Raw genomic sequence first — 64,174 nt, 5'->3', positions numbered from 1 at the left:
TATCACAGTGCAGATGTGTTCAGGAAGGAACTCTAATCAAGTGTGCAAAGTTTGGAGCAGATCAGAGAAGAAACACTGAAGTTATAATGTTTATGGCAGAGTTCAACTGACAGCTGTGTGAGGTGCATGTGGAGATGTGTGCCATCTCTCCTCCTCTCTGTGTCCAGGCTGAAATGAGAGGAATTTAAAAAAAGGAATTAAAAGTGGCATGGCTGTTGATCTGGTGTGAGGCAGATTGAGCTGCATGTGAGATTCACAGATCTCCATGTGTCACTGATAGATCTCTGACTCCATCTGGTGGTCGCTGTGCGCCTGTGTCTCTCCCCTCTATGCTCCCCGAGTGAAGATTGAGTGAAAACCTGGCTGATTTACACACTTGGCTAAAAACATTTTTTTTACCTACTTTATCATGACTTTAGGCGGTGGGTCCAAGAGGCTTTTTTGTACAGCTGCACTGGGGCTATCTAGGAAAAAATATTTCATGCGTGTACGCCTTACCTAGAGGGGGGGCTGTTGCTGAGAAGATGGGCATAAAATCGGTCACATTTCATTTTGCCATTAGGTGGCGCTCTACCTGTCAGTTAAAATTGCAGTGCAGTTGTGTTCAGGACGTGATTGTTAACAAGCATGAATATTTTGGAGCAGATCGGAGAAGAAACGGTGAAGTTATAACAGCTTTAATGCCAATGGCGAGGGATGAAAATAGTAGCGCAGTCATGGCGTCGCCGTGGCCACGCCCCTAAATATTCTGGACATCTTTGGCATACTTTTTGTCCGTAAGGCCTTTCCAACAACATATCCAATTTTGGTATCGATCGGATCAACGGTATAATCAGTTTTTGATTTAGCGTGACCCCTGTGAAAGGCCAAAAACAGCCAAAAACAGCCAAAAACTGCAATATTTGGGATTTTCTGGAAGTGGCAAATATGACTCGATTTAGATGAAACTTGACATGCAGGTTCTTTCAAGCGATGGCAACATAGGTTTCGAGTTTCGTAATTTTGGGGGCAAAGGTTATAGAGTTATGCTAATTGCATTTTGGTAGCCCCACCCTCTAATGTTCATTGGCCGATATCTTCTGATAAAATGCATATTTTCGAAACCTTTTGGGACCATCCCCCCAGCTAGGTCTAAAGAGTATGCGTAGCGAATTTCGTCCAAATCGGACCAACGGTTTCCGAGAACTGCGCAACTTCCTTTTTTTCATAAAATCCAAGATGGCGGAAAATTTCGGTAGGCGGACTTTGGTACTCCAAGAGGATTTTTTGTAGGGGACATTTGTTTGCACATGTGTGCAAAGTTTCATGTCAATTGGAGTTACGGTGCGGCGGGGCTGGCGATTCTCCACTCTAGGTGGCGCTAGCGAGCAACTTTTTCGTGGTTGAATGCGAAAACGCCAAATTCTGTTATTTTCGCCAGGCCCTATAGACACTCCAATTTTGGTTAGTTTTTTTTCATGTTCAGGCCCCCAAAATGTAGGGCGAAGGCGTGAAAGAATAATAAGAAGAAGAAAAAACATTCGAATAACAATAGGGCTTCGCAGCCCGACGTTGTCGGCGCTCGGGCCCTAATAAGAACCTCTTAAATATCTTCAAACGCGCCACACCAGAGAGCTGAGAACTCCTGCTGATGAACTCCTTCTAGGAGGAAAACAGTCAAATGAATCAATTCCCAAGCAATGGGGGGGAAAAGTGAAGCGCCCAACGTGGGGCTCGAACCCACGACCCTGAGATTAAGAGTCTCATGCTCTACCGACTGAGCTAGCCGGGCTTGTTCTGTCGCCATGGAATAGAGACAAAAAATACATGGTATGAAATATCGGCACCCTGCAAGGTCTGTCTACAGATCAGATTTCAGCCATATCGAGCCCCTATGCTAATTCACATTATGTGTAATATACTTAAACGTTAAGATGCTAACATTCGCAAGTTGCCTGACAGTGATCCCACAAGAACAATATAGCTTACTTGGATATATCGCTGGCAGCAAGAAGAGGAAAAAGTGTGTGCGCCCAACGTGGGGCTCGAACCCACGACCCTGAGATTAAGAGTCTCATGCTCTACCGACTGAGCTAGCCGGGCTTGTGATGTCACGAGCGAGGGTGGGGTTTAAAAACAACTACACAGGGTAAGTATGCTCTCCACACAAACTTCATGCTAATTAACGTTTTAAACTAGCGTCTATGGCAAGGCGTTTTAACATTTAATCGAACCACACCCCTATCTGTAATTACATTTTAGATATCCATAATCCATCCATCCATTGTCTACCGCTTATCCTGTATTCAGGGTCACGGGGGAGCTGGAGCCGATCCCAGCTGTCTATATATCCATAATAGCATTTGGAAATGGTAATTAAAGATATCCACAATACATTCTTACTAGTAAAAATGATATTTTAAGATATCTGAAACTTTGATTGTACTAGTCAAAACTAAATTTAAGATGTCTAAAAATCCTTAAAAAGTATAAGTGGCCGTTTTATCATTTAATAGCTAGACTGGATATGTATTGCAGATATCTGTAATTCAATTCTTCCTAGTCAAAAAGAACATTTCAGATATCCACAATGACATTCTTCCTATCCACAATTGTCATTTCAGATATCCACAATGGCATTCTTCCTATCCACAATTGTCATTTCAGATATCCACAATGACATTCTTCCTATCCACAATTGTCATTTCAGATATCCACAATGGCATTCTTCCTAGGACAAATGACGTCACTTTTGCCATTCATGTGTATTGGGCTTTCAGTTTCAGATATCCACAATTACATTCTAGATATCTAGAATGAACATTCTGGATATCTGCAATTGAATTCTTACTAGGAAAAACTCCCATTTCAGATATCTTCAATCCAATTGTTACTAGTCATAATTTAAAATGTTTTAAAATGGCGTCCTGTCTACCTGTCAACAGATATCAACAATACATTTGTGGATATCTGCAATTGTATTGTTCCTAGTCACAATTCTAATTGTAGATATCTGAAATTACATTTCTACTAGTCATAATACGAATTGTGGATATCCATAACGACATTTCTACAAGTCACAATGTATTTTTGGATATCCAAAATTACATTCTGGATATCTGGAATAGTTTTTCATTTTGGATATCTGAAATGAAAATTATGACTAGTAACAATTGGATTGAAGATATCTGAAATGGGAGTTTCTCCTAGTAAGAATTCAATTGCAGATATCCAGAATGTTCATTCTAGATATCCAGAATGTAATTGTGGATATCTGAAATTGAAAGCCCAATACACATGAATGGCAAAAGTGACGTCATTTGTCCTAGGAAGAATGTCATTGTGGATATCTGAAATGTTCTTTTTGACTAGGAAGAATTGAATTACAGATATCTGCAATACATATTCAGTCTAGCTATTAAATGTTAAAACGGCTTGCCATAGGTAGACAGAATAGTTTTTCATTGTGGATATCTGAAATGTTTTTTCGACTAGGAAGAATTGAATTACAGATATCTGCAATAAATATCTAGTCTAGCTATTAAATGTTAAAACGGCTTGCCATACTACACAGTGTAAATATGCTATCCGCACATACTTCATGCTAATTAACGTTTTCAACTAGCGTCCGCACACATTCCCGTTAGCATATGCTACTGAACGTCAATTGGCCGAGAAGGTTATTACTTCTACAACACCGGGAAAGTTTTTATACGCAACAAATACGTATTCTTAGTTTGCGGTTAAAGTTTAATTGTTAACACAGACACTGATATTGGATGTGAGTCACTTTCTTACCGTGAAGACGAGCTTGACGTTAGCTAACTAACAGCGAGCTGAAAAAAAAAAATCAAGTGAAACGGTCCTCAATTAACAAGTTTTTTCTTGAAGTTTTTTTTTTCTCAAAACTTTATTTAATAATTTCACATAGACAGCAGATCTAAAATTTACTCCACATACAATTGACAATACAGTTAGAAAAAATAAAATAAATACATCTTTGGATTAAAAAAAGTCCCAGTATAACATACCATAAAAATAAATCTATAAATAAAAATAAAGATAAGAGTTCGAGCTTTTTAATAATTATTTCAGTTCGTTTTTTGATTTGAAAGATTTCTGATAATTCTGGAATTCAAAAATCGATATAGTTGTTTGTTACCTTATATCTGTGCAAATACAATTTACAATATCAAATTATCAAGTTAAAAACGTAATATATTACTCGAGTAAAGACAGATACGTCACTTGTATGCACACAAAGCACCAGTAGATGGCGCCATTCGACTACATTAGCTGACTGGTGAACGGCGACAGAGAGCGGGAGGGAGAGAGAGAGAGCTGCATTACAACCAGATCCTCCCTTCCTCGGCGGAAACGCAGCACGGACAGCGGAGAGGATCGGGTCAGGTGTCCGTGATATTCAAACATCTGTAGAGGGGAAAACAAACGGCTGAGTGTACGGCTAGCAGCGCGCGAGGACCCGCGGCCAAAACCACGTGATCAAACGCGGAAATTGACGACGGAGAAAGTGTAAGCAGAGAAGAAGAAGGAGGAGGAGGAGGAGAGAGGAGGTTTCTACTAGTGTTTGTTTTGGTCTCGCTGCTGGTAACGTTACTACCCGGACTCAGGACCGGACGGACGGAGAATATCTGCTCGGTTAGCCTTACGAGAGGCAAATATAATAAGGTAAGCTCAACAAAACAAAAGAAATGTGACAGCTAACGCGACAACTTTTTTTGTTTTTTGTTTTTAAGGGGAACCAACAAACCCAGACAGCTAACTGGCTAATGTGTTTGTGCTCTAGTGCACATTATTTAACTCTGTCTGGCTGTGTCAAACACTCTTCCTGCTATGTGTAGGAAACGTTATTGTCAATGTTACCAAAGCTTTATTTAAACTACGTTTTGTTTTTTTACATGGGTGATTATTTCAACCTTTTTTCATTTTTTTATATGTGCATAATTAATATAATGATACTACGGGAGCTTAATTACCATAAAACTGAGCATATATATCAAGGATATTGTTTTAAAGGGTTAATTATTTGGATTAGCAGTAATTGCATTGCTATATACGCTCAATAAACTGACAAGAGATATGTGAACTGCCCACTGATGTAAAGAAAAATGTAGTAATGCTGTCATGTATTACATGGTTGGGTGTTTGTTAGGAATACATATATGTGAAAGATGTGTAAGAGGAGGGTAAGACATTGTAAATAGACTAATATGTAAACTACTTAATTAGTTTACATTGTAAACAACATCAAAGTCTCATATAGAATAAATAAATAAGTATGAGTTGGTGTGCACAGCTCATATAGAATAAGGGCTACATATACTGTGTAGGGGTTAACAGTGTTACATTCATTTAATCTGTTTTCTCTACAAAATGCCAGAAAATAACACTCTGGACTCAAATATATTCAGTTTTTCATGATAAAATGATGCATTTATGGAGGATTTCTTTCTGCGTTTTTGCTTAAAAATGACTTAAACCATCATACATTTGCTAAAGCATCGTTAATATATGACATCAACTGTCATGGTGACTGTTATGTTTCCAAGTCTCACACGGAGGTGATTAATTCACTTTCCCCTCAAAAAATAACAAGCATAAATTCACAGCGAGGGACGAGAACCTGTTGCTGCGTCTCCGCGTGGCATCTGTGATTTTAATTTGTCAGCTGTGTGGCACAGAGCTGAGCGAGAGCCGTCAGCAGCAGCAGCAGCAGCAGCAGCAGCAGCAGCGCGTGGTCGGGCCACGGGATTTAGATAAGGTGGCCGTGCATGTAAATTAAATCCGGTGCTCTCGCCCCCTTTTAAAAGATTGCTGTTGAAGGAAGCATCCTGCAGTGCATTCATTATCGCCGTCTACGTAACAGCTGACTCCAGAAGCACAAGCGGATGATTTGACAGGTTGTAAACAAGCCAGTGGTTTAACCAGGTTATCTAAAACTCTGTATTTGTCAGCCTCGCGGCTCTCAAAGGTGGTTTTCTAAACATAGCGACCCATTTAGCCGCCCTAAAACGGCACCGATATTGTTAGAAGTGGACCATTCCCTGATTCCGACCCTATACTTAGTGGATGTGACATTTATTCTGTTGCCCGTCCCTCCCGTGCTGCAGCGAGAAAAGCGTTAAAAAGATCCTCGCTGGCTTCGTTCCCAGGCTTGCTACATTAAAAGAAGGAAGTGCAAAACCTCTGTTCTCACAGATGGAAGTGATTCCTGTCAGAAAGTGTGTAAAAGGGACATTTATGAAACGCTTATACCAGAAGGAATGACAGATTTCTCAGAACAAGGTCAGACGTGACAAAGTTGGTCTTTTGGAACTACATTTCCAAGGCTCTTTGGAATAACATACATTCTATGTAACTATCTGTGCTGAGACCAGAGAGGAAACATATTCCTGCTTCACACATACTCTGTATTCACCAAGCCAAGCATAGTTGGTGGTGACGCCAGTGTGTCAGTTGTTATTTGTAGTCATAAAACGCTTTTATCTGTTTTATTTTATGAAGCAGAGTTACAGCTCTGGGCGGTCAGACTGCACACGAGTCGGTTGTCATTTAATTCCTTTATTTTCGTATAAATGTATCTTCAGCGACTGCCAGAGATTTGATGAACATCTGTGTGAAGCCCACGAGCAGCAGCAGCAGCTCCGTCCCCGTAGGTAATCCTCTTAGACTGTTTTTGTTGTTCCCCCCCCTCTAATTGAAGTCTCTGCTGGGAGTCTGCGGTACTGCCGGTGCTGCACAGCTGTGCTCTCGGCCGAAGTACAGGCTAACCTGGGGTCACGCATTCAGACAGAACGACACATCGGGAGGCTTAATATGGCGAGCCATGTTTATTCCCCCCCCTGCTTTCGTTCGACCTTTACCTTCCTCCTTATCTCGCTCTTCGGCTGATCTAATCATCGCCTGTCTTTTACGTTTGTTAAACGCCCCCCTCCTCCTCCTCCTCCTCCTCCTCCTCCTCATCGTCTGTCTATCCTAACTTGTTTTTACAGGGTTGTTCTGAGGTCAGACGGCTGAGATGACAACGCTGTGACAGTGTGTGTCCAAGTGTGTCGGTACCGGACCAATTCCTGTGACATGGCTGCTGCGAAGAAGAGTGAGTTTTCTTTTACATTTGTATTATCGCCTGTTGCAATTACTGCGATGCACGCCGACTTTTCATATTTAAAGGTCGTTCTCTGGAACGATTATAAAAAATAAACATAAAGATTAAGGTGCATATGGGGAATAAGATGTAGCTCAAAGCAACAATGTAGTGATGCAAGTTTCCTGCACATGTAAGTGTTTATAGCTGCATCCTATAATCTGCCGCTGCATGTGAATTAAACTTCCTGTAATCTTTCCCCTGGATTGAAAGTTTATTAGAAGGGCTTTGCTGTTGCAATACAAAGAAAAAAAACCCAGGATGACAGATTAATTTATTGTGTTTTAGAAGCCCACATTAATCTTTCTACCTCTGAGACATCCTGGGAAGGATAATCAATATTCACAATCGATTTGTCCTGTGGGCTGGGTTTTCTGAGGGTGAAGGGTGTGTTGAAACTGAGTGTACGTCAGCAGCTCTGATAGATTTTTTTTGCGACGGCAAGCAAATTAATTTCCTCAAAATCAGGGAAGGGCTGAATGAAATCACTGGAAGAGACGGAACCTGCCAGAGAGCTGTCGATGACATTTTCATTACGACCGTGAATGTGCTCCATCTCCTCCCCAGGGGGGTTATGGGTATTTGTTGCCTTCAAGGAGAAGGTCACTGAATGAACCGCCTTCCAAGCCTCTCTATTGACTTCCTGTTTGTATTTCTTTCGTGCGTCTGGGGTCGACTGAAATTTCACAATAAGAGCGTTTGTTTGCGAGATGAGGCGGGAATGTGTTGCCACCTTTTGGGAGAATAAAGGTATTTTAGGAATTTATTTAGTAATTTTCTTAGCTTTTTGAAAACCATCGACCAAGTAGATAAAAAACGTGTCATTACTTTGAGCGAGAACAGGAAACGCTGAGGACAGCCGTGGTTGAACTGAAGGCCGTGGGCCGTCGGTGAGTGTCGGTCGCCCTAGTTTGTGTCCTGCACCGCTGGCGCTCTGCCCTCGTCAGAGGCCTTTTGGTCGATCGGGCATGTTGAATCAGCAGCGGAGCTGAGAGACACTGAGAGAAACGCTTTAGAGGAGAAACACAAGCGAGGAACGCAAGCAAACGAGTTAAAGGCGAGAGGGGACACGTTTGTCATGACTTAGTTAATATAACCGACCATATTGCATGGGAGTTGTCACTGATATATCTATCTAACCTTGAGGGTGGCAAGAAGTGTACTAGATTTAACATAATTTAATTTGTGTTATACTTGAGTCCCAGGTGTGTTTGTTGTGAGAGTTTGTCTCAAACAGGAAGTTAAATGCAGCCATGGTTGGCGGTTCAGGGAGGAGCGAACGTGTTCCGATGTCCAACACGATGCATCGATCCAAAACCCAACGAGATGATGTGACGGAGCACAGTGACATCCAGCAGAGCAGAGGCAGATATACTGACGGGCAGATTAGTGGAACGGCCAGAAGTAGATGGGGATTAATGTGAAATCAGCCGGTTCATCGGGGTTGTGCGTGTGTGTGTTTGTTTGTGTGAGCACATGCGTGCGTGTGATCATGTGGTCTGCTACTACGGAGAGGTTAAGTGGGTGTGTTTGTCTGCTTCTGGCGCTGCCTCGGGATTATCCGACCCACGTAAAAAGGTCTCAGTATCGTGGTAATGAGCCTGACACAGAGGTTTGGCCGAGAGCTCTGCTGCTTCGTTTAGCTGCAATTACACCAAATATAAACTCTTTAAACTTTAAATGGCTGCAGTCGAAGGTGACCGTGACGGATATGTGTGGCCAGCTCACTAATTAATAACCGTAATGGTGATAATAGAGAGGAGATGTTTTGAATTTTACTTCCAAGACACAAAAAGATGAGCGATATGTAGCAGATGTTAATAAATCCACAATCAGCTCTGCACCAATAATAATAACTGAAAACAAAGACACAGCAAGTCATTATAAAAGGAACGGCCATTAAATGAGGTCATTACATTGTGCTGCAGGGGTAACATGGAAGTTAACAACTAAAAAGCAAATTGGAAGTGGGCGATGAGAGTATAACTGCAAAGCAACCCCGAGCAAACCGTGTAATTATTTAATACTATTACATTAAGATAATATAACGACCAAGCAAAGAACATTTCAGCACAGATACTTAAGCTTTATTGTGTTACGGGGTTAGAATTAGAGAATTATTATTATTAGAGAAGCAGCAGCCATGATGTAGCTGCACAGTTAGACTGACTGAGGCATCATAGCATCACACGTTAGAAACTTCTAGAGTTCATACGAGCAAAAAAAAAAAAAAAAAAAAAGCCTCTTATAGCAGCACTGGTGACTTTAAATAACAGGTCATGTGATGTGATGACGGAGATTAAGTCTCGTACTCTGGATCCAGTCATCAGGAGAGTCTTTTCTTCTCTCGGAGGAAAAATAGTATTTTAACGTAATTATTAGTAATGTGTGATGCCGAAAGAGCCATAAATAATAATTGACTTTAATACGTGAAAAGAAAGGCACATTGTGAGGAAAAGAAAACTGATTTTCCGATATTAACCCACTGTGACTCTTGTTATCTGTGATCAGGATTTGGGAGAGGCTGGGTATATTGCGTTTTATATATCTTTAATCGGAACATCCACCACGGGATATTGTTAATATTGCAAAGTGTTTTTCAGGCTGCACTATCTTTTGTATGCAGCCTACAGCTTTACATATTAAACAGCATTGTAATATAACCCCATATATATATATTTATATATATATTTATATAACATTATGTAACTCCTGAACTCATTATTGTGACCTGGATTGCTTGCGAGGATTTCTAATCTCTAATATGAGTGTGTGTAAAAGTTTAATGGAACTGGGCCCATGTGAGGCAGTAATGGCTCCATGCATTCAGCTTTTTAATTAAATTAAATGCATTGGTGCGGTTACACACAGTAGACCTGGCTCTTCAGTCAGAGGAAGGCAGGGTTGGTTAGAGACGTACAGTTGAGTTTAAGCTTCAGCTGCTGGTTTGTTGGTTTTTTTTAATAAGATATTCATTATGTTTCTATTGGTTTGATCTCTAAGATGAATGCATTGCATTGTTATTAATACAGATGGTCCCGGTTTCACCTTGGCAGAGAAAGTCAAATCGTCCTCTTTTGACCAAAAAAACCTCACGTTTGATTTAAAGGAGTATTTCTGGTTCAGGCATGGAGGGGAAGGAATGCCTCTGCCAATAAATGTGAAGAGAAGAAGAGAGGCATATACCAACTCCAAGCTTTTTTCTTCTTTTTTTGGAAAAACTAAAGAGAGAATAAAATCTCCCCAACTGTCAGGTTGGCAAGAATACCTGATTCAAGTTTAAACCGGAGTTATAGTTCCTGAAAACTTTGTTTCAAAACTATGTACTGAAGATTAAAGTTAAAACATGCAGGTATTTATTAAGCGGTCTTTATTCTGGGCCTTTAAAGTGTTTAGAGCATATAAAAGGTGCATCATAATAACTCACTAAACCATACTTGTATCCGGTCATCACTCTTTAAATGAGAAAATGTAAATTTTAAATCTTCTGCCCCAGCCTTGTTCGGTGTTCCAGTGTTATATCTCGCCTCCTGAATTAAAAATGTACCTGTTAAATGTATTTTTAGGGACTTGAAATCAGAGCCGGATACAAGCGCTCCGTTGATGTGGTTGGCAGGCGGCGATATTGGCTCCAAACCAAAGCTTGAGCACGCCGGCCATATCGCTGATTGGAGCATCTTTTAAAGGCTTTTGAATGCACTGAGAATAAGTGGCGATAAGGAACATGATTGCTTTTGTAGTTCATGTTGAATTTAGTTCATGTATTAAAGGTTTAAGGCATTTAACAACCGTTTGAAAGGTTACGTAAATGAAGCGTTTATCCGTGTCTTTTTGTTGTGCTTCCCGTTCATGTTTGAGGTTTGAGAAGGTGATGCTCTATAATCGCAGCCGAAAAGCCCCTTTTTGAGCCCAAATTCAAACAGATTGTTTGTTGTCGAAGAGAGTTATTGTTTTTTGGGGGGGGAGGAGTGTTGAAAGTTTCCATTCGCTCACACCGAGAGTGATCGCCGAGCGGGAGAAGAATAAATATCGGCGAGCCTCCGTAGTCGCAGGAGTGCAAACCTGAAGGGAAATAATATGTTGAGCTTGTAAGCCTAAACCTGCTTTTATTTTTGAGAGTGGGAGCCTGTGGAGACTTTGTAATGTAATCTCATTGTTTGTTATTCCTGCAGACGGCCAAGTTTCTGCAACATTTCTACTATTTATCTCCGTTAAAACCCATTTCTCCTTATTTGTTTCCCCTCCTCTTTCCTGTACTTTGCCTTTTTGAGCTCTTTTCCTCCACCTTTGTCCTTCATGGACTGGATGTGTTCGTAGATGCGTGTACTTCCAGGCCTTCACAGGTCTGAGTGATGGCCTTGGTAAAGTGCTCCATTATGTCACAGAAAGGAAGGTTTTAACACGGCTTTTTACGAGAATCCCGGTGAGTGTTTCTGTCCGTGTCTTGACCTCGAGCGGCTCTTCCTCGTCTCTCGCTCAGGTTGTGCGAAGACAGGAGGCGTCCGTTTCTCAGAGGAACCCCCCGCCGCCGCCGGAGCCCCGTCACATGTCCACTTCGACGAGAAGCTGCACGACTCCGTCGTCATGGTGACTCCGGAGGACGACGGCAACTTCATGGTCAAGGTGAGTTTCATTTTTCTTGGATTCCTGAAGGTTAAATGTTTGAGAACATTTTGTGATCGTGTGTCCTGTATTTATGTAAATGCAGCAAAAAATACTGTAAATGTCTGTAATAGATAACCATCATCTGTTCCGCCAAGCTGGCGTCTTCACATGCTCCCTTGGATCAGAACGTGTTCTGAAGTAGTTTCTGCCCAGCCTGCAGACATTATTCAGTCCCCATCTGCTTCCTGGACACCATGTACCGCGGTCGAAGTCCAAGTCCAAGTCGATGTTCCTGCCAGGGTTATAATGTCTGGGTGGAACAGATTCACCATCAAAACGTGCAATTAAAACCCCCGAAATGCTGATTAACATGGAAGCAAAGGGACCATATTTATAACATTTCTCCTTCAAATTGATTGGCTAAATACTAGAGATGTAAACAGATTTATCACCAAGCAGATATTAAAGTCGTTTCCAGCCCACTGCACCTGAACGTCTTGTACTTGGTCATAATTAGGCGCTCCACTACTTCCCTCGGTGCCGTGTTTCCATGCGCTGGATAAAAATATTCGAAGGTAACTCTTTGATCTAGCGGGACAGTGTTCTCGGTTTCAACGAGCATTGACGGGCTTTTATCTGCGAAACATCCAGGAGAAGATTAAAGTCTTTTCTCATCACCCTTAATCTCCTCCGTCGGCTCTAAAGGCACAGAACAATGATATCAGACTTCCCATCCGCTCTCTGCTGGTAAACCCCGGAGGAGCTCAACTTAGGAGCCAAGCGACGGCAACAGAAGGGCCCATCTGCTCCGAGAAAACCCGAACTTCTGTGTCACAAATGGACGATCAGTGACTATTGATTAGTTTTTAGCTGATGCTAATGAAGAGTTGCATGTCGTGGTGGCGTCAACCACTGGTTTGTGGACTTCAGTTCGGCATTTTGGTCTTTGCCATCTGGGAATTTTTGCAACCAGTGAAGGGGAAGTGACCATATTTGGACTGCGGAGGAGCGACGGGTGGATCAGCCCTAAAGGATACCCTGTTTTTTATCGTCTATTTGACTCTAAATGGACCATAATTGACTAAATGGACATCATGCGATCATCATGAGATAATAAATCAAGACTTTTATACATTACGACTTCTTTTGGCAACCAGAGGAGTCGCCCCCCGATGGCCAGAAGAGAGAATGCAACATAAAGGCGCTTCAGTGTGGGCTTCACTTTTAAGCACCGGAAGTTGCCGCCTGCCAAATACATGCAAAATGAATGAGCTTCCCATCAGCCTCTGGGCTAATGTTAGCATTATAGTACACTAAACAATGATGGATGCCATGATAAACATTATAGCTATTAAACAGTAAGAAGTACGTTAGAGTGCTGACGTTGGCTCAGAGCTGCTCTTAGACTCTGAGTCTGGTTTTTAGTTGTTGGAGGAGGACACTAAAAACAACATTGAGGTGAATAATTGCTCCTAATGTGAAAACAATTCCAAAGCCAAGCTTGGATTTGTTTTTATTCCAGTGGCTGGAACACAACATCAAATGCATCTCGAGCAAGTTTGTTGTATTAATATTACAGAATGACTTCTCTTTTTACTTTCACTGAAATAAACCTAACAATCTCACTTTAGTTGTTAAATTCAACCACTCTTTTTCTTTTGTTTGGATTTATAATGGATTTAAATGTAAATGTGACTTTCCCAGGTTGAATCGCACTAAACTCGAATGCCATATCTGCCTCAATAGACACCAATTTCAGGTTCTTCTACTATTTCTATATATATATATATACCAAAATCTCAAAGGAATGTTCTGTACACGCTCGCTGTAACTAAGCCTTTTCCAGGCTTTGAACCGAATTCACAGCCAAATCAATTTGCTCCAAAAGCTGCGTGTGTGCGCCGCGTAGATGGACTACAAACTTGGCGGTGACCTTCACAGTTACAGTGTTTTTCTCCAAGCTCCTTTAAGTGCGCTTGAGATTGGGCACAGAGTGCTGTCAGCCCGGGCATCGTGGAGCTGAGAGGGGGGTGGGTGGTGGTGGTGGTGGTGGGGGGGGTGTTGCTATGGAAATGGCCACAGGAGTTTCTACAGACCAGCGATGAGGTGGGAGTGTATGGGTTGGAGTGCGGTATGCACGCAGCAGCTGTATGAATACCAGTTTTGATTAAGGTCACTCGTATTTTCACAGAGTCTGTATGTCAGTGCAGGCGGGGGTCACATGGCAACAACACAATCCCTCTCTATGTTTCTGTGTGTGTGTGTGTGTGTGTTTCTGTGTGTGTGTGTGTGTGTGTGTGTGTGTGTGTGTGTGTGTGTGTGTGTGTGTGTGTGTGTGTGTGTGTCTGATTTAAAGCGGCGGGATGGAAATGAGCAGCCGTCGGTGCTGCAGGGATCGGCTGAAGAAGTGTCGCTGCACAGGCCAATTCTAATTATTTGTGTGACTCGGGACAATAACGCACCACAACTCACGTTTATTGCTTTGTCAGAGCTCCAGGTGGAATATTTCAGCATCACGTCACTAAAGCCAGACAGAGGCTTTTTAAGGTGGTTTAGCAGATTGCAGTTGTACCTTTTGTGTCAGATATATGTCATTGTTAAAGGGCTATTTTTATAGGTTTACATGCACATTAGCAGTAATCAGATTACTGTGTAACCGGATCACGGTGAGGGTTAATGATGTGGCGAGGCTGTGTGTTTGCCTCCAGGAAACACTGCAGAGAAGGGACATTGACGTGGCTACACTGGTGTTTAGAGCTGCTTTAAAGGACGGATTAATATCATTATACTGACCATGGATCTAATCACTGTGTGTAATGTGAAAGGTGGAGCTTGTTCTCTTCAGCTATACTGATTTATGGTCCCCATCTTTACTGTTTTTGTTCATTTTCTTTGCACCAAACGCAACACAGACACAGTTAGCGACTAGCTGGTGAACGTAGAGGAACATTTAGCAGCTATAGAGCCCGATATTCCTCCCAGGAGTTGGTGGTGGTGACCAAAACGGAGCTAAAAGGACAGCGAATATTGGTCTTAAAGTCATCAGGTGGACAAAAACATTATTACAATAAATGCTAATGTTGCTTCGTGTCTTCTGGGATGTGTTATTAGACAACAATTTACTAAAAAGATGGCACATTTGCATAATAAGAGCGCTGACAGGAACCAGAATGAAACACTTGCATACCGTAGTAATGATGAAAGTTGTGCAACAACTAGCGTGTTACGACGTGTTATGACTTTAATTTAGACATGATAATAATAATCACACCAACCTTCATTTGATATGCTGGGAACAGCTGTAAGGATCTCTAGTGTTGCACATTCATTAATACACTGAAAACGTGCACTTCCCCTCAAGTTGAGCAAAGAATTGCACCATTGTTCCGGGTGAATGATTCCTCTCTGGGTTGTTCTATCACATCTTTTGGATGAGCTCAGCAGTGTGCGCTCGTAAACCAGACGTCCAATTGGCGACTAACTTCAATATCGGTTATCACTTCTTGGTCTCCATCGCTGATGCAGATCTCAGGTCTGCAGCATGAAATTCATATGAAATCAGTTATTCTTTTCAGTCGGAGGCAGTTCACAGTGCGTGGGACTCTCACAGAGTGATTATTGTTGTTCTCTGCAGCGTTGCCTCTCTCACTGTCTCCCTGCATGCTGTTTGCAGGCTCTGCTTTAACCAGGGGGGGTCGTGTGGGGCCGAGGCTGCCGTTCGCTGCCTCTAGCTGGAGGCGCTTTCGGCTTATCGGCCCTTGCAAGCGCTTCCCCTCCGTCTCTTTTTCTCATCCTGACTCCTCTGTGAGGCTTCACTTCTTTCTGTGATAATTCTGTCTTTGCTCCACTCTCACTTCCTTTTGTTCTCACGTCCTTTTTTTAAATGTTTTACATGAACTGTGCAGAGTTTGGAACCTGGTTTCTATTTCTTTCTTTTTCAGTTTATTTGCTCCGCCTGATTGGACGACCTGATGGATGATCCTGCACAGGGCTGTAACTGATTGCTTTCGTTGTAAATTCATGAAACCGTGAACAAGTTTTCATTATTAACAAATCTTTTCACGTGGGATTAGCGTTATTGGAAGATTTTGGAGCTGATTGAAAGCCAGGAGGTCGGGCTAAAATTGCCAATTTGGCAGAGGTGAGGGAGATTAAGATCACCAGAGCAATAACTAATGATTTAAATTAGAGGGCTCCCTTAAAGGGGTGCTTATGAGAATTACTTATCCACGTTTCTCCTAGGAACTAAGCCTTTATTTATTTAGCTGTAATAGACTTCTCTATGCCAAACAAAGCCTGTTCCCCTCCTCTATAAATCCCTCTCCCTATGTTACGGACGGATTAGTCCAACGTTTGTTGGCGAGAGAAAGACGGCCATTGTTTTTCCTCCCACTCTCTGAACCTCTCTCCCTCGATGCAGGTGGGCTTCCTGAAGACGCAGCACCGCTACGAGGTGGTGTTCACCTTGCCCGATGTGCCGGCTCTGGGGAAGGACGTGTGTCCGGCACCCGTGCCCAGCCCACACCTCCGGATCACAGACATCACGCCGGCACCCGAGGGTGAGAGGATGAGGACGCTATCTGAGAGAAGCTCTCGAAAATATGAAGAGCGCTGCAGAAAATTCTCCTCTTGATCTTTTTCCCCTAAATTAGCGCCGGTTAGGTTTATAAATATCGCGGTTAGCGCTCCCCTGAAGGACGACCGCTAAGAGTTTAATATGCAACCTTCACACCACAAGCTTGCCTGGATTGCAGCGGATTATTGCCAAACAAACACTTTTTTGGAGGATTCACCGTGAAGGTAGAGGTGGAGCATCATTTACCGGATATGTCTAAATACATAAATGACCCAGGTGCTTAAATGATAAATAAAAGAAGTCTCAACCACTTAAAGCAGCTAAATTAGCATAATAATCTGCAGGAGTCAAAGCCATACTTAAGGATTCCTAAGTAACATTAATAGGAATTAACCAATATATCTGCAATAAGCTAAACCTGACCGTTACCTCTACCATACCCTGTACTACCTGCTCATCACAAGTTATCCCTCTTGAGCAGAACGTTCAGTGCAATATGCAAAGGGGAATCATGTTTAGTATTTTTTTTTTTTTTTAAGGCAGACCTGATGTGAAAGACTTTGCCAGTAATTCTGGTTTAGGATTACAGGAACAGACGGTTTTAGCTCAGCAGTCCATCTCTGAGGAATCATAAAGATCAAAAACCACTTTCAAGCACTTTCCTGCTTCCCTATAAAAACTGTGTGTGTGTGTGTGTGTGTGTGTGTGTGTGTGTGTGTGTGTGTGTGTGTGTGTGTGTGTGTGTGTGTGTGTGTGTGTGTGTGTGTGTGTGTGTGTGTGTGTGTGTGTGTGTGTGTGTGTGTGTGTGTGTGTCTTTGCCGGATTTCCCCCCCTCACCACCTAAACCTGCTAATTTGGGCCAAAGGTGATCCGGTTATGTTTCTGGGAGTCGTTCCCACTAAATTCCTGTAACTGAAGAAGGTCACTGACCTTTACTTTCAGCTTACTGTCACACCCTTTTATATTACACCATGTGTCAGCTGATGATAACAAAGTGTGTGTTTATAATGACTGTTTGATCTTTTATTTTAATGTGTTTTTCCATCATTTTATTCTCCTGTCGATGCATCGTGATCATCTGTCGAGTGTCATTCTGATCCACGTCCAAACATCACGCAGCGAGACAGAGAAAAGGTGGAATCCAACCCTTCTTCTTCTTTGTCTCTCTGTTTCCCAGGAGGTCTGAAGGTGACGTGCGAGTACATGGCCCAGCAGGAGGGCGTCCTGTGTGAGGAGGTGCTGCTGCTGAGCGAGGTCAACGAGGACGTCTGCATCAAGGTCAAAGTTCACGCCAGAGTCATGGGTGAGGCCACTTTAACAGACTCTGGATTTCTTTAGTGAGAAAAAGAAAGTAGAACTTCCACTGTTTTCACTGGTGCGCTACTGCCTCCTGGTGGTGACTCTGAGTCACTTTCACAGCACTTGTGTCTAAATCACAAATTAATCACCTTCAAAACAGGGAACTAAATTTGATTTACATCATTTTTTTGGGGATAAAATCATGAAATTACAATTTTATTAATGTTTTTAAAGAAAATCTCCTGAAAAAAAAACACAGAGTGCAACAATGGGGAAATATAATCCTTGTTTTTTGTATAAAATGCAAAGTTTGTTTTGGTGACTGCTGTCGGAAAGCTCAGACGAGAACAAATTTGCATTTTCTCCTCTTAAATTCAGTGAGACTGAATTAGAAGCTGGCATTTGTGTCAGCAGATGGAGAATTAGGTAAAGAGGGCACATGTGTGTGTCCATTAGTGCCGGTGTAAATATAGTAGCCCGTGTGTGTGTGTGTGTGTTTTATATCCGTGGACATGTGTGTTTGGGGATGAATGATGTGTGTTTTTTTATTTATTTCTACTCCCAGAGCATGACCTGAACAACTCTCCAGATGTCTGTATGTAATTGAGGCCTGGCTGACGACCAGATCAAAGGATTAAACTCTGCTCCTGCTGTTACTCCTCGCTGCACTACTGCGTTCAGATCAGTGTGTAATATGACAGGCAGCGGAGACTAAATCAAGACATTTTAATTAATACATTTTTTTTTTTTAGAAAATAAAAATAATGCAAATTTCCTGTTAATGCTAGTCTTAAAAGAAATTCAAAAATATATTAATTTTCTTGAAATTTGCCATTAAACAAATATTGCCTATTTTAAAAAATATGTCAATAAATATAAATATATGCATGACTTTACACATGCATGTTTAAAACAAACAGTAAAGCAGTTAGTCAACAATTAAACGCTTTACTTTTTCGAAAAACTGTTTTTTTTTCATGTTGAAGTCGAAATGAATGACGTCATTTTCGTCTCTGGGAAATTTTAAAGGGTAATTTTCCACTTTTATTGACAATTCAAAGATCAAACAATGAACCGCGAAGATTATGATACTGAAAGTAGCAGTTTGTTGTAACTGTTGTCTTTCACGTGATGGAAACGAGGGCGAAAAAAAAAAAAAGGATGTTGCATTGGCCGGGAATCGAACCCGGGCCTCCCGCGTGGCAGGCGAGAATTCTACCACTGAACCACCAATGCTTCCATATATGGGAGGGCAGCACGTGGCGCTTATGTATGAAACTGAAAGTGTTGAATTGTTTTTTTTTTTAATAGAATCTTTATTAAATCAAGCAAACAGAGTCATTAATACAGAAAATACACTTTCGTGAAGAAGCAGTGAAAGTGTTTAACGTCTTCCTGTCTCTGATCCAGACCGCCACCACGGGACCCCCATGCTGCTGGAGGGAGTCCGCTGCATCGGGGTGGAGCTGGAGTACGACTCCGAACAGAGCGACTGGCAGGGATTCGACTAACGCCCTCCCCTCCACCTAAAGTACACACACACACGCATACAAACACCATGTTAAACAAAGTAGGAACACGTGTCCACGCGAGTGATTTAGTGCCACGTCATGTTCGGTGTCGGACATGTTTGTCATTTTGCATACAAAAAATACAAATAAACATTCTCTGCTGCAGCTTTCACACCATCGAAAACATCCCAGCAAACCGTTTGTCAACGTCCTCCCGCTCCTCCTCCTCTTCCTCCTCAACATGTGTGTTGTGTGTTACCTTACCGAGCCGCTAGGGGGCAGCAGCTCTCTTTAAATCAGTCGGATCCCCTTCTTCACCGCCGCCTGTTTCCCTGACGTGCGAGCTGAATCCCACATGATTCATAGGCGAAGGCGTAAACAAGGGCTCTTTATTGATTAAGCAGCTTAAATCTATAGGAAGGAATATAAATCTGCACCGTACAGGGGAAAGAGCTCCAATCTGAAGGCTGCAGGTTTACATTTTTACATCCAAAAAAGAAAAACTCCCCTGTTGTATTATATTCTGCCCCCTGACTGGTACTGAGTGTTTGATTTTATGCAGGATAACGTGAACTTATTTCAGTTGTTGTTTGTGAGGAAAACATTTGCAGAAATAATAAAGAGTGACAGTTTTGTTTGGTTTTCTCTGAGGAAAAACTAGCTAAATGGCATTAATCTACTGTGTTTTTTTATTTCTGTGAAACATATAATAGTGCGTCTAGAAATAACTACTTTTCTTGCTTGTGTTTTAGTTCTTTGTCGTTGAGCTGCAAATGTTTTTTGACATATTGTCATGCTTTGCCACTTTTTCTGCATGAAATGTACAAATAGATTTGCAAACAGTCGATTAATTGCAACACAGAAATGAATCTGCAGCTCAATCAATTTACTGATTTATTCGTCAGGGGTCAAGATGATGTTAATTGTTCTCTGGCTCCCATTTGCAAATTTAAATTTGATTTTCTCTGGGTTTTGGACCGCCGGTCCGACAAAATGAGACATTTGAAGACGTCTGTCTGTGTTCTCAGATCAAAACTCTTTTGGTTTGAGTTCACGAAGCCTTCAGAACACACACACACACACGCACACACACACACATGAACACACACACGTGGGACGCCAAGTGCCTTTCATTGTCCTGTTTCTCGTTTCACCTGTCAAATCCTGCTTCTTCCACCGGCTTGCCTCCAACAGGTGCGTCCGACTCCCATCGTTCCTTCCTACTGAATCAACGTGTTTTTATTTTGTTACACCTACTGAATGCATCGGCCTTAAAGGAAACGATTCTGTTTGTAGCTTCTCTGCATAGTCGACCACGAGTAGTTATGAATTAAATACATTCATGTGATGTTGGCTCACGAGGTCAAAGTGTAAAACGATTTCAAGAATGTATCGGTCTGTCTTCTGTGTGTGTGACGTGTCTTCTTCTTTTTTTTTTAAATGTTGAAAATGAATAAAAGTTTGTGTGTTTAAGTTTTCTTCTGTCTTCTGTCAGTTCGTAGCAGGACCACTAGGTGGCAGTCTACGCCGCTGCGCTGATGTCAGAGCAGTTTCTCATGTGAGTCCAGTGGAGATTAAAATTAAACATCAATATATTCAGAATCATGTGGATTATTAGAATGATGGTTTATTGTGAGATTGACTGAACCTGAGCGTGACGTCGGTTCTGTTTATGGAGAAAATCCAGTTTTTAATATTCAACGAGTCTTTATGAGTCTAAAACACGTTTGTTGCTTTTTTTACTGAACCTTATGTAAATACTTTTTATTGTTTCTTTTTTAAATATTTGTAAGTTATACATTTTACCTAAAGTATTATTTCAAATCACACCCATTAAGATTATTTTGTGAGTTTATCAAAAAAGAAAATATGAGCGCTTTTATCTGTGTTATCTTTTAATTTCTAGATTCATCCAATCCTTTTAGAAACAGAAAAAAATAACTCCACAAAATGCTTCAAATATCGCCCAGTTTATTTTTATTTATTTTATGGATAACAAGGGTCGTTGGGAAATTGAGAAATATTTGATGTGAATAATCAAGATGCATAAAGGGATATACGTTGATGTGGCGTTTAGGCCCATCTGGGAAATTTCAGTTCCACGTTCATTTTTCAATTTGAATCCAAAAGGTGGTGAAACAACTTTTTAAAATACTCTAAAATACTGAACCAGTTGAACAAGACATGATAAAACACTGTAGAAAAGGAACACTTTTAATCCATATTATGAAGACACATTCACTGTGAGTTTCAGCTCATAAAAACTACTTAAAAGCTTCAATTTAACACTTTATTTTCAGATTGTCCCTCTGACGTCATACTAGATAAATAATCTAAAGTCTGAGTGGACTTTCCTCTCTTTTTGTCTCTTTTTCCACACGAATAAATAACTCTGAATGCGTCACTAACCCTCCAAACACCTTAAATCCGAGACATTTAACGGTCAAAACAGTTAATTACGGGCAGCTTGATTGATGTTTGGGAAGAAACGCTGCATGTGTTTGGGCTCCGAAGGGAACACAGAAGCTCGACGGGGCTGCAGAGTCCGGCAGAGACCAGATCCTCCTGCGGGACGCTTTGAGTCCCGAGAAAAAACCCGGACCCAACGAAGGAACCGAACTAAACGGTGTGACGTCTCTCTCTTTATGGATTTTATTAGAACTTTGTTAATTTTTCTTTTTTTTGCAGTTTATTAATTTGTCTTTAAAACACGTGTTTAGTTCTAAAACACACACTAGTGTTCATGGAGTAAACATGCATTAACTATGAGCTCGTGCAGCGTGTAAATAATTCACACGGTGGTTTGTATTAATGTAAAATAAATATTTCTAAACTCTGCAGGTGGTTCAGAGAGAGAAACGCGGATATTAAGACTTCGTTTTGCGATTATTCATCATAAACCTTCATTTTAAATCACCACAAAGATAGTTTCTGTCACGTAGACTGTGTGAAACGAGTTAGCCTCCATTACACATCTTTTATAATCTTTATTATTATTATTATTTTCGTGTGTTGTATATGAATATATGCTTATATATTTGGAAAAATGTAAAATAAAATGATTTTATCAACATTTTCGTGGCCCAAATTGTGATATAGCAGCTATTAAACGGGAGACTAAATTGGTTTATCATTATTATTACTATTATTATTACTATTATTATTATTATTATTGTTGTTATGTAGCCTGTACACTTTAGAAAACAAGTTTTTTTTTAACACTTCGCAGCTGCAAATAATTCATATTTATGACAATCAATATATTTCTTAAAAAAACGAGTTAAATTTCGTTAAAATGAACAGTTCTGCACGATTGTAGTTGTTTGATCCCCTTCCTTATTCCTGCTGTGTAATCTGCTTTATGTATCAGACACGTTGTGCAACATTAACGCAGGAAAATGCGAAGAAACCAAAGTTGAACGTTAAGGAGAAGTTCTGCTGCGAACATGGAGGAAGGAGGGGATGATTTGTTTGTGAGGACTTTGCGGTTTCACCGTGAAGACAGCGTGTCTTCATGTGGAGGATAAACTCCATAAAATGTGCGTAAAGCTGCGCGTATTTTACATCCCCTCCTATTTCTAACGTTTTATTCCAACAAAGCTGCATAAACGCACCTGGATTCTGAATTATTTATTTATTATTTTCCTCCAATAACCAAAATAATAAAAATCGGCTTCGTCCAGTTGAAGCACCTGCTGTTATATTTCTTTCATAACGGATTTGTTTTTAATGAAAACAAACGCTTCTGTGTGACATAACGTGCTCTCATTGGCTACAGCAGCATTTGTAAATAATAAAATGCCTGCCTTTATTGTTATTTTTATTATTATTTTCATAACTGGGGGTGAATGAACGTTGCACCAGCTTGTATAAATCATCTGAACATGAATCTCCCCATAAAATCACACTTCGCTGGGACTCCACATGGTTGCCATTCTTGCACAGATTTGTCTGGGGCTTGTGTGTGTGGGATGTGTGAACTCTGAGTGGCCCGGTGCCCTCCCTCTGACCTCTGGGATTACAGTAATCTCTGTTGATTGATCTGATTGATCAGATTCATCTCCACAAGGCCGCAATCCAGCCGCACACGAGGAGGGAGGGGGGGGGTGGAGGATGTGGAGGCAGGCGGTGCGTGGTGCAAACAAACTGTTTTTTCCTTTTGGCCTGTGGGCATTTTTTTTTTTTTTACTCTGGCTGTGTGGGATTTAGTATCATTCATCTGCAGTAGGCTGCGTGTAATTGGGATTTTGAGTGGAGCAGAAATATTATTAAAACAAAACGTTGTTGACGTTTGAAGGAAGGAGTTTAGATTAAATCATCATCAGGAAAAGAAAACATATGCAGCAGTTTATCTTCCCCCTGAGTGGTTTCAGCATAAAAGTACATTCAGATCATCACAAAACGACAGCAATTTAATTATTTCATAATAAAAAAAAGTCTCCTGAAGGCATATCTGCCATAACATTTAACAGTTACTTCATCCATCCCATGATGAAGGGATTAAAAACAGATGGAAAGTGAATAAAACAGATATAATTAAGTCTTCACTGACTGTTTAATCAGGTAAAAGCAGCAACATAATGCTATTAAAATACTCTTTTACAAGTATAAAAAGTCATATCAACAAATATTATGCAGGATTATTGAAGCATTAACATGTAAACATACATTTTTAGGTTTTATTTTAACGATTTAACCCAAACTGGGTGATCAATTAATCATTTTAATACAGGAAAGTTATTAGTTCACAATGCAAACATCTCACTTTTTTTTAACCACAGCAAACGTCATATTTTTAGAGTAAAAAAAACGCACGTCACATCAAATATAATGTTCTAATACGCCAAAAATCAACTTTTATTGTGAAGTTCATCCTCTGTGTTTAACGTATCTAATAGGAGCATGCAGCTACACCACGTCTGTTGGATGCCTTGCTCAAGGTTATCTCGGTATTGGAACTGCCACCTCTCCAGCCACTCGGGGACTTGAACCTGTGACCCTCCGGTTCCCAAGCACCAAGCGTGTTATATAGGCACCAAAAGTAGCAACAACACCCCAAAAAACAGCATTTCCTAAAGCCTGAAATCCAGATATGAGCATAAAAATGTTCTTTTCGGAGGGTTTTTAGTTGCGCGTCGGTGAAGGCAGAGAGGCTGGAAACACCGGAGCGAAGGAGGAGGGGAAAGTGTGCGTGTGCGCGCGTGAGGGTGCGCGCGCGCGCGCCGCAGCACAGCAGCAGCAATCAGTCCCCTCTTGTCTCGCTGCTGAGTGCAGCGTCTGATTGACAGTTTCTATTCATCCTGTGTGAGATTAGGCCAGCTGAAAGGAGTAACGACCCATGGCTGTGTTCAGTAATTACGGCCTCGGATAAGAAAAATAAGAAACACACACACACACACACACACACACACACACACACACACACACACACACACACACACACACACACGCGGCAAAACTATAATTATATAATCCCACTCAAAATGTGTTCAGTAATTACGGCCTCGGATAAGAAAAATAAGAAACACACACACACACACACACACACACACACACACACGCGGCAAAACTATAATTATATAATCCCACTCAAAACCCTTCTTTTTTTCTTCTTCTGTGGTTTCAAAGATGCTTCACCTGGAAAGAGGAAAGTCCCACACCTCTTATTTATTTATATATGTATTATTTATTTTCATAGTAGATGTTGTGTGTTAACAGGAGGGGGGGTGGACAAAATAACAGGAACACCTGTTGAATCTCTTGGTTCAGACTCCTTTTTTTGGCTTTATGATGTTGTAATGTGTTGCTGCTGATACATCCTCAAAATCACTTCATTCTTTTATTATTACAGGTTTGTGCTGATATCTTTAAATGTGGACAGAGTTACATCCAGGGAATGAAAAAAACAGCTGAGATCCAAACCCATATTTGGGGTTTCATAGCTATTGGTGCTCACTATATATCTGTATGTGTATTTAAATGTGACTTATCATAGCAGACAATATAGTTAATTTGAAAGTTTCCCAGAAGTGTCTCTTGTTCTGTTTCCGGAGCTCAAAGTTCGGCCTTGACACAGAAACAGTGTGACGGAGCTGTGTGTGTGTGTGTAGGGGGGGGGGGGGGGGGGTCCGGGAGTCCTGGTCCGGCTGATCCCAGAGCGGAAAGCGCGCAACAACCATCGTCTCATGTCTCCGCGGCTGATCCAGGTCCGCAGCGCCGCTCATCCTCTTGTCAAAACGTGCCCCGCCGGCTGACCAATCAGCGGCGGGCAGGAAGTGACGTGTGAGGTCTCTGCCTCTGTGTAAAGTCTACCGTGTCACCACAAAAAAAAAAAAAAAGAGAAGAAAATAATAAATGTGTCTCCACACACACCGACGTCTCCTCCGTGAGTCGTGACGCTCCAGCTGCTCGGCACGTTATGAAAACCGGCTCGGGTTTGATTCCAGAGCGAATGTGAGCGTTTCAGCCCCCCTCCCTCCCTCCCTCCCTCTCTCATCTCTCTCTGTCTCTTGAAGGCTTTCAACACAGACATCTTTTCTTGTGGGGGGGCTCTCCAAAAACCAGAAGACCTGCACCGGCACCGACCCCCCCTTTTTTGACCCAACATGCAGCCCCGGATCCGCAGAGGCGAGCTGGTGAAGTAACAGGAGACCAGACCGGGAGAAACTTTCTTCCCCTGGCTTGTGGCCGGTGAACTGTGACCGTGTGTGTGTGTGTGTGTGTGCGTGTGTGTGTGTGTGTGTGTTTTCTCGCGCGCCTCCTCTCACTTCATTTCGACGTGGGTGCGCAGTGTGCGCGCGTTATCCGTGGCACCTCCCCGCTCCTCCACAGATCTGCACCTTACAAGCCGCACCATGCATTTCTCCTGCGTCTCCCGGCGACTATAGTTAGTAGCAGGATCCCGAGGTTTCTCCTCCTCACTCCCCCCGCCACCACCACCTCCCCTTCTCTCTCCACAGCTGACTCCCCCCTTCTTTTACGCCTTGGGTTTTTTTTTGTTGTTGGTTGGACTCCGGGACCCGTGCGTCATGCCGCGACACCTGAAGCGCACCCCGGTTCCGTTGCAGGACCGCATGGTTCCTTTGTAACTGGATCTACTTCTTCTTCTTCTTCTTCTTCTTCGTTGTTTTGCCTGCTTCTTGTCGGAGGGAGAGGAGGGAATGCGCTCCTCGTCTCTGGAGAACACTCGAAAGTAGAAAGACGAGGGCGAGCGAAGAACCGGGAGAGAGAGAGAGATCCTCCTCAGAGAGCGTGAACTTGTTGTTAGATGTTCGACCAGGCCACCAGCATGGGCGACGGGAACCACCGATGTGGTCCCAACCCGATCTGCCCGGACCGGATGGAGGGGAAGTGCCGCGCCGAGATCGGAAGCCGGTCCCCGGTGCAGAGCACCACGGACACCCCGGGGACGTCAGCGTCCACCCCGACCTCCTCCAGCGAGGACGGGCACGACAAACTTTTGGGAGTGGACCCGGATTACTGTCGGAGGATTCTGGTGAGAGGTGAGTCACAAAATCACTCTCAGAATAAATGTTTTAACTTTACAGGACAATTAAAATAATATAGTTCACCCCTAAACACTAATACACCCTAATATAATTTAAATTAAATGGATAAATGTGGGATAAAGTGGGTCCTGGACGTGGGAGCTGCTCCGTTAAGTTATGTCAGAAATGCTTAATTTTCTTGAGCCAAAATAATTAAATTTATGAGGCATTTATTTCAACATAAACGTGTTAAACTTGAACGATGAGGACGCCTGCAGGAGGGGACGAGCACACAGAACAATGGCTACTCTCACTTCCGCGATACCTAAATGATTGTAACACCACTCACCATTCCCGTGGATATTCATTTAAACAATTAAAAAAATAAATACTGTAATTTATAATTAAAAACGTGCAGGGAGATGATTTTGTCCCGGTTTGCTGTGACGATTAATTTTGGTTTCGTTTTGTAAAATAATAATAATAATAAAAACGTGTTTGGCAGATTAACAATGATTTTAGGCCTGAATGCTTCATTATTATGTGGGAAATATTATCTTTAACATCTCTGGAGGTTTAAAAATCAAGAAAATAAATTAAAACAAAAGGAACACAATTGAGGATAATCAGGAGAAATTAATCCCTGTAGCCTTTTGTGTCAACAAAGGAAGCCCACAGTTTAGCTGCATCGATAATCACTATAAAGGATGAGTGTGTGTGTGTTCGCGTTACTTGTCAGTGGCCGGTTGCCTTTGTGTGCCAACGTTACGTTAATGAACCCCAGAATAATGTTTAATTTAATGTGTCCACGCCCTCCTGCAGGAGGCCTGGGTAGCATCTGAAAGAGAATAAAAAATCCACAAAATGTATAAAAAATAAAATCACTGCAGTCAGAAAACACTCTTTTACTTTTATTATTCTAAAAAAATGTGTTTTTTGGGTTATATTTAAAAGTCTAAACGTTTGTATTTAATTTATAGTGTGCACCTTAAATTATGGACAATAAATGTTCAATAACAGTAAATCTGTCAGACCTGAAGAGTATTTAAGACTATTTGCATTTATTGCAGTTATTATTTCAGCACGTAAACAGAAAGAATATAAAATATAATATTATATGAGGCGTGTTTTGATTCACTGTGAAACATCCATGAAGGAGATTCTCTGTTAGGAATGTAATACAGATTAACCGAATCCGTCCCATTCAGAATCCCGTAAAGAAAATTACAAATTAAATCGCAGCTGGTAATTCCGTGCCAGGTTTGTATGTATTTCCCATGCATCGGTGTGTAACTCTTTACTGTGGACACAACCAACACATCGGCCCATCACCAGCTCGGTTAGAGGTGGTTGTTGTGGATATTATGGTTGTTTGTTTCTCTTATTGAACGTTTTGGTCGCGATATGCTGTGGCATCCAGAAGCTGCTCGTTTAATCAGAGAGTAGCGAAATAAATAGAATAAATAAATAGTAAACAGAGAATGTGAGGAATCAAAAATAAATAACACTCAGAGAAGAAGTCTCGTTTTATTATTAGATATATTTATTATTACACCACAGAGCCTCTGTCTCTGTTTCACATTAAATCTCCACCGCTGATCCGTCTATTTTTAACGCGAGGTCTGGCAGACAGGTGTCCGTATATACACGCCTGTGGATCGGCTGCAGGCCCACCGAGGAGTCGGTGTGTCGGGTGAAAGTGTCCCATCAGAGGGGGCGTCACGTGTGGGTCCGTTTTGGTGGGAGATAACGTCCGCAGTGTCAGGACGTGTTTTTGAAGCCGAGTCTGGATGCTCGGGGTTTTTTTTCTCCTTGCGCAGAGAGGCGGGGTCACCGAGAGGTCAGCACGTCTGCAGACAGTTTTCCTCCTCTTGCTTGGTAGAATGTTTCTGAGCTGTTCGGGTTTATCCCCCTGGAGCGAAGTGAAGGGACATTTTTACATATATGTCTGAATATAGAAGAGGGTTTACCGCGTCTTGGCCTGGCATGGCCCGGCATGGCATGGCGACACATTACGCAGAGTCATTCTGCGTAAAGATGGAGACCTCTCAGGCATGTGTCATCGTGTAGCTCGGGCCTATGGGCTGGAGAACAACCGTCTATAACACGGGGTTTGGAGATGACTGTGTCATTCACATCGGGGCGAAGCAACTGAGTCATTTCGTGGGTTTCGTTAACTGTTTTTATGCTGCAGGAACACCTTAATGTTAATCCGAGTTCAGATAAAGGTTGAGCATGAATTAAATTCCTCTACTGCTGTATTAAAGTATCTCATATATTTGTTTAACTCCTATATTACCATAAAAAGTATCTATAAGCATCTGAAAATCCGATTTAATTTGATTAAATTTAAAAAAGAACGTGACCTTAAGTTTAACTCTGTAACCTCAGAGTTTCTGGTCACTCTTCCTATAGAAGCGCCGCGGCTGTTCGGTTCAATCAGTTTTGTTTCATATTTAATTCAGGGCTCTTCATATTTTATTGGGTTGCATATTTCATGACCTCAAAACCCTGGACAAAGAGGAAGTCTTGTCTGGCCTGCGCTTCCGTTCAATGTGATAAATACGCGCAAAATATGTAGCAAAAATATAGATTTTACTGATGAAAGGCGTATTTAAAACCCTGATTGGTCAGCAAAAGTAAAGTATTTCTATTTATTTTTGATGACAAAGACCCTGAAGGCTTCTGGGTCCAGCGCGGGCTCTAATATTTGTTTTATTTAATCCCATTTTAATAGAATTTTCCTCTATTTTTGGAGATTATGTTATCGAAACAGCTAATTCTCGAATAAATCGAGATTAATAACGGATATGAAACGTGGAACAAACGACTCAACTGGGAATAAAAAACAAAAATAAAAGGCACAATAAGCCCTATTTAATGATAGTTTGTCCCCTAAAACCAACACACACACACGGTGTTGTTGTCTGACGCGCAGACGTGCAACTTTGGAGACATTTGGGAGCGAAGCTTTTGATTGGCTGTAAATTTGTTGTCATGCAGAGAAATGCATCTTTGTCCTCTTTTAGTGCAGAAACGCTCACGAGCCCAGGCCGGATAGGAGAAACTGGGGCCATCGTTAAGATTTCTTAAATATTTATATATTTTTATTCGAAAAAATTGACGTAGCCTGTGGATATTACGCATTTGTGAATTTGAGTCTCAAGAGGAAAAAAAACATCAACTTTTCCCCACATATTTGATACGTTTACGTCACCTGCGTCACGTGGACATCGTGTACACGTTAACCATCGTTATTATGAGCCACCGGTTTAAACGCAATTACAGAAAAGTGTTATTTTCACCACACTTGTGTGCATACTTAACGATAATGGGGCCCTTTTTTTCTGCAGAGCACGAGCGTGTTATTAACACACACACACACACACACACACACACACACACATACACACACACACACACACACACACACACACACACACACACACACACACACACACACACACACAGCCATTAGCCTGTGGACATCCTCATTAATATTACACCGTGCAGGTCCATAGATTCGCTCTCGTTAAAATACAGGTGTGTTATATTGAAAGGAGTATTTCTAGTTATTTAAATTGAACTCTAGATGTTGGTTTTTATCTGCATTCACGTCGAAACTCTCCTGAAACGTTGTGTTTTTTATATTATTTTTTATTTATTCTGGACAGACGCCAAAGGCACCATCCGGGAGATCGTCCTGCCGAAGGGCCTCGACCTGGACCGGCCCAAGCGCACGCGCACCTCCTTCACGGCCGAGCAGCTGTACCGGCTCGAGCTCGAGTTCCAGCGGTGCCAGTACGTCGTGGGGCGCGAGCGCACCGAACTCGCGAGGCAGCTGAATCTCTCCGAAACGCAGGTAAGAGGGTCTCGTGCTGCTACCCGGAAACGAGTCATAACAACGAAAACAAAACAACAACAAAAAACACATCCACGTTGCTTAAAAGCTTTTTTTTATATTTGAATATTTAGATTCACGTTAGCTTTGATTTGGTCCAGGTGTGTTTGAGGCCTCTGATTGACAGTCAGAGGGGGAGGAGCAGACGAGCTGACCACGCCCACAACACCGCTCAGCCGGGTTGTTACATCCGGGAAATCGCGATTTTTTTAATGAATGAATTTACCATTTTATTGCCTCTGGGTGGAATCAACATTATTCACCATAACATATATAAAACATCATTAAAAAAAGCATGATGATGCTTATGATTTTATGTTATTTTAGATGAATGTTTGTGGATTAAGCCTGTCCACATAAAGTATATAAGTCCAGCCAGTGTACTTGTATATAATGTATGCAGGCCACGTTATTAGTGCGCATGTACGCGACAGAAGCCACATCCTGCGTAAAGGTTGCGTTTGATTTCCTTCCTATTCTGCAAATAAATCAATAAATAAAAAGGGAGACGCCATGAGCAAAGCCCGGGAACGCAGAGTCATTTAACTCACCATAAGGCTACATAAATAAATAAAAATACAAATAAACGTCTCTTGGCTTCCAGCTGAAATCGGAAAGGCCTACGAGGCAGCTGTCTGCTCCCCCCCGTAGATCGGCCCCGTCGGTACATCCGGGTTCTTCTCGTTCACTCCGCGAGCCCAACCCCTCTGCGTTTAGCCTTCCACTCTCACACACCGCATTAAAGCAACAACACATTTGTTTGTTTTTAATTAAAGTGTGCTAACTGTGATTTTTTCGACTGTTTTTATCGACAAACGGCTGATAAGTTGTTCAGAAATATATTTATATATATATAAAAATATGCTTATTGGTGTTGTATCCAGGAAATCCAGGATTTCGTGCATAAAACATACATATTGCGAACTGTATCGCCCTTATAAGTAGCTAAATAACCTCAGTACGTCTGTGGACGACACTTGTAGATGGTTATGGGGGGAGATGGGTGACGGGTTTCGAACCCACAACCTCAAAAACAAAGCCACGAAATCAAATCTGTGCACCAGGAGGCCTATATAGATATATAAAAACACTTGTTGCAGGAGTTTTACGCATCATCACTGTGGAGACATTATAATGTCAACTCGAGCATAGAGGTAGGTGTGCGCGTGCGTGTGTGTGTGCGCGCGCGCGTGTGTGTAGTTGTGAGAACACAGAGCAGCCACTGTGTCCCTCATTAGTGCTGACACTAGGGGTGTTAATGGGAGGGCCTCAGCTTCCTGCTGCTGCTGAGGAGACGCTGGGCGGCCGCTGATTGGCTGAATGGAAACTGCCTGACCTTCAAGTGAGAACAAAATGTAAATAATAAAAGTCTCCCCCCAGTAATGGCGTGAAGTAGTCAAACCGAGTTTTCTTAATGCGGGGCGCCATTGAAGCAGCTTTTACGCGTGATCGAAAGGCTTTTAGTTGGCGGGACTTTTCTATCTTCCTATTAGCTTCTTTCTCTTTGCATATTTCTCCTTTTTTTAAGCAAATGCAACGTTCAAGGCTAATCGCAGCAAATCACAAAGGCAGAGATGGAGGCTCTGGCAAAGTTGCACATCCTTTTAAGCGAGTTGTGTGTTTTTTTTTGGTTCTCAGGTGACTTACAGTGTTTGTTGCTGCTGGGTTTTTTCTTCTTCTCTCTCTTCAGGAAGTAATTTGTTTTTCCGAGTTCAAATCATAGAGCAATAAAGCAGCTCCATTATAGTAAATCTCTATCTATCTATCTATCTATCTATCTATCTATCTATCTATCTATCTATCTATCTATCTATCTATCTAGGCATTCTTATTTGTAATATTTCTATTTTCTCCACATTTTTCATTTTTTTGTTAGTTTTTTACAGAAAAAAAAATCGATGCTTCATTTCAAAGCAACACAAAGCTTTTGGAACTTGAAATATCTCGGAAATTAGTTTAGTGTTTAGGTTCAAAATGTTAGTTTTTAGGGCTTTTTTTCCAAATTTTTTTTTCGAGCACAAAAGTTTCATCTCCTTTTTATATTCAATGATTGCAATCGAAATATTGAGTTCATGCTGAGCTGATAAAAACGTTGACAATCAGCTGTTTTTCGTTTTCTTCGTTGTGTTTGCGTCACACTATTTATTTCAAATTCCGTTGTTTATCACTGTCACAATCCTGATGCATTATGGGATTTTATTCAAGGGTTTTAGCTCCAAAAATGATAAATATTTTTATTCAAATGAACTTTTCGTTCCAGAAGCATTATCTGACAGCTTTTTTATTAACATTTTTTAATGAACATGAGCGAAACACGAATACTAATTACAGTAACATGGGAGATGGGAACGTTAAGTGTTGTTTTTTTTTAACAATGTTTGGGGATTTGGTCCATTGACCCATGTTGTAACTCCAATTAGTTTGGTCAGGTATTCAAACTCATCACGCAATGAGGCAGCAGCGGTTAGACACACACGCGAAAACCTTCATCTACAACACAATTATAGGAACTAAATATATTTTTAAAGAATATTTTTCTGTTATTATGAATATTTAACGTGTCTCCAAAGTAGAATCGCGAATAATATTATTCAATTGAGGTTTTCCAAATGTGTTTCTGGCAACTTTTGTAGTATTTTCTTTTTTAGAAAGGAGCAAAAAAAAAAGTGACTTTCTGTTTGTATTGGAAAAACTGACCATTGCGCGTAATTTCTTCTCCAAACACCTTTTAATGGATAAAGGCTGAGTCAGCAAAAACACACAGCGATCAATACAAGTTATTGTAAGCTAATAAAAGCTTAAATAAATGCGTGTGTTTTGTTCTCCGAAGCTTTGCTGCTGGTCTGGTAATGAAACGGCTCATTGTTCGTTGTTTAAAAACTAAGGTAAACTTTAATATCATTAATATATTATTCAGTAATCCGTTTAAATGACGTCAGCCAACGCGTCTCTGCAGAGTTCATATTCGACATTTATTCGCAAATATTTTTAAAGAAGTTCCGAAGAAAAATTAAATTAAATTTAAAATTCAGTTTAAATGTGAGCGTCACATGTTTGAGTGTTAAATAGACAGAGACGCGTCTGTAGAAACTCGCTGTTGTCTCGCGAGAGGAAACGTACATCTCGTTCCTCGTTACTGAGTAATCCGTTACCAGCTCGGAGCTCTCCCGTCATCCCGGCAGGTGGCTCCCCGCTACAGGGTTATACTGCAGGACACACACACACACACACACACACACACACACACACACACACACACACACACACACTAAACCATCAAATGTAACAGGTGGACGTTGCTTCAGCTTTTATTGTGAAGGGACGTTTCCTGTTTTCCAGGACTGATTGACATTTGAATTTATTTCTGAGCAGATTTTCATCTTCTTCTTTTTTTGGAAGCTGTGGGTTTAATGGTTGAACTGGTTTTTAATCCAGCTGGAAATGGGAGAGAGAGCCCAGTGACGTAATCTTCCTTTAATCTGTGATGTAAAACTGGGTGAACAATGCACAGATGTTCCTGTTTTTAATGTCACATTTTTTCAAAGATATTGATTTGAATGCAGTTTAGGAAGAGAGCTTTTAAATATCTTTCAACATGACACAAATGCCTCGCACACTTAATATTTAGCTGTCACCAATTTAAAGAATATAATTAAATGAACGCAGGACAGCTGTTGTGTTTTTAGGGAGGTTTTTAAGAAGGATTTTCTGACGGGAAAATCTCCCAAAACACCCCAATTATTATCATTTTGTCATTTAAAAAATAGTGATGGGCTGCAGGCGTTTTTATTTATTTTTATTTGATCTACTTCTGGTTAAAACGTGACTTGCTATTAAAGGAACAAACCCTTTGCATGGATTTAAAAGTATATTTCAGATATTCCAGACCCTGGTGTGTTACAGATGTGTGTATTTGAACATGTGTGTGTTTGTTGGGTCTGAGTCACCTTCATGTAAACTCCCACAGAGCTGAAAAACAGGTGGACGAGGGGAAGTTTAGTTATGAATCAACATGAAAATGAAATGTTAGAAACGATGAGAAGAAGAAGAAGAAGAGAAAACTTTATTTAAAAGGGATTCATTATACATCCCTCATGTTCTCTCACTCTGATAACCAAACGGCCTCGAGCACAGTGGATGATGATGTCGCTTTTCTAGAGGTCAAAGGTCAGGGTTGGTCTCAGATCCTGACCCTTTTAGCACTTTTATATATCATGAGCACTCTGAAGAACCCAGAGAGGAAGGCTTGACTCTCTAAAAACAAGGTGATCCTCTTATAAAAGCTGGTAAATCTAAATTTACACCTGCTTGTGCAACAAATTGAGTCGATGTTTTTTTGACTCGGGGATCGTGTTTGGTACCACGCACTGTAGGAAATCTGTGCTTCCAAGACGACAGAGATGGAAGCAGTGAATGTCCCCGTTGTCCGTATTGTTCTCCATGGCGGCCCCCAGACAGACGGCGTCTGGGCCACTTGTCTGGGGCGAGCCGTGACGTGCCGCCGTGCAGATGTAGCGGCGAGGAGGCAGCACAGTGCGGGGATTGTCCAAACACTCAGAATGGAGAAGGAGATCGGAAGGGACGCAGACAGACCGGGCCGAACACTCGCCGCTCTGTGCCGTCAGTCCCAGCGTCGACGCCGTCGACAAACAAGCTGAAAGCCGGGAGCATCGGCGGACGGGAGCTCTGCTCCGATCTGTGCCGATTGGTCAGAAAAGAGACTCTCTGATGATCTAATCAGCTGATTAGATAATCGGTTGATTAGATCATCAGCAGGAGATAATAGCAATTAAGTCGTATTTGCCTTTTTTTGTCCTTAATCACTCTCACAGACCGAATTGACTTGTTTCATCAGCTGCTGGCGGTGTGTGTGTGTGTGTGTGTGTGTGTGTGTGTGTGTGTGTGTGTGTGTGTGTGTGTGTGTGTGTGTGTGTGTGTGTGTGTGTGTGTGTGTGTGTGTGTGTGTGTGTGTGTGTGTGTGTGTGTGTGTGTGTGGTCGGTCAAGGATGGTGTAATTTTCCAAACATATGGAGGATCGTGTGATCCTTGAACTGATGAAGCTGGAAAAATCAGCAATCACCTTTTTAACACACACGTAAAAGACCTCAAGATGCCATCAAGGTCAAAAGGTCATCCTTGCAACCACTTTAATGCAACTGAACTGGCAGATTGTAAATAGTGATGAAGGATGGCGTCTTGGTGTTCTTGTTCAGAAAGTGACGTGTGTTTTTTTCATTATTTATACAGCATGAAAAAATGTATAAGAACAACGACGACACAGTGTTTCTGTGTCAAAGTCCCACATGGACTCTGGTGTTCTGTGCTCGTCTCTACAGGACGTATAAATAAAGTTATGTGACTATGAATAAATCATATTGTGTATTCACAGATCAATATACACGACTCCAGAGGACAGATTCTCTCTTTTCTGTTTGTTTTTGAGTGAAATATTCTGGATATTTTTCTTTATTTATAATTTTTTTAATTACTAAACTATCTGATGATGCTATAATCAGTGGAGTAAAGTGTGAAATATTAAAGCAGATAAGAAATAGAAATATGATAGAAAAATCCTGAATTACAAATTTGTCTTGAAGGGCGTCAGCACCTGGGGGCCGGGGCGTCGCCATGGAGACAGGAAATGAATACATCGGTGCTACGATTTGGCTTCAGCTCGTGTCCTCGAAGTTCAGATGATTAGCTTGTAAGGCAACTTTCCATGCGTCTACGTGTTTCCAGGATCTCTTTAACCCACGAGCTCTCAACGTCCTCGTTAATTGTCTTTTACTCGCAATAATCCCTCGCAAAGCAAGCGTTGTCTTGATGGCTCATCCCCAAGATGAAGTAAAGCTTGATTAAAGAGTGTCTAACCGTGGGACGGGGGCTTTAAGCAGGTGACGTGACCTTGTGCTCGGCCAAAATGTATTTAATTATTAATCAAGAAACGTGGGAAGGATTTAACTAAACTGAGGCTAGAATAGTATCTTAGTTTAATCACAACTCGCATATAAATATATATTTATTTCCACATTATAACATGGAGATAAAAGAGCGTCATGCTTTTAAGAACATCCAAAGTTGGTAGATGTTTTAAATATTTTTTTTGGTTGATTGCATGTTGCGAGGGGAAAAAAATCATAAATTTCTGTGGTGAATGAGCTTTAAAATGCAGCTCATCTCTAACACTGACAGTGTGAGGAAGGAAGGAGGCTGTTATCTGGTGGGGTTCTCTTGGTGGGTGAATGGATGGAGGAAAGGGAGGGGCCGAGGGAGAGAGAGAGGGAGAGGTGGGCCTCATAACAGTCCCAAGTGCTTTTGTGCTAAGGAGGATTAAGCAGCCATATCTACCAGCGATGCTATAAGACGGGGTTAACCCCTGGCTGAACCTGGCCGGACATGTGCTGCAGCGATGGAGCGCCGAAACGGGCTTTTATTCGGGCAAAGTTAGGTGATGGATCCGGGGCCTGGAGGTCTGTGGTCGCGGTCCAGGTTTTAGGGGTGCGGTCTAAGAAGGGGGGAGGCGATGACCAGTGTGATGTGTTTGGACATGACTTAAAAAGAGCATCTCACTTAAAGTAACCTTTTATGATCCATGCTTTTGTAATCCTAATACTGATGGATTTGGAGAAAAAAAGATCTGGGTCAGTTTTTTTAGCACAAAATCGAAATGTTAAAAACGACTCCTCAATGCCGGAGATGTAACTCAGCTGGAGAAATACTTAAAAAAAACACTATTACTTAAAAAAAATCCCTCCAAAGCAAATATGTCACATCCTCTGTTACCTTAATGGTCACTACGGCAACCATTTGCATCCGCATTCTTCACAATGAGGACAAAAAATGATCAATAAGGCAACAAAACAGCATGAAGATGTTTATTATTTATTTTAAAGGTCAAGTGAATTGGACTCTTCCAGGGTTTAGTGGCACAGACAGGAAATGCAGAGTCTCCCTTCAAAATAAGACGCTGATTATCTGTAGCAGATCATAGATAACCCAGGAAATGTTCTGATTTAGTCAATTTATTAGTCCTTTTATAGTTTTTACACAAATTATTCTTTGAATTGTGTCTTGAATCCCTTCAGATGAAAAGATCCCTTTGAATGTATGCGTTCAGTAAAGCACGAGGTTCAGGTCTTGAACCACTGATCCGTCAAACGGCTCCACTAACCGGAAAAGTAAAAGTTCAGTCCAGTGAAACGGCCGCCGTCATTTTAATTGTAAGTAATTGTTTTCCGGCCGTTGTTGATGTGATCTATATTTGAGGATGTGTTGATCCATCACACACCATTGAGTAAGTCATTGGTTCGGTTTACATTTAGCTTTCTTTTCATGGCGGCGACCACCATCACACATATATAGTTGAGCATCCACTGGTGTGTTACAGATGAATGGCCGCCTGGTACAGTCTCCGTTTTCATTGTGTCGCTGGCGGCTCATCACATGCCTGGGATCAGGGGGGATCTGACCGGGGTCACAGCGGGAGCACCGGGCCGCCGGAGGGGTCATGGAAAGTGTGAAAGAGTGTCACCGAGTGTCCTTCTTAAAGACTTTACCGCCACAATCCTGCCTTTCTCTCGGCATTATGCGACCGTTATGTCACATTAGATGTTTTAGTTAATGCTCGGCGTTAGATCGCTTCGGCTTTATTGAAGCAGTGATTAAAATAAAACGTGAAAGAGGTGGAATTATAAACCGAATATCGTCTTTGTTTGGATTTTTTCCTCTTCTACGTTGAGCTGGTTTATTGTTCGGGCACATATGGATGCGGTTGATCTGCACACTGGGTCTTGATCTGGCTTAACCTTTCTACCTCTAGCCCAGTTTGCCTGCCGCTCCCTTCCTGGTGTCTGGATTCGCAGCGCAGGCCTCTGATTGGCTGACCTCTACCCGACTGGCCCCTGTGTTCATGCATGCCGCCCCGACCTCGAGTTTACCCCGCCCACCCATCCTCTCATTTAGATACCTTGTTGTTCTCCGCCCTCGCCCTCCACCTCCACCTCTCTGGTGCTGTTGCTCCTCCCTTCCTTCATTTCACACTTTTCCAGTCTTTTTTCCAGCATTTCCATGATTGTTTTTCTCAGCAGAATTCATAACTTTACCTGTATTTTATTACAATTAAGTGTGAAAATAGTCCCCCAGAAATCTCCTATTCTTTGAGTGGTGTTTGCATGATTGTAAATACAGAATAACAGCAGACTTTCTTCTTAATTAGTTTCCTTCTCATTAAATCGGCATCAAATCAATCGACACTCAACAAAAAGCCTGAAAAAAGAGGACAATCACGTTTCAAGATGTACTCGACCTATAAAGCACAAGTGTTTTCAGATCCAGATCCACCAGTTTTGCTTTTTGCCACCAACACCTCGTGGCCCGGCGTCGCCCCGGTGGGGGGGGGGGGGGGGGGGCAGCAGAGGGCGAGGCAGGGGCAGATGCAGGTCACGCCAGATCCAGATCTCCCTTGGTAATCTCTGCCCCAGCTCTGAACCCGGGATCCCATTAAAAAGGATTTACATCCAATAGTGTAGATGTACCGAAGGCAGCTTTGCTTCCTTCCCTCCTCATCATTTCCCCCTCGAGTAAAATCACAGTTAGACACCAGGAAGGTGTCTAACTGTCCACCATCCCTCCCTCCTATCTCCACCATCTCTCCCTCCTACCTCCTCCATCCCTCCTACCTCCTCCATCCCTCCCTCCTATCTCCACCATCCCTCCTACCTCCTCCATCCCTCCTATCTCCACCCCTCCCTCCTATCTCCACCCTCCTACCTCCTCCATCCCTCCTACCTCCTACCTCCTCCATCCCTCCTACCTCCTCCATCCCTCCTATCTCCACCATCCCTCCTACCTCCACCATCCCTCCCTCCTACCTCCTCCATCCCTCCTATCTCCACCATCCCTCCCTCCTACCTCCTCCATCCCTCCTACCTCCTCCATCCCTCCTATCTCCACCATCCCTCCTACCTCCTCCATCCCTCCTACCTCCACCACCCCTCCCTCCTACCTCCTCCATCCCCCTTATCTCCACCCTCCAATCTCCCCCATCCCTCCATCCTACCTCCTATCTCCACCATCCCTCCCTCCTACCTCCTCTATCCCTCCTACCTCCACCAACCCTCCCTCCTACCTCCACCAACCCTCCCTCCTATCTCCACCATCCCTCTTATCTCCACCATCCCTCCCTCTTATCTCCACCATCCCTCCCTCCTATCTCCACCAACCCTCCCTCCTATCTCCTCCATCCCTCTTATCTCCACCAACCCTCCCTCCTATCTCCACCATCCCTGGCTCCTATCTCCACCATCCCTCCCTCCTACCTCCTCTATCCCTCCTACCTCCACCATCCCTCCCTCCTATCTCCACCATCCCACCCTCTTATCTCCACCATCCCTCCCTCCTATCTCCACCATCCCACCCTCTTATCTCCACCATCCCACCCTCTTATCTCCACCATCCCTCCCTCTTATCTCCACCATCCCTCCCTCCTATCTCCACCATCCCTCCCTCCTATCTCCACCATCCCACCCTCTTATCTCCACCATCCCTCCCTCCTATCTCCACCATCCCTCCCTCTTATCTCCACCATCCCACCCTCTTATCTCCACCATCCCTCCCTCCTATCTCCACCATCCCACCCTCTTATCTCCACCATCCCTCCCTCCTATCTCCACCATCCCTCCCTCCTATCTCCACCATCCCACCCTCTTATCTCCACCATCCCTCCCTCCTATCTCCACCATCCCACCCTCCTATCTCCACCATCCCTCCCTCCTACCTCCTCCATCCCACCCTCTTATCTCCACCATCCCTCCCTCTTATCTCCACCACCCCTCTTTCCAGTAAGACAGGCTGGCACCATTCTTCCTCTCTGAGCCGGTGGATCCTGATCCCATTATTCGTGCCGTGGTCAGTGGTCAGAACTATGATCTCACTCGCCCTATCTGCCCCGCTGAGCCTTTAGAGCGCAGTGATACCACGGCTTATGACTTATGCCACCCAATTAGGCGAGCTCCTCGTCACTCCGCCAGTTGAGAAGATGAGCCGGTGCCAGATGCTGCAGGAAGGTGCCGTCGTAACACGCTGGCGGCTGGAGGGGAACAGAAGGAGTGGGGACGGGGGCCTCCGATGCCAACGCAGGAAATAGCTCCGCTTATGTGGCGAGGCCCAAAGTAGATCCAGCTTTTCATGCAGGAGGCCAGAGTCAACGCAACGTTAGTGACGAAGTGTTGGCAGCCCAACGTGCTTCACAGAGAAATAGAAACATGGCAACAATAAAATAAGATAATCCAAATGTACAGGCCAAACAAATATAATACATAAGTTTATATTAATGTTTGCCAAAAGCCTCTGAATGGACAAGAACAGTAGAAGTGAAGAGAATACTAATTATTTATTTGCACATTTAGACCCCCCTGTTTTGTTGGACCGGTCCAACTTCACAGCAGGCTGGGATGAAACCATAACAACTAACTCAGTGTGTTTTATTAACCTTTTTTGTCCATTCCTGCTCTTCAAGGAGTTTCCTTAATTGGGATTAGTTTACTGTAATGCATTCATTTGTTAATCAGGACTTTAATGATGATATTTAATACATATGTGGTATAAAAATGCCCATAATTCACTGTTTCTGACTGTGTGATGGTGAAAACGATGCTCATTAGTGAAAAATTATAAATTATTAAATGTTTAACTCTTAAAAAAAAACATATTGATCTTTCCATTTTTTCAATGTTACAAAAAAAATAAGTGAAAAAGTGGAAAAAAAAGAAGACATTTTTTCAGATTAATCATCAGATTTAATAGAGTATTTAAGACGGCTCCCATATGTAATTGAAACTCTCTCAATAACAACAAGGATATGTAAGTAAATATGTATGTATATGTAAGTATTGCCCACAGCGAGGGGTTCTAGTGAGCCTGCTGAGAAACTCGGTCAGGACGGTTTACATTTTTCATGTGTGTGATTCCTCCCTCCGTGCAGCGATCTGCCGTGACCCCGGCGTGCCCTCCAATCAGCATCCCACCAAGCCCACGACTTCTGCACACGCTATACATTAAAGCTACGCCGCACCGCATCAATTAAACACGGCGAACAAGGACAGGCAGAGTTCACCGGGTGGCGTGATGCCTCGTGTGGTGAAGTTTGCTGCCGTGAGAGAAGGCGATGCAGATTCTGACTTTTATTTTTTATTATTTTGGGCTGTTTTTACCTTTCTATTTTCTCCTCCAGAGCCTTTAACGGTGCATTTGCATACTTCTCCATTTTCTCCTCTATATTTAGACCTTTTGCACACGCACTTTCAAGTCAGCTGTGATATCACCGGCCGTCATATGGCCGTATCCCCGGGCCTGTTAGGGCCTTCGAGTGTGAGAGTGCATGGGACCAACCATGATCAAATGTGCTGAGAAAAACAACAGGCTTTGATCCAATGGCTGCTGCCGGGGGATTACAGCATCTCCTGCTTGTTCTGCAACGGGTTTATGCGTGTCTGACTGATTCAGTGGCGAGGTGTTGCGTGAGCTCTCGGGGCACGCTGCAGCGGAGACGTGCGGCGAGGCCGGGGTCACGGAGAAGTCACCCGCACGGCCGCTCAGCCGGCAAACCCGGGTGTTTTTGGGCACATGAAGGGGGCTTCGTGTCAGCGGAACGAACAAGATGATGTTTGAGAGGAGACAACGGCGTGAATAGTGCATGAGTCGTGACTTTGTGGTGTGATAGGAAACAGAACTTTTACACGTGTAGAAAAGTAGGAGGTTGTGTGCGTTTTGGGATGACCGTGATAACGTGAATCTTTCCTCCTGGCTGCAGGTCAAAGTGTGGTTCCAAAACCGCCGGACCAAGCAGAAGAAGGACACCACCAAGGACTCGGACAAGCGCTCCTCCTCCTCCAACGAGTCGTTGGCCACCTGCAACATCCTGCGCCTCCTGGAGCAGGGTCGCCTCCTGTCGGGCCCCGTCCCGCCATCCAACTCCCTCCTGGGGCCCCCTCACCCGCCCAACGGCTCCCTGCTGAGCAGCCCGGGCGGAGCCTCGTCCACCTCCCCGGGGATGGGCACCCCTCCCAGCTCCCTAGGAGGGGGGACTTTCGGGCTGTCGCTGCCCTCGCTGGGCGGCACCCCGCCCTCACCGCGGCTGGGCGTCCCGCCGCCGCACTCCCTGTGCTTCTCGATGCCGCTGCTGGGGGGCGCTCACCACGAACTGACGTCCGCCTACGGGTGCGGCTCCTCAGCTTTCGAGCCGTACATGCGGCTGGACAGGAAGGAGGCAGATCTGGGGGGGAAGAAGACGGTTTCCTAGGTAACGTGGTAACCATGAAGGGGACGGGGACTTTGTTCACTCTGCCACCTGTTTGACACTTGAGCAGACGTGGGAGGGGGGAAAGAAAGCAACCTTTTATCAGGAGAAATGTGACAAAGGAGGAGACCAGCTTCCTTCACTGTTGAGGAAAGACTCACGTTTAAAAAAAAAAAACAAGAAAAAAACAATTGTGAATTTGCAAAAATGCCGTTTGTGTATGTTTTGCGTGAAGACAGACAGATGTTTTTATCACCGCTCTCTTCGCAGTGGTTTCAAGTGACTCTTCACTCTTTGTCCAGTGTGTGTGTGAGTGTGTGTGTGTGAGTGTGTGTGTGTGTGTGTGTGTGGTTTTCTCTCTATACAGGCCTTCATTTACTGTTCAGGAAAAAAAAACAAAAAAATACTTGATAGTTCAGACGGAGTGAGTCTGAATGAGAGCGTTTGTAGTTCATATTCCCATACGAGTGGCCATGTTTGATTATTTTAGTTGATGTGTATCACGATATGGAAGAAACACAGAAAAAAAAAACTAGAAAAAAAAAGAAGAAGAAGAATCGTAGCATTTTAATATCAGTCTGTTCGTCGTCCAGCGGTAGTTTTTCTTTTTTGTAAATTCTTGATTTGGTCGTGTTTGTGTATGAAATAATATGTGGTAGGATCTGGACAAATTGTGCAAAAATCACATATCTAGATCTGATTAGTTTTAATATAAAAAGAAGACGAGGAGACCTGGTTGGTTGGACTCTGCCAAAGCATTTATGGATGAAGCTTCGGAGGCTCGTGTCCTCCAGTCGCCGAAAGCAAGGTCGGACGGAGGAATGACCTTTGACCCCACGTTAACTTCTCCACCTTTTTGATTCACCGAAAGAGACACTCTTAAATAAGCATCTGGTTCATCAGCGTGGAACTAGATTAATCAGGAACTATTTTTTTTGGGCCCAAAACCTTCTGTTCATCCTATTCTTGCAGCTCTAGTCGGGACCAACGTGTGACGTCACAGAGATCCACCCGTACAACTTATTCTCCTGATTGCCCATTTTATGGTTTTCTTCAGGTTTCTTAGGATGCAGCGTCACACGAGAACATGATATATTATTATTCTTTAAATCTGGTATTTGTGTTTGCACCATGTTTCCCCAGTCAGACGTCTTAAAGGAGAAGCTTTCCTCTGCTCGCCCCCCTCGTTGAAAGCACTTTATGTTTGTAGCTTACATCCTCCTGTATCCCCAATTATCTCCTTTTATTGAGGACAGAATCCTCGTTTGGGCAGGTTTGGTTTACTCTTCGGGGTTAAACACCCTCGGTTATTTTCAAATTAACTTGTTTTGAACTTAAATTGGTGAAAAATCTGCATTAAAGCAGGAAAGAAACCAGATCAGCTGTAGTCCCCCCCCTCTCCCCTCCCCCATACGATGCCATTTGTCCAAAGAAAATGAAAACGAACCCGCGAGAACCTGCGATTTCCAACAGTTTGCCCTCAATTTGTGTGTGTCAGACGAGCTCTCGCCCCCTTTTCAATAACTCCTCTTTGCTGCTTCTCCTTTCCCGCCCTCCTCTCTCCTCACGTCTATTCACTTCTGGATTCCCTCTCGTCGTGGGGCTGATTATGTTTTCCCTTTTCTCTGAAGGTGACTCAACACTCTCGTGACACCTTTAAAAAACTAAAAATACTAAAAAATAAAGGCCAATCTCCAGCTAAAGCAGCATGTTTCCCGCTGCAGATGAAGGCATGGGAAGGTCCTGACCTCGGCCCGTGACATCCCCCCCGTCTGGCGGCTCTCCGGGGCGTTTTTGCACCCGTGTAGCGCCGGCTGATTCGTTGTTTGTTGTGTTCGGGGTCCATCAGCGCTGTGAAAAAAAACCCGTTACCCACTCACGGCTCCTTTGCAGCGGTGCACCTATGCTGTTGTCGAACACTGTATTATTTTCTATAAGCACCATCCATAATTCACACGCTGCGGCATCAAATATTAAGCGGGGAGATGGAGCTGAGAGGTCAGGAGGCTCGCTTCTCGTGTACCGTTTCACAGACCCTCCTTCTTTATTCTGTACTCGGGCGTTTCGTTGCTTTCCTGCCGTTTTTTGCTGGATTATTAAACAATTGTTGCACGGCTGTAAAAGAAAAACATCTTAATCGATCCCGTTTTATCTGGCAGTGAATTCGACTCGCGTTTCCCCCTCGACTCCACATTCTGTCACTTGTATGCGTTGGTGTCTTGTAATGTAAATCTGCAGTTGCCGTGTTGTACGCTCCGTCACGGGGAGGCCATCGGAGGAAGGAGGAGTGAGATCCCGCTCTTTTTCAGCCTCGGTCAGTCAAACGAAGCCTTTTTTTTGTTTTTATTATTTCCCCTCGCTTCTTTTTCAGGCCGTTTTCGTCTCATTCCAGCTGAAAGGAAGTGTTTTGTTTTTTTGTTCGTGTGCAATCGGTGACATCTTGCACTTGTTTAGATCGCCACCATCTCAGAGGAGGCGAGGCCTTCTCGTGGCCCTCAGTGCTCCATCGTGAGTTTTTCTGATGGGTCCTTTGAGATTGTGTGGAAATGTTCCTTTATTTTTTTTTCTTTATGCACAGCCAAGGTCCTGCATAGGCCATAACGTCTTTTTCTTTAAGCAGTAAAATGTAATGTCAAGCTAATGGCACCAAGCTACTACTTATGATGAACAAAAACTCTATGTACATAGATATAAATTTATATATGAATATATATAAATGGGTCTTTGCACAAGTTATCTCCATGTCCGCTTCATGTGATTTTTAACAGGAAAAAACAAAATGCGACTGAAGATTCAGAAAAAAAAAAAGGAAAAAAAAAAAAAAAGACTTTATATATGCTTTACAATTCTTTGTCTCATTAACATTTTTGCACTTATTTAAAAGAGGCTTGCTTCTGTTTCTGGGCTGACAGAGCTGTTTTCACGCTCGGCCAAGATATTGTACAATATGTATATGTATTTTTATTCATATGCATATAAATATATGTCTATGTAATTTGCCTCCTGTGTTCTGCTTTCTTCACTTTTATCACCTGATTCGAGGAAAGCTATTAAAAAAAAAAAGGCGTGTTGACAGTTTTGCCACCGTTTGCTGGTAATAAAGATGTGTGTGATACGAATCCGACTGCTTTTCAGTGAAAATACGAGTTTGTGTTTACGATCCGTCGACAAAAACCATCAACATGACTGACATCTGTACGTCTGAGGTCTTTTCTATTCACACCCAGGGTTGGGGGCATGCCTCCGCTCGCTCTTTATTAAAAACCTTGGCTTCTTTCACCCCCCCAGTGGACGTGTCACCTTGTTCAGCTCTCTTTGGAGGCTTTTAAATACTTTGCACTTTTAATTCTGTTTTTCCGGGTTCGGATGGTGGCACACAAAGACTGAATTGATGTGCCCTTGGGACATTAATTGCATGAAAACATGAAATCGTCTTTGAAAACACAAAATGTTGAATGACTCAGGTTATTCTGCTTGATGTCTGTAAACATAAAGCTTATATTTTACTGGGAAAAAACACCTTTTATAGAAGTCTACTGGTGAAACTTAAAGTTTGACTGAGACCTGCAGCCCCTCCACAATAAATATACAGTTTTTAACTAAATTTAAAAATGCCAGATGCAAGTTAAACATACTAATGCCATAAAAAAAGAGTATTTTTGTTCTTTCACATCTGCAAAAACGAAATAATTTAACCTGTAGTTTGAGCATTATTATCAATATATTATTTCGGTGATCACTCATGTGAGATTTCCATTTTCTGACACTTTTACTACATTCCAGATGCAAATATTGTAATTTTTTTAAATAACTTTAGTTGTGTTGCAGATTCAGATTAATACTACAAAAAAGAATCAATAAATAAGGAGGAAACTAACAACCAAGCAGGATATAAAATAAACATTTAAGTGATAAACCAGATGAATATATCAATACTTTTAATCTGTACACTTCTAGTATCCTACTCTTCAAGTATTTCTGCTCTGAGTGAAGTCAGCGGTCCGAGGCCTCCACAGCTAAAGGCCTGCATGATGAACATTAATGTTGGAGCTAAATCACACGTTGATGATTCCCAACCAAACTCCAGCGACGCGTCAGATTAACAATAATCTGCAGAGAGTAAGTCTAGGTTTTACTAAGCCGTAAAGGTAACGTATCTCCCCCCGGACTTCAGCGAGGGGCACTTTTCCAAGCCGGGACAATTGATCCGCAGGGTGCCAATTATAGTGATTGGCACCTTTATTTGAGCGAGGAAAAGGCGAGAGGGCCAGCAGAAAGGAGACCAGATGGGTGGCCTGTTTTAGAGGTGGGGAGGGGGGCCGGGAGGAGGACCGGGAGGGGGGTCGGACCGGAGGAACCGCCCTGCAGCAGGAAACACAACTCCACCAACTGGGTTTTTATTGGTGCTTTTAATTGGTAATCTCTCATTAACGGCCATATTAACCAATACATTTATTATTGTGCTTTTTGCTGCAGAACAGGGAATACAAACGATAACTGGATTATTATTATTATATTTTGTGTGTTTGCTGTTTTTATTTCTTTGTAAATATTCTTTTAGAGGGATTTGAAATGTACCCATAACTCTAAAATGTTCCTGGAAAAAGGCTTTGTTTTGGTTATTATGTTAAGGAAAATAAATTATTATTTATTGATATCTCGTTGGTGCAGAAGTTGCAAAAGTGTGAAACAATTCAATATAAGAATCAACTAAATTGACTAAAATTCCTTCGGAGATTGTTCATGTTTTAGAAAGTCAACACAATTGAAACTCTGATAACCGACTCAGAAGCTTTTCTCTGCTTCCCCTTTAATTCATATTCATTTACACTTTTATTCTTATTACCATTTGTTTTTTAATAAAATTAAAAAGTACACAGGACAAATTCAGTTCATGCAACAAATTACTCTGTATCACTAATAATGTCTGTTTCTTGCATTCATGTCATATTCGTTACACGGTAGAGGTGTGTTTATATGTTTATAACATAATTCTACTGTAAATCTGCATCAATGAATGTAAAAAAGAATCATGTTTTATATGATGAAGATGAATTAGTTGCTCCAAATCACATTTAATTAGATAGTTTTAGGGATTTTGGTGTAAAAACATTCAAAAAACGTTATTTGGACACAAAATTTGAGATAACAGGGATACTCATTTAGCATACAAGCAATATTAAATTCATAAGTTTATGCTGGTGTTAATGAATGAAAACAAAATATGTGTAATAATTCAGTGTAAACCATTTATTAAATGTTTGTATTTTTGTATATATCGTGTGTTAAATGGGGGGATTTCAGCAAAGTGTTGATGGGTCAGGATTATAACTTTATTAATATAAACAAACAATGAAAGGACAGAGTGCATGTAGTCCGTCTGTCACACTGAGGCTCAATCAGCTCTCTGTTTGTTGTGCATCAACAAATGAACTCTCAGCTCCATGTTGGCTCTGTTTTCTCTTTGAACGGCCACCGTATGTGTTTGTGTGTGATTCTGGAGGGTCGGCAGACCTTTAGGAATGCATCACTTTCCTGCCCCCCCACACCTTTCCTCCCCCTCCTCCCCCTCCTCCTCCCCCTCCACCTCCTCCTCCGATAAAGCAGCTCAGCGGCCCATCAGGGGGGCCCCTCCACTAATTAGGGTCACTAATTGGGGGTTGGCCAGGCCAGAGACCCCTCCACACCTGCACGGTCATGTGACATTCAAAGAGGTGCGTAGGGTCAAGGGTCGCGTAGTGGGAGGTGGAGGGTTTGGATTAGTTTGACTGAGCAGATGAAGCGATGGGGTTAACGGAGGAAGAAAAAGGGTTAAATGATGGACTAGTAGCTGCGTTCGTTGCTTAAAAAATGTTTCCTTTAAATGAGACAGAAATATAAATTCATGAAAAGGTTAGCAGATCAGATTTAAGGCGTCAGCTTCAACAACCTGAATCAGAGCGCTACAACATCAACATCATCACTCGTTTTTAAAAGAAGCCTCAAAACGGATCCCGGAGAAACTCAGAGGAAGTGAACGACACGTTGAGAAATTCGGGCGGGGACGCCGTGCATGAGGTCAGGGGTTAATTGCCAGGTGACCTTAAGAGCCGGACAGCTCAGCAGAGGCCCCCCGAACCCGCCTGCCTCTCTCGGCTCTCGTGGACTAAGTGACGTCTGCTTGTTTTGACACGATTCACACAAGAGTTGGGCTTAAGCTCGCCGAAAAGATTCACAGCTGCATTCCTGTGAGAACCAAAAAAACAGAGAGAAATGAACGGATTGAAGGAATTTCCTGATGTGAGACGATAACATGAGAGGAATAAGAAGACTGTGTGAATGTGTGCATTAAAATGTACAATATCTTATGCATGTTAAATGAGTGATGGCTGGATTCCATTTAGCTGCTTCAGGGTCCTTGTTTAGTGCATGCTGCAGGAAATAGAACAGAGCCATAGTTTTTTTTTTGCTTTTACATTGCTTTTTCTACCTCTACAGCTATATATATATATATATATATGTGTGTATATGTCGTCCTTCGAGCTATAGCTTTTATATTTACCATAAAGATGAGTTTGAAAATCCACTCTTGACCTCGGAAACAGCGGCCGAGAAAACAATCTCACCGCAAACGTATTCACGGGCGAGCTCCGTCTGGGGATGAAGATCATGCGAGAGGATCAAAAGCTCAAGAACGGCTATTAAATGGACCGTCTCCCGACTGGTGTCTCCGAGGTCAAGAGTGTTTATGCATCAAGTGAGTTTTTTTTCCTTAACATTTCAAATAAAGCTATCCAGTGTTTTATAGCTGTTGTTGTGCAAAAATATACATTTATTTTAAAATTTAAAAGCATGTATTCTGTCCCCATCTGCAGAGAGTCAAGGCCTCACGCGGGTCAATCAATGTGGACATTTAGACCAAAGAATTGTCGGGTCATTGTTGTATTTTCTGACACACACACATTCTCCTGACAACACATCATCACGTTCCTGCTTTTCCAATTTCTCCAACCTTTCACAGAGCTGAATGAATCTCGCATAAAAGAAGCCGAAGACGCGTGAAGTCGACATTACAAATTGTGTTTTTAACCTTCGTGGACAATCAACCGGAGTGATGGTGTAACGGGAGGAGAGGTCTCCTCTTGTCTCTCCTGAATATGACTCTACTGCCTAAGTCTCCTTTCTTTCTTTCTTTCTGTTTTTCAATTTACACATTTCTGTTGTATTCAAGGACGCCCCCCCCCTCCTCCTCGTTTTCACTTTGTTCACGTTCCCAAACGTCACCTCTTCACCTAAGCGGAGAACATTCCGGTTGTGCTGCAAGCCGAGCTGCAGATTGACTTCGGCCTTGGGTATAAGGCTGATTTTTTTGTGTGTTACCAGCGTTTATCGCCCTCTTCTTAGGTCACTGGGTTGCTAGAAACTGATCACACCTCAAGGTCACAAAAACTGGCGTCTCGGTTTGTCTCCCGGGGGAACGCGCCGCCGCCCCCCCGACCTCTAAACGGATGATCTTTCACCGTTTTACTACAAAGAAAACCTTGCGCTCCCCTTGAAAACTTTAATGAATCCCGCTTTTAAATCCGCCGTGCATGTCTTTGGCTTTTCTTCTCACTTTGGCAAGTAAACGGTCGCCGCTAATGCACACTAGAGTGCCTTCTCCGCTAATGAACGCAAAGTTGTGAAAAAAAATAACAAAAACCTTCTTTGTATATTCTCTCATCTTCACATACTTCAAAACTCGCGTCGGAGTCAAACCGACAATAGCTAATTAGTGACACCGAGGGTGAATATGTGATTTAAAACGTCGAGAGAGAGAGAGTCCTTTTAGAAAATAGCAGGTGGTGTGGATGAGCAGAGAAAAATGTGGCTTTTAGTTTTTTCTTTTTTCTTTAATAGAGAATGTGTCTGTCCTTGTATGTTTAAATGTCATCTCATTGAAAGCTTTAAGGGCACTCATCCCATATGAATGAAGTTTTCTGAGGATGTTTGCGTCCCTTCGCTGTCTTTATAGGCAGATATTGATCTTTGCTTCGTATCAAACACACAGATCAGGATCAGGAATCATGAGAACTTAAACGCTGGCATTCGCTAGCGGATACAATCAGCTACAGCTAGCTAGTGCAATAACGTTAACATTGTGATTCATCCAGCTCGTCTTTTAATGCCTCCGCCTTGACTCCTGTTTAAAACAAGCGACATGTCAAAGTGGATGATGGCTGGAAACATGATCCAGCTAGTGCGCTAAAATATGAGGCTAAAGCTAACAGACACAAGGCCAAAAGTTAGCATTCTTAGGTCGAAGTTACTTTCATTAAAATGGCGTTTTATGCTAATACAACCTCGCTTCGATGCTTGAAAAGCATAAAGGTTCATTTTACCCCTTTGTTTTAATGTTACAAAAGAAAAAGCTTAACGTATACAACTGATGAATGTGACGCTATCACGTTAGCTAATCCCAAATCCAAAGAAGAGCAAGACGCTGCCAATTTGAGCCTTTTATCTGAGATAATAGCATGTAGGACAAAGGGAAGATTCCAGTCCTTATTGAGGACTTTTTCTGAGGCAGCCTTTAAGACCACAGAGGTTGTTAACAAATCATACACTGCTTAGCTTTGGGAGTAGCACAAAGCTCGGGGTTAGCTGGGTATGCTAACGTTTGAAGCTTATGTTAGAGTAGACAAACACAGAGTTTAATCCATTCCCCACGCTTTTGTGTGATTTTTTTCTCTTACTATAGCCCCAATGTACATTTCTTCAACATGTGGAGCCTGCCTGTTATACCTAGCTATAGATGCTAAGCTATATGCTAGATGCTAAGCAATGATTATTAAGAGGGGATTACGAGAGCACACTTGTTGATCTAAAGTCAAATGGTCTTTAAATGTACATTATGTAAGATTTTAATTCAGACATTGTGTGAAATATTGCTGTATATTCAGTTGATATTTGTCAAATTAGACATAATTATTTTATGATCAATGCTGCATCTTCTGCATTAATGATAATCTGAAATAACGTTTACTTTAATTTTCTAAGAGCAGCTCGTGTCAGATAATAAAATGTCTCATTTTCAAATCTTCCTTTCACACTTGGATCATCCCATCAGGCTCAGCTTGACCCTCAGCACCCTCTGGGTCAACGCAGGTTGCCCTCATTAGCAACAGGGGGGTCTCCACCTCGACCCGGTCCGTCACCCTATTTGTGTCCTCTCTAATAGAGGCAAAGAAACGACCACACATGAACCGAGGGTTCCTACCCGGACGGTATAACCCTTTAACCTCAGGGTGGGGGGGGGGTGGACTTCACTTCGTACTTTGCCTCCATTCACACTTCATTCAGTCGGACCACAGAAATCCGTTTAGTCAATGAAAAAGACACACATGCACATAAGAGATCGCTTCCTCGTCCCGCTAAGGACGGCCTCGCAAAACAAGCGCATCCTCAAGCAGAGCGTTTCCGGGTCGGGATTGAAAACAGAGGGAGCTAGTGAGGGATTATTGGGGTAAGAGGAGGAGGGGTCCGGGGCAGAGAGAGGGGGGGTTCCTCTGCTTTTCAACCGACGTGTGAACAAAAGCCTGGTCAAACTGTCGGGCCCGAAGCCTAGGGTGTTTACTGCCCTTGTATCTATAACCAACAAATCAAGGATCCCACTCACCACCACCGCCGCCGCCACCGCAGTTCAGCTCCCCCCGCTGCCCCTTTTCCCCATGAGCTGCCTGGCTTTATTGGGAACAGCAAATTAGGGGAACCATCCATCTGGGTGTGATCACCAATTACGGAGGGAAGCTGTCAGCCTGCATTAAGGCCTGCGCGGAAGGCGGGCGTGTTGGGGCGGCTTTTATGAAGACGGAGGCGAGGGTGGGAGTTTTAGGAGTGAGAAAGTGATTGGATATGATTAAAAAATCAACTGAGGATTAGAATTAATTCTTCCTTTTTTGTTTTAGGTCCAAAAACACCATTTGGACCTTCCTTGGTAACCCTGTGTTTGTCACAGGAGGAAACAAAGTCCTCTCATTACTTGCCGCTTTGCCGCTCCAAACAAATTTGCATTGTTCCCGAAGCGAGGACGAGTGAGTGCACTTTTTCAGCGCGACATAAAGCGACCATGTAAGCGATATGAATATGGTTAAAAACTCAATGCATGCTTATGGCCGGCCCCCTTTTGTCACTGCTCACTGGCACAGGCCGTGATTCCCTGTAACACTTCTCCTCCGGCCAGCTTTCTCACAACACAATAGAGCCGTCATTAACTTTTTGCTCCATCGGAATGCTGAAAGACCCCGCCGACCAAACGCCCCCTTCCCCTCCCCTCGCTCCACCACGCATCCCGCTTTTCTCTCCGCTCGCTGGTTTTTCCAGGGCCCTAATTTGTGAAGGCCAGGTGTGCGCGGGCCCACAGTAAAGAGGGGGGGGGACGGGTGAGGAAAGGGGTGAGTGCGGGGGAAGAAGGGATTGGCGGCACACAAAGGGGTTCCACAGGGGCATCGGTGCAGACTTTTTTTTTTTCTTGCATATTCTCTCAACTTTTGTAGTTGTTTGAATGTGTTTTCTGATTGAGTGAATTTAACCCCAGCGGTTCCCAACCTGTGGGTCGGGACCCTCACGAGGGGTCTCGAGATGAACCTGAAGGGTCACAAGATGATTAATAGGAGATGAAAACAAGTTATATCTCACGACATTTCCACCCTCCAAAAAAAAAACAATATATATTTTAAGGCCTCACCATCCAAAATGCAAAGGAACACTGCAATAAACTATATGTGAGTCAATAACAATTTTGTTGACACAAATAAGCAATATGAGCAACTTATAAGTTACACATCCAGCAGATACAGAGCAACATTAGTAACTGAACTTAGTCTTTTATCTCTGTTTTGGTCTCCACCCACTCCTGAGTTAAAGCTCCACTAGATTCACTAGCTGGTTGCTAACTTTTTAGAGCTTTTTGGCTGAAAATAGCTGCCTGCTTCAGCCGACAGCAGTGAGAGTGAACCAAAACAGTAAAGTTGTGGAGCAGAAAACCAAAACAATGGGCTGAAAGATGCTAAAACGCTGCATAAAGCTCAGAGGAACTGCAAATGTCAAATCTGGGTTTTCGTCGCTACTGGCAACACCATTCACATTGCGTGTACTTATTTCCTCCTTTATCCAAATATTCATCGGCGCTATGATTTTCTTTGTGTAGTTATTAAGGTGTAGATTGTGCGATGCATTCATGGCCGTCCCTGGGTGTTGCTGCTGAATTGGATGTGTGGGAGTTTATGTGCGGTTTCTATGTGAGGTGTCACTTTGAATACGTGCTCTGAATGTAAATATGACTATGAATGTGTGAATGAGTCATTGTGTGTGTGTGTGTGTGTGTGTGTGTGTGTGTGTGTGTGTGTGTTGGGGTAATTGGGGGATGAAGGAGGGGGGGAGCGACAAGTTGCTCCAGAGTTGTTCACCAGCCAGCTTGCCAGGTTGAGCTCGGCAGCTTTGCTTTTTTGTGGAGACACGGGGGGGAGGACCAGGACTAATTGCCACTAATTGAATTGGATGTGCTGATCAGATGGGAGGCTGTGGAAGTAATCTGAGTTGTCACAGCAGATAACGCGAGGCCGTCCCAGAGTGTCCGCCTCATGTGACAGCCTGTAACATAGCCTGCGAGAGGGCACCGGCCCCTTTTGTCAACGCCACAAAAGGGGAAAGACGCAAAAGTTGCCAGTTACAGTGAGCAGAGAGGAGGGAGTCATCGAGGGGGGGGAGGAAACGAGGAGGGGGGAGATGACTGAGATGACAGAGGAGAGCCGAGGAGAGGGAGATGTAAATAACAGTAAAATGAGGTGTAGACCAAAAAAAGGGGGCGGGGCTACACTGTGGAGGGAAAGTTGTCTGCAGGTTTCATTCACAAATAATGGAGCTTAATGTGTTTGAGATGGAGTCCATGTCTGAAGACTTTATATAGAACAGCAGTAAGATGGTTGATTATCAATAAAAAATAATAATAATTACAGACCTGTCTTGACACAAGCAACTTTTGAAACATTCATTTATGTTGCTGATCATGAGTTTCATTTACCACAAATAATCAATTGGAAATTAAACATTTTTGTCACCTTCTTGAATATCATGCAGTTGATTTTTTCATTATTATTGTTCAAAACATCGTCAAATGTAATGGAAATAATTGAGCTGCACACTTAAAAATGTAAAAAAAAGTTAATAATGTTCACGTAAAATCAGTAAACATTCACACAAGATGCTTTAAAAAGTGGATTTTCAACCAAAATCAGAGAATTACTTTTAATAAATGACATTATATTTTCAGGTTGTGTGTTTTTATATTATCATAATGTAGATTGATGTTGATTAAATGTCATGTTCTGTTATCGTGAAGACATTATAGTTGATTATTCTGCTGAACTTAATTGTTTATTTCTTTTTTCCATCTGATGTGCTTGTGAAAGGACACAACAACTCCAGGCACATCTGACGACGGAGGCTAAATATAAACGCCTGTTTGCTGATGTTGTAAATGATGGATGATGATCAGTAATTTGCCTCTCAGCCCTCTCTCTCTCTCTCTCTCTCTCTGTGTCTCTCTCTCTTTATTATGCTGGACTGCTGAAGCACACCTGCATCACTGCAGCTGTGCGGTTTACTGCTGTTGATCGTAGAAACACGGGATTATAAAGAGTACAGGCGGACGACAATAAAGACAAAGAGAGAGAGAGAGAGCGAGAGAGGGTGAGAAAAAGTGTGTGACTGTGGGTCTTTCCCAAGCCTGCAGCAGTCCAATTAAGCAGGAGATCTGACTCTCTCTCTCTCTCTCTCTCTCTCTCACACACACACACACACACACTTGCAGCCACAGCAGCTGTGCAGTCAGTTGGTGTTATTGAGGGAGGGGTTAAGTCTTGTCAGCATGATGAAAGCAGCCCACAGTTGTGTACGTGCACGCTGCGCTACGTACATACAGTATCCTGAGCTCAGCGTGTGTGTGTGTGTGTGTGTGTGTGTGTGTGTGTGTGTGTGTGTGTGAAGGGTGAGTTCAGCGGGCATCCCAGGGCACGCAGATGTGTGAGTGTGTAGGACTAAGCCCTGGCGAAGCCCGCTGCGAGGGGTCACGACCTTTACAGAATCAGTGCCTCTGCATGTCAGGACTAATGGAAGGGCCCCACCAGCTGCACAGAGGAGGAGGAGGAGGAGGAGGAGGAAGGAGAGAAGTAGGAAAAAAGATGAAGCGTGAATAAAGACTGAGGAGGGAAAAATGGATGGATGGGAAGATTTGGGAGTGGGAGGAAAAATGTCTGGAGAGGGAGGTGGAAGGAGAATATTGAGGAAGAAAATTGTTTAAAAGGGGAGTTGCAGTGTTTTTAGGAAGATAAAACATTAGAAAATGGATGAAAGGAGGGAAAGAGAGAGGATGAGCAACAGGAGATGTCTGGCAAGTTTGGGGGAGAGGGGTGTGGCCTAATGAATACAGATGCAACACATGTCTGGTGTCATCTCCACCTTCGAGCTTGAATTTGTAGATTATTTTGACACTGGACTTTTACAAGCGTATATATATATATATATATATATATATATATAAATATGCATGTGGACAGTCTTGACCTTTACCCTTTGAGCATTCTTATAATCTCCTTTGTAAGGCCTAAAGTCATTTAATCTCGTAGCTCATTCAAAATTCTCCATTTGCAGGAAAAGAAAATATGAGATTATAAATTGGAGATCAACGACGGTAGAACAAAAATAATGTGATTGTATTTTGTCACATAATACGAGTGTGTTTACAACAATCAGGTAATTGAGGTTCCACACTGACGAGAACTAATTGGCTCTGAGAAAATAAGCAGCGATCAAGGTGAGGCGACAGAACGTGCCACAAGTTAGGATTTAAGGTAAAGTTATGCTAATTTATGCTGTTAATTCCCAGACAGACGCCTCTATCTGTGAGCTGCAGTGTGTGTGTGTGTGTGTGTGTGTGTGTGTGTGTGTGTGGAGCTGCAGACAGTGCCACTGTGTGCCCACCATGACCAGACACCCTGCTTCCTCTGCATGACCCGGAGACGATGATCCGGCCCCGTCTGTGCCACTTTGTGCCAGGTTCAGCAGACGGCTTCCCCTCTGACATCATCAGTGTGAGACGGTGATGTAGCTGGGTTGGGGGGGGGGGGGGGGACGCTGACAGTGTGTCTGGGTGACGTTTAGTCTGGCAGGAACACAGAAGTTTAACAGTATATTTCTATTTTAAAAGCTGCTGGATAAAATTCTTAGCTCCCATTAAATCAAATTAGATTATATATATATATATATATATTATATATTCAGTTTTTGTATTCGAATACCAAGTGAAATGTCTTCCTCCAGTTCTAAAGATCCGGAGCTCAGTGCTGAAGGCCGGACCTGTTGAAGCGGAGCAACAGGTGGCTCATGACAGGGTTAGAGTGACACCTACAGAGCTCCGGGTGGAAAAACCACCGGCTGCAGCTTTTCAGTCCTCAGAGTGGATATTATGGTTAACGTGTGCCAGGAAACCCGAGCAGCTACGGCCTTGACGAGTTCGGATTCTGATTTTACTGCAGGGATTAATGCATTTCATTTAATTCATGTTTAAAGCCTTTTCTTATTTGCATTGCTTCTAACAAGTTAGACTTTTATTAAATATATGCACACTTTTATGTCAAGTGTTCTAGTTAGACTAATAAATAAATACAAACAATAAGTTTAGAGTAAACTTGATAAAATTGTATTCAGATGAATTTCTTTTTTCATTTAATGTCCAGTCGTCTATTTTAAATAAAATCCAACAGGGCATCCTTAAAACTGTTCATTTTATTATACCAGAGTTCAGTTAAGAATTACTTTGCTATTTCTGCCCAAGAAGTATAAATTCAATTTGAAATAGTATTTTTTTCTTTGAAGGGTTTGCAAATATAAAAAAAATATACTAAACACCAAAATGTAGTTGTGGTTAAGAGATGAAAAGAAAGGAGAATAAAAGAAAAAAAGAATGAATAAAGACCACAACAGTATTCAACACCACAGATATATTACAGAAAATAAAAAAGAGCTTGTTTGCTCTGCGAGCTACCGGCTGCCACAACAAACCACAGCCAAAAAAAGCAATATTTATAATTAGGATTTGTTTTCATAAATCTTTACACATTTTTGGAAAAAAAGAGTATTGAGGTTTGATATTTATTACAGTAAAACACTGAAAAAACAGACACATTAAATACAAAATGTCTCTGCAGGAGTCTGAAGAGTTTGCAGGACGATCAATAAGCGCACGTCTTTTTAAACGTCCTCCCTCCGTTCATCGGATCAGTGAGTGCTGAGAGTATTGTCATTTCCACGGCCGTCATCCTCCCCCTGCAGGGAACAGACTATTCTCAGCCACGGACTCCACTCATTTACACCTGCAGCCTCAAATATTCATGCGTCTCCCACGTAGCAGTGTAGTTATGGGGCATAAATATAGTGGAATGATATAATACAGTATATCATATAGTCTAGACAGGTGAGTGTCTCTACAGTCTAATAGGAGACATTTAAATCCGGTGATGTAATATGAAGTGGTAAACGTGCCCCACATATTAAATATCCCATTAAGCGCTGATTAAAAAACATCCCTGCCGGCTCCAGATGGTTAAAGGATATTTTGGGGTCATGGGAAATGATATCCCTCTGGTTTTGAGGTTTGTTTGGACACAAAGTAATGGCTCGGACACGTTTTGTTTTCTTTTTTTTCTTTTATGATGGAGAGTGTGAGATGGAAAAGGGAGAGCGTATGGGAGCCGGCGGTGTTCCTGTTTGTTTGTGTTTCCCAGCGTACTTGAGGAGTCACCAGGAGGCCAGCGGTGTCTGCCAGGCTCTGCTGTCACACCGCATCCCGTCTCCCTCCTCCGAACACGCTCCATCCTTCCTCTTCCTCCTCTCTGGATCCCCAGAAAAAACATGGATCCTGTCTGTCACCGTTCTCCTAAAAAAACAAAACAGCCTTCTGTCATCTTTTCACCCGTCTTTCACGCCACGCCTCTCTTCCCGAGGCCTCATCTCCTGTGTAAAGGTCGAGACCCCGCTGACCCCTCGTTGACCCCGGCTTGGCCATTGCAGGTTAGCTTCTCCGTCAGCTGCAGCTGTGATGCTGCGGAAAGCCTGGATAATCCAATCACAAAGTCATTAGTGCTGAGTAGGCCAGTGCTGGAGCAGGTGAGTGTGTGTTTGTGTGCTTGTATCTCTCAGAATATTATTTTTTTTTTGCTCATTTCACACACATAGATTTTTAGCAGATAATCGCAAGCTTTTCCTCTTTGACACATGCCCAGGAACGCATCAGATCAGTGGCGGTGAACCCCCCCCCCCCCCCCCCCAACGCTCTGCCACATCAGTCCAGATGCTGCTGTCGTGTCACAAACCAAACCAGACGCTGCAGCTTCATTAAACCCCTGTTCAGTGTGGAGTCCACATGGCATGTGTGTGGATGCAGATGAGGGAGGGGTTGCCAGGTTGGAGATTTCCAGCATGAAAGGCATGCGTGGCGTCCAAACCAATCACGGCGGAGATGCAAGACAAGCTGCTGGGTTTTTTTGTTTTTAGCTGCAGGGTCTTTGAGCTGCACCAAGATTTCTGCCTCCACGAAGAAAATAAATACTCTTATTAATAATTCTTAATGATTTGAAAGACCAATTAAAATTTAAAGGAGTATAGTTTCAATAATATGGTGCCCACGCCTTTTAATTTAATCTGCATTAATGTTCCCAGTGGAACCTTCTTGAGTGATTTCAAATAAAGACAATAATGATTTTAGCCCCAGTGCTACAGTATGACCTGCATATGACATGGCGTTTTTATTTTTATTAAATTATTCATACCACACATTTTGCTCTCCTGTTTATTCTGTGCCTGTGAAAATAGAAAAAATAATATATTTTTTACAATATTGGATTAAAACAAGTGCAATGTAATGTTTCCCTTTCTTTTTCTATGTGTAACCTCAATACTGCTATCCGAATCATTTATAAGAATTTAATACATTTTAGATCAAATAAATGTGTTGGCGCTGAATATTTAAATTAACCGGATGTTAAAGAAGCTCGCATGTTCATCTGTTCTTTTTTACGCTGTCACGTGATAAATTACGGAAACTTTCACCTTGTGCTCGCGGCTCGTTCCTACGTTGAGGGCAGAACTGCAGCGAGTGCGTGACATCACAGGAAAAGGCAACGCGTTCACGTCCCGAGGAAGGTGCTGTTAAAACACTTTTTATTAAATGTACGATGCTGGGGGACCGCTAACTTAGCGTTGTAGCTTCCGTGTTAGCGCTTCCGTTTTCGTAGTGTTATGTTTATATATATCAGTGTTTCTAGACAGCCGTATGTCAGGATGGCCGAGCGGTCTAAGGCGCTGCGTTCAGGTCGCAGTCTCCTCTGGAGGCGTGGGTTCGAATCCCACTTCTGACAATAACTTTTTTTCGGGAAACCACGTTGAAAATGCTTATTAATACAACTGAACGAACATCTCATGCTTTTTGCACGCGCTCCTCCCGCACGCTCTCGAAAATCTTTTAAACTGACCGTTTTCGATCTAAAATAAAGACAGATTCAGCAACTGCATAGCTTATTTCTAGCATAAGATGTTTTCAGAGACACTATTTTCCTAAAATAAGTGTTTTTTTAATTATCCCGGTAATTTGTCTGCGTGAGAAATACTGGATGTGGCGCGCGAGCGTGTGAACAGGTTGACATGCGTGTGTCACGCGTCCAATGCGTGGGACTGAGAGCCCTGCAAAATGTTAGCAAACACGAGAAAAGGCTAAATATCAGTCATAAAATTTGACACAACAGGTGAAATTACTCCACTATATAAAGTTTAATTACGTACAGCAGTGTAGTAAAGGTGTAAATACTTGCCATGTCGCTTGTTGTTCTACTTTGTCTTCTCCGTCACCGTCGCTCGCCTCAAAAATCACTCGCTCAAAAAATACGCAGAAGTTTACCTGTAAATCTCCTCGGCTTCGCTCGGCTCCGCTCGGCTCTGTCCAACATTTCTCCGTCGTGATTGGTCAAATGTTGGAGCTGGGCGAAGGCGATTGGCAAATCTCCTCGGCTTCGCTCGGCTTCGCTCGGCTCCGTCCAACATTTCCAACATTTCTCCGTCGTGATTGGTCACATGTTGGAGCTGGGCGAAGGCGATTGGTGTGAGAATGTTGGAGCCGCGCACCTGATTGGCTGTCATCCTCCAACACTGGGAAATGTTCAGGTCGCAGTCTCCTCTGGAGGCATGGGTTCGAATCCCGCTTCTGACAGCAACCTTTTTGTGGGAAACCGTGTTGAAGACTGAACAAACATCACGTTTTTTTTGCACGTGCTCCCTCCTTAAACTGCTAATTGTCTTTCCAAATATGACTTTTATTTTGAAGAAATTTGTTTAACCTTTGACCCGAATGTTGGCTTGATATTTTTTATAGATTTCAGTCATGCAGAAGGTAAAATAAAGACATAAATACTGAAATCCACAATGAACATGAAATGTGTGTGAGAGATACTTTGCTGATATTGATTTTAAAAAGCCTGTAAATGTCCCAACTGTACCTCACAGGGACGACTACTATATATATACCGGTAATAGTGCATTTTAAAGTCCCAGTTTTAATGAGGGGTTTTCTGACAATGTCGCCTGCTTCAAGAAACGCCAGACAACGGCTAATGTTAAGTGACAATTTCACCTTTATCAACATGGTGAAGAATCATTAGTAAAGGTCAGGGTGACAGGCTGGAGGAGGATTTGGGGCTCAGGTGGTGCCTGTAAAGAGAGCAACACACTGAGAGAGAAAAGACTCATTAAATCACAAGAACGTCGCAGGCACCAGCTTTTTATCCTTCAGCTTTGCAGGCAGTCCTCCTGAATGCCGAAGGTGATTTAAAAACCCCGAATGAGGTCTTTTGATTTCTTTTAAATTTCAGATTCGACCCGTTTTCACCAGGAATTAAAAAACGATGAATATGTATTTATATAGAGATAACCGAAAGCAACGTGTCTACATTCATATCCATTCATGACATGTCCCTTCATCACAATGAACAAGGACGCGGTTTGTTTGGAGTCGAACCCACACATTCAGTCCTCCTTTAAATAAGGACTATAGAGACGAAATGTGTATTAATGCGCAGCTGAAAATAGTCCCCCAATGAATGCACCATTTCCTGTTTTAAAAAAGCGTGTTTAAAAAGTTAAATCATATTTATGAGCTGTTTTTAAAAGATTTACACTCTTTATAGAATAATATGTAATAAACCTGCTGTTCTCCATCTTCACCTCGAGTTCAGGCTCCGGCTTAATCTATGTAAAAGTGAAATGCAAGCAGTGACTAAATCCTCTGCACAGTAGTAAAAATAAACTCCTGGAGGGCAGGTGAATGAATAAAACACCACGTTTTTAAATTATTCAAAGGGGAGGAATGTGTGCCATCATCATCATCATCACCGCCGCCGCCGCCGTCATCTCCTGAATTATCACCCAGAATTTCGGTTCCCATGGCAGGTCTGTTTCAGGGGTCGTGAACTCTGAGCACAGATGCTAATAGAGGAATAAAAGCAGCTTCGCCTTTGCTCCGGCTGCTTGAGTGACATTGATCGTGCAGTAGAGAGACAGTGTCGTCCCCGAAGACGCCGCGTTACATTTTCCCCTTTTCCCTGCATGAAACACCTCGTCCACCAACTTGTAACATCAAAAGCAAATACTGTTAATATTTACATATATTTAGTTTTTTAGTCATCAAAGATACACGAGGCTTTAAATCCACCACTTTGATGATTAAGACCTTTTTTCCAGGGTAAGGGAAAAGTTCCTCTTTTTGAAACCGAGACAGTGGGGGAGGGTTCGCTCGCTTCCTACACAATAAGCTGCTGCTCACAAAGAAAGCAGATTTGGTTGGTTTTTGTGCTTGAATGTGCAGCTTAATTTAGTTTACTGTAAAAACAGCAGGATGTGGGTAGAAGATGAGGACGGCGTGGCAGCAGGTAAGACTTGATGATGCAGAGATGTTCTTTAAATGGTGGATGTTCTCTCAGTCATATGTTTTTTTTTTTTTAAGTGAGCTGGAATGAATCAGTGCTTCATAACAACAATATTTCACAATTTCTCAGGAATACGCTAATTCACTTCCTGATGAGATTCATACCCACTCTCACATGTACAGCTACAGCCAGCAAGCTGGTTAGCTTAGCTTAGCATAAATGTGTTTAAGTTGAAATGGCTTCCAAAGAAGTACTCCACCATGACCACAAATTGTAGTTTTTACACTTATTTTTACACATTTACAGTGCTTTAAAAAATGCTATAGCTAGGTTTTGTTATCTTTGGACAGAGCTAGGCTAGCTGCTCATGCTAAGCTAGGCTAAGTGTCTGCTGGTTCTGCTCCTTAAAGGAACTTAAAGCAACAGTTAAACATACGTTAAATCACTGTTCTTGCAGAAAAGTTTGATAGGAAGATGCAGCAACATCAGCCAGTTAGCTTAGCTTAGCACAAGGGCTAAAAACAGCTAGCCTGGCTTTGTCCAAAGGTAACCAAATACACCTGGCACCCCAAAGCTCACTAATTAATGTGTGTGTAATTTATTTAATCTACAAAAAAAACACACTATATTGCAAAAAGATTAAGTGCATTAAATGCAGCCGAAGCAAATTAACACATCTTCCAAAATGTCAAAAGCAGATGGAAACTCTTATGAGGCCCTGGAAAGTGAAAACCCATTTTTTGTAGGATTTCACTTCCTGTATTTCTCAACGTGACTTCCTTCACACGGCGCTGCGGAGTTCCTCTTGCAGTCAGACGGGATCTTTGATTGTCTCGTCAAGATGACTTTCTTCTCCCCACAGAGGCCGACGGAGTGATCGCTTTCTCCTCCGAAGATGAGGGCGACATTCAGGTAGTGACACAGGCAGCGAGGTGCTGCTTAATTAATGCCACGTTCTCGTCTGCAATATGACAATCAGCATGGGAGGAAATCTGCTGTTAATCACCACAAAAACATGATAATGCCCTCACAAATCACGTATTTAAAATAAAAATCAATTTGTTGTCATCTCTTTCTCCTGTTTTGCTTGTTTTTTGTTGCTTTTGTTGATGTTTTATTGTCAGTGTGAGATCCTGGAAATTCAGAGGGACGAAGCCACTCAAAGACTGGCTGAATTGGAGGAAGGTGAGAATAATTTGTTCTTATTGAGACTATCCCAGTAAGAATCACACTCTAAAGGCAATATAAAGGAACAAAAACACTTTTAAAGTAGAAAGGGGAATTATGTCTTGGTTTCACGCAGGTTTTAAAATGCTCCTAAATTTCTGTCTGAATTCAAATCTTCCCTCTCTCGAGGCGACCATCGCC

General features: G+C 42.6%; 3 protein-coding genes across 3 annotated transcripts in view; all 3 read left to right on the top strand.

The window, feature by feature from the left end:
* The first annotated feature begins 4,346 nt into the window (after positions 1 to 4,346).
* On the top strand, positions 4,347 to 19,286 carry adisspb (adipose secreted signaling protein b). Its single transcript, XM_084002964.1, has 6 exons — positions 4,347 to 4,668; positions 6,993 to 7,096; positions 11,625 to 11,767; positions 16,170 to 16,308; positions 17,503 to 17,628; positions 19,035 to 19,286. The coding sequence occupies exons 2-6, from the start codon at positions 7,078 to 7,080 to the stop codon at positions 19,133 to 19,135; spliced, it is 528 nt and encodes a 175-aa protein (XP_083859090.1). The 5' UTR covers positions 4,347 to 4,668; positions 6,993 to 7,077; the 3' UTR covers positions 19,136 to 19,286.
* Positions 19,287 to 26,100: 6,814 nt separating this feature from the next.
* Positions 26,101 to 45,906, top strand: vax2 (ventral anterior homeobox 2). Its single transcript, XM_084003410.1, has 3 exons — positions 26,101 to 26,637; positions 30,297 to 30,484; positions 42,333 to 45,906. Exons 1-3 carry the CDS (start codon positions 26,403 to 26,405, stop codon positions 42,819 to 42,821), a joined length of 912 nt encoding a protein of 303 aa, XP_083859536.1. The 5' UTR covers positions 26,101 to 26,402; the 3' UTR covers positions 42,822 to 45,906.
* A 16,766-nt stretch (positions 45,907 to 62,672) lies between these two features.
* The window catches only part of shtn2 (shootin 2), a 9,806-nt gene continuing 8,304 nt past the window's right edge, over positions 62,673 to 64,174 (top strand). The window contains exons 1-3 of the mRNA XM_084003344.1: positions 62,673 to 62,809; positions 63,669 to 63,718; positions 63,931 to 63,991. Coding sequence (XP_083859470.1) covers positions 62,776 to 62,809; positions 63,669 to 63,718; positions 63,931 to 63,991 — 145 coding nt within the window. The 5' untranslated portion in view covers positions 62,673 to 62,775. The remainder of the gene's footprint in view (positions 62,810 to 63,668; positions 63,719 to 63,930; positions 63,992 to 64,174) is intronic.

The sequence above is a fragment of the Eutrigla gurnardus genome (genome assembly GCF_963514095.1).
Source record: "Eutrigla gurnardus genome assembly, chromosome: 23".
Classification (NCBI taxonomy): Eukaryota; Metazoa; Chordata; class Actinopteri; order Perciformes; family Triglidae; genus Eutrigla; species Eutrigla gurnardus.
This window is presented reverse-complemented; position numbering and strand designations above follow the sequence as displayed.

What these genes read in the sequence shown, in the direction of transcription:
- adisspb (XM_084002964.1), top strand. An exon ending in ACGGCAACTTCATGGTCAAG is followed by an intron (nt 11,768 to 16,169) that starts GTGAGTTTCATT and finishes CCCTCGATGCAG; the next exon opens with GTGGGCTTCCTGAAGACGCA. An exon ending in CATCACGCCGGCACCCGAGG is followed by an intron (nt 16,309 to 17,502) that starts GTGAGAGGATGA and finishes TCTGTTTCCCAG; the next exon opens with GAGGTCTGAAGGTGACGTGC.
- vax2 (XM_084003410.1), top strand. Translation starts at nt 26,403, where the DNA reads ATGTTCGACCAGGCCACCAGCATGGGCGACGGGAACCACCGATGTGGT. An exon ending in TCGGAGGATTCTGGTGAGAG is followed by an intron (nt 26,638 to 30,296) that starts GTGAGTCACAAA and finishes TATTCTGGACAG; the next exon opens with ACGCCAAAGGCACCATCCGG. An exon ending in TGAATCTCTCCGAAACGCAG is followed by an intron (nt 30,485 to 42,332) that starts GTAAGAGGGTCT and finishes TCCTGGCTGCAG; the next exon opens with GTCAAAGTGTGGTTCCAAAA.